At 39.4% G+C, this 71,844-nt stretch overlaps 2 protein-coding genes and 2 pseudogenes across 14 annotated transcripts; 3 read left to right on the plus strand and 1 right to left on the minus strand.

The window, feature by feature from the left end:
- Window positions 1–25,058: 25,058 nt before the first annotated feature.
- On the minus strand, window positions 25,059–44,315 carry RMI1 (RecQ mediated genome instability 1). Of its 6 annotated transcripts, XM_044265794.1 has the most exons (7): window positions 44,020–44,315; window positions 41,023–41,190; window positions 37,828–37,888; window positions 32,754–32,811; window positions 28,463–28,551; window positions 26,932–27,458; window positions 25,059–26,721 (listed from the first exon to the last, which is right to left on the minus strand). In XM_044265794.1, exons 6-7 carry the CDS (start codon window positions 27,449–27,451, stop codon window positions 25,547–25,549), a joined length of 1,695 nt encoding a protein of 564 aa, XP_044121729.1. In that variant the 5' UTR covers window positions 27,452–27,458; window positions 28,463–28,551; window positions 32,754–32,811; window positions 37,828–37,888; window positions 41,023–41,190; window positions 44,020–44,315; the 3' UTR covers window positions 25,059–25,546. The 6 variants fall into 6 exon arrangements, with proteins under 6 accessions (XP_044121729.1, XP_044121725.1, XP_044121727.1 ...); XM_044265790.1 differs by having other exon boundaries at window positions 25,059–27,458; window positions 44,127–44,315; XM_044265792.1 differs by having other exon boundaries at window positions 25,059–27,458; window positions 41,115–41,190.
- On the plus strand, window positions 32,887–33,976 carry LOC122916762 (annotated as a pseudogene).
- Window positions 44,316–44,407: 92 nt separating the features above from the next.
- On the plus strand, window positions 44,408–56,670 carry HNRNPK (heterogeneous nuclear ribonucleoprotein K). Of its 8 annotated transcripts, none has more exons than XM_044265795.1 (17): window positions 44,409–44,524; window positions 46,504–46,578; window positions 46,701–46,785; window positions 47,187–47,284; window positions 47,965–48,021; window positions 49,469–49,512; window positions 50,388–50,460; window positions 51,083–51,154; window positions 51,655–51,768; window positions 52,100–52,228; window positions 52,796–53,103; window positions 53,235–53,289; window positions 53,600–53,683; window positions 53,951–53,966; window positions 54,044–54,126; window positions 54,508–54,677; window positions 55,398–56,670. In XM_044265795.1, exons 3-17 carry the CDS (start codon window positions 46,728–46,730, stop codon window positions 55,429–55,431), a joined length of 1,395 nt encoding a protein of 464 aa, XP_044121730.1. In that variant the 5' UTR covers window positions 44,409–44,524; window positions 46,504–46,578; window positions 46,701–46,727; the 3' UTR covers window positions 55,432–56,670. The 8 variants fall into 8 exon arrangements, with proteins under 8 accessions (XP_044121736.1, XP_044121737.1, XP_044121733.1 ...); XM_044265800.1 differs by having other exon boundaries at window positions 55,458–56,670; XM_044265796.1 differs by lacking the exon at window positions 44,409–44,524 and adding an exon at window positions 44,797–44,882.
- A 7,455-nt stretch (window positions 56,671–64,125) lies between these two features.
- Window positions 64,126–64,718, plus strand: LOC122916965 (annotated as a pseudogene).
- The last annotated feature ends 7,126 nt before the right edge of the window (window positions 64,719–71,844 follow it).

The following is a 71,844-nucleotide window of genomic DNA, read 5'->3' on the forward strand; positions in this document are numbered from 1 at the left end:
GCCCTTCAACGGACGAATGGATAAGGAAGATGTGGTCCATATACACTATGGAGTATTATGCCTCCATCAGAAAGGACGAATACCCAACTTTTGTAGCAACATGGACGGGACTGGAGAGATTATGCTCAGTGAAATAAGTCAAGCAGAGAGAGTCAATTATCATATGGTTTCACTTATTTGTGGAGCATAACAAATAGCATGGAGGACATGGGGAGATGGAGAGGAGAAGGGAGTTGGGGGAAATTGGAAGGGAGGTGAACCATGAGAGACTATGGACTCTGAAAAACAATCTGAAGGTTTTGAGGGGTTGGGGAGGTGGGAGATCGGGGTACCAGGTGGTGGGTGTTATAGAGGGCACGGATTGCATGGAGCACTGGGTGTGGTGCAAAAATAATGAATACTGTTTTGCTGAAAATAAAAAAAATAAAAGAATAATTGTGAAGGGGCATCTCAGTGACACAGTTGGTTAAGCATCTGCCTTCAGGTCATGATTCCAGGGTCCTGGGATTGAGTCCCTATCTTCTCCTTCTGCCATCCCCTTTTTCTGCTTGTTCTCTCTCTCTCCCCCTCTCTCTCCCCCTCTCTCTCTCTGGTAATAAATAAAACCTAAAAAAATGAAAAAAAAAAAAAAGCCTGGGTCTCTGAATGAGCTCCAGAACAGCACCCTGCTAATAAGGAAGATCCACATTGTACTGTTCTATTAGCAAGAAATAAAATTCTATTTTGTTAAGCCACTGAAATTTTGATGTTGGTTTCTTACAGCCATGAATGTAATTCAAACTAAGGCCCACCCCTGACATAAATGAGAATGCTTTTCAAGTTTTTACTAGTCAGTGTAATACTTACCAAAGTCCTCTGTCACATCCTTTTCATCACTTTGGGTAAATTCCTTCCATTCCTAGATTGCTAAGAGATTTTATAAATAATCATAGATGCTTCTTGAGTGTCATTTTTGTCAAGATCTGTGAAGGGTCACTTGCAGTGGAATACTGCTCAGCAATAAAAAGGAACGCTGCTCCAATATCCACTGGAATAGTATCCACTGTTGACACACACATGGATACATCTCAAAATCTTTACATTGGTAAAAAGCAGTCATATACAAAAGTGTGTGTGAGTACTTCTTTCCTTTTTATGGACAAAGAGTATTCCATTCTATAGATCTACTATATGTCATCTATCTATTCATCAGTTAATAGACATTTAAGTTTCCTCTACTTTTTAACTATTATGAATAATGCTGCTATGAACATTCATGTATTTTGATGCATAAGTTGTATATACTGTTTGACTCCATTTCTATTAAGCTCAAGAACAGCCAAAACTAATCTATGGCAGAAGTCAAAAGCGTGGTTACTTAGGGACAGACAACTGATGTTTACTGAAAAAAGGTGCAAAAACACTTTCAGGGACAATGAAAATGTCAGATATCTTTATCTGGGTGGAGGTCACAAAGGTATAGATGTGTAAAAAATCACTGAACAGCAGCAGGGTGGCACAGTTGGTTGAGTGTCTCACTCTTGGTTTCAGCTCAGGTTGTGATTTCAGGGGCGTGAGGTCGAGCCCTGTGTTGAGCTCCCCGCTAGATGCAGAGTCTGCTGGGGTTCCTCTCTCCCTTTTGCCTCTCCAGCTGTGCGTGCTCTCTCACTCTCTCTCAAATAAAGAAAGAAATCTTTTAAAAAATCATCAAACAATGAGATGCCACTTCACACATAATAGGAAAGCTATAACCAAAATACAAAAAAAAATGTTAGCCAAGATGTAGAGAAATGGAAACCTTCATACGTTGCTGGTGGAAATGTAAAATGTTAAAACCACTTTGGAAAATAATTTGGCAAGGCCTCAAAATGTTAAGCAAATCTACCATATGACCCTGCAATCTTAGGTATCTAATCAAGAAAAATATATGTCCACATAAGTGTTCATGGCAGCATGATTCTTTTTTTTTTTTTTTAGATTTTATTTCATTTATTTGAGAGAGAGAGACAGTGAGAGAGAGAATGAGCGAGGAGAAGGTCAGAGAGCGAAGCTGACTCCCCATGGAGCTGGGAGCCTGATGTGGGACTCGATCCCGGGACTCCAGGATCACGCCCTGAGCCGGAGGCAGTTGTCCAACCAACTGCGCCACCCAGGCGTCCCCATGGCAGCATGATTCATAACTTAAAAGTGGAATCAGCCTGAATGCCCATCAACTAATGAATGGGTAAAGTAAAAAAGTAATATACACATAAAATGGAACACTATTTGGCAACAAAAAGGAACAACGTAACAGTACTTTTTTTTTTAAATATTCATTTATTTATTTGAGAGAGAAAGAGAACATACACATGGAAGTGGGGACAGGAGCAGATGGAGAGAACCTTCAAGCAGACTCCCAGAACCCAACTCAGCTCAGAACCCAACTCAGAACTCAGTCCCACAACCATGAGATCATGACCTGGGCCAAAACCAAGAGTTGGATACTTAACTGAATGAGCCACCCAGGCACCCTTGGGTACTTTCTATAACATGTCTGTACCTTAAAAACATTACACTAAATGAAAAAAGCCAGTCACACAAGATCAAGAGTCACATGTACCATAGCAGTGGTAGTCACAAAAAACTACATATTATGAGATTTCATTTATATAAAGATCCAGAATAAACAAATACATAAAGATAGAAAATAGATTAGAGGTTGTTAAGGACTGAGAGGGAAGGAGGGAGGAAGAGAACCGGGAGTGGCTGCTAATGGGTACAAGTTTTCTTTTTTGTGGGGATGGAGTTTTTCTAAATTTGATTATGGTAAAAGTTACAAACAGAATAGAAACCATTGAACTGTACACATTAACAGGTGAATTTCATCATATGTTAGTTATATCTCAAGAAAGCTGGGTTGTCATCAAGGAATATATTTAAAATTTGTGTATTTAACCATATGTAAATCAGATACCTATAAAATAATGATCAAAAGACATATTAAGAACTACTGAAAATAGGGACACCTGGGTGGCTCAGATGATTAAGCAGCTGCCTTCGGCTCAGGTCATGATCCCAGGGTTCTGGGATCGAGTCCCACATCGGGCTCCTTGCTCGGCGGGGAGCCTGCTTCTCCCTCTGCCTCTGCCTGCCTCTCTGTCTGCCTGTGCTCACTCGCTCTCTCTCCCTCTGTCTCTGACAAATAAATAAATAAAATTTAAAAAAAAAAAAAAAAGAACTACTGAAAATAAAATAGGAAGGGCTGGATGATAGAACCAAAACTTGTTAGAAGGATAAGGTCTTAAAGATGATCTGGTCTAGCCTCTTCACTATAGAAACGAGGAAACTGAGGTTCTGAGGAATATGACTTGTTCATTCTCAATGGCAAAACTGGACAGAAAATCAAGGACTTTACTCAGTGGTCAGTTGACAGGATATATGCTGAATATTCAAAATCAGGTTTCTGGTTTTTAATATATAGATTACAATATGCAAACATATAGGTCTCAGTTAAGAGTTTATAAAGAATTATTTGCTGGGAAGTGTTAACCAGCTATCAGCATGGCCATCTTATTCATTCCATTTATAGAAGTCCCTTAAGAATAATTCTTCAGGGGATGTCTGGGTGGCTCAGTAGGTTAATGGGCTTTCCTTTGGTTCAGGTCATCATCCCAAGGTCCTAGGATTGAACCCCACCTAGGGCTCCCAGCTCAGCAGAGAACCTGTTTCTCCTTCTCCCTCTGCCACCCCCAACACCTGCTTCTGCTCTCTCTGTCAAATTTAAAAAAAAAAAAAAAAAAAAAAAAAGAATAACCCTTTGAAGGAAAAGGATGAAAGAACAAACATTTTACGATGCCACATTAAATCACCTCACTTTCCTATTACTGTTTATTTCTCCAAATGATATTGTTCCTTTTCATTGCACTTCTCTGAAAAAACATTTTTAGTGGCACCGGGGTGGTTCAGTTGATTAAGCCTCCAATTCTTAGTTTCAGCTCAGGTCATGATCTCATGGTCTTGAGTTCAAGTCCAGAAATGGGCTTGCGCTCAGTGCAGAGTCTGCTTGAGATTCTTTTCCCCTCCCTGTCTTTCCCCTCTGCTCCTTTCCCCACTCAAGCTCTCTCTCTCACTCTCTCTAAAATAAATAAATAAATAGTCTTTTTAAAAAAAAAAACCCAAAACAGATAAAAACAGATCCTAAATAAGTCAAATAATATATAGTAATTAATGATTGAATAAGACGATGCAAAGTGGAATAATCCAGACCAGAGATAACCTGATACATTTCAGAATCATCTGCCAAGCTAGTTAATTAGCAGCCATGTACTTAATCAGATATCTTCTGGGTCTTTTAAATGAAATAGTCCAAAATACAATATTTCTGTTATCTCCTAGGATGTTCCTAAATGCCTTAGGATTTCACTGTAGTGAATTTAAAGAGAAAACAAGAGCAGGAAACTTTGGAGTGGATTCCTGGGATTTAATCCCCACTCCATTGTTAAATAGGTTATTTGCTTGTGCCAATGTTTCTAAAACTGTAAGATAGAGGCATAGGGTTGTTCTAAGATTTAAATGAGATTATTTGTTCCTCTCCAAGATGATGAGCTGTATGCTTTTTATTAGCTCCTTCTAAGACCTTATTTAAATAACAGTAAGATTTATGTTTGGGGTAAAAATCCACAACATTGAAGAGAAAGGAAGGAAACCCATCAGCAAACAAGTGATTTTTAACAAATTTCTAGGAAAGGGAAAGAGGATGGAGGATTAATAACTGATGAAGAGAGCAGGAGGAACCACTACTTAGAATATATTTGGCCAGAAAAAAATGATCATGAAAGAGAGCATCAACTTTTTCTAGAGAAACCCAAAATGTTTAGAACTAGGAAATTCTAGTTAGGAAGGACACAGGAGAAAGAGTGGGGTCTGAAAGCACGGGTATTACGTAAAGCCAGCATATAGAAAGCACCTACTCTCCTCTCAAAATCCAGAGAACAAAATATTTATCAGGCAGGTGATTATCTTCTAGGCAAAAAAAAATAGTAATAATAAATTAAAAAGCTATTTTCTATGAAGAAATTTATCGGACCATCTAAGAAGAACTAGGGCAGCTGAACTGGGCACTGTTGTCCTAGAAGTCCACCCAGGTATACAAAGTTCAAAGTCAATCTTTCTACTGCCTCATTCTTAAAAAAGTAAGTGGATACAAAGATTGCTAGACTTAAGGAAAATCTGTAATGTAAAGGAAATAATCAACAAAACTAGAAGGCAGCCTAAAGAATGGGAGAAGATATTTGCTAATTACTTATCTGGTAAAGGGTTAGTATCTAAAATCTATAAAGAACTTATCAAACTCAACACCCAAAATACATATACTTCAGTTAAGAAATGGGCCGAAGCTCGCTCAGCAGGGAACCTGCTTCTCCCTCTGTCTGCCACTCCCCCTGCTTGTGCTATCTTTCTCTCTCTGACAACTAAATAAGTAAAATCTTGGAAGGAAGGAAGGAAAGCAGGCAGGAAGGAAGGGGAAGATATGAATAGACACTTTTCCAAAGAAGACATGCAGATGGCTAACAAACATGAAAAGATGTTCAGCGGCACTCATCATCCAGAAAATACAAATCAAAACCCCAATAAGCTACAACCTCACGCTAGTCAGAATGGCTAAAATTAACAACACTAGGAAACAAGAGGTGTTGGTGAGGATGCAGAGAAAGGGGAACTCTCTTACACCGTTGGTGGGAATGCAAACTGAGGCAGCCACTCTGGAAAATGGTATCGTGGTCCCTCAAAAAGTTAAAAATAGAACTACCTTACAATCCAGCGGTTGCACTACTAGGTATTTTCCCAAAGGATAAAAAATATAGAGTCAAAGAGTACAAGTACCCCAATGTTTATAGTGGCATTTTTGACAAGAGCCAAATTATAGAAATAGCGAAACTATGGAAAGAGTCCATTGACTAATAAATGGATAAAGAAGATGTGGTATGTATGTGTGTTTGTGTGTGTATGTGTGTACATATATATATGTATATATATGGAATGGACTACCACTCAGCCATCAAAAAGAATGAAATCTTGCCATTTGCAGTGACGTGAAGGGAGCTAGAGTATATATCATGCTAAGTGAAATAAGTCAGTCAGAGAAAGACAAATACCATATGATTTCACTCATATGTGGAATTTAGGAAACAAAACAGATGAACATGTGGGAAGAGGAAAAAAAGAGAAGGAGAGAGAGAGAGAGGAAACCATAAGAGACCCTTAATGACAGAGAACTGAGGGTTGATGGAGGGAGTTGGGTGGGGATGAGTTAAATGGGCAATGGGTATTAAGGAAGGCACTTGTGATCATGAGCGCCGGGTGTTATATGTAAGTGAACACTCACTAAATTCTATTCCTGAAACCAGTATTTCACTATATGTTAACTAACTAGAATTTAAATAAAAATTTGGAAGAAGAAAAAAGAATAAGTGTAGATAGAATATGAAGTTTTAAAATATGCCAGACTTAGAAAATTTACCTCAAATACCTCATTTTTAGAAAGCTACTTGAGGATGTACTCCCACGAACATTAGAGCATATAAAATCAGATCTCGGAAAGAATAGATCCAAGTCAGGAGATAAATGGGAGATAATCTAGGATAAAAGCTGAAAGGCAGGCTTAGAAAATACTGAATAGATTCAAGCAATGACACTGAAAAGAGGTACCTAACACCCAGTGTCTCAATCTTTGCTCCTAATACCACTCTCTAATAAAAAGAAACAGAGCTTTTTGAGAAATGGCTGATCCTAGGTCTAGAGCAGGAACTATATGAGTTTAGAGCAGTTCATAGTATCAGAAAGTACAGAAGTATTTTTTTTTTAAAGTTGGGATTTGTCAAAGGGACACAGGAGCTAAGAGAAAGAGCTCCCAATAGCCAAAGCTGGAACGATTTGAACAACAAAATAAAGTAATACTGAATTATAACCCACGGCATAAAACGAATATCCATAAGTTTGTACTGATATGGTTGAATAAATTAATGAGAGAGAAGAGATAAATCTCCATTCAGAAGAATTTTGAATAATTTATACAGATACTCTGCTCTCAAGAAAGAGATCATAAATCCCCACTTCTTACATGTAGGTTACACATAGTGGACTTCTTTCCAAAGCATACAGTATGGGATGTTGTGGGGAGAGAGAAAGAATATCTCTATAGTGGAGAAATTGACAAACACTATCTCAGCCAGATGATCAAGATGAATGTGAGCAGGGATGAATCATGCTGGTAATAGGCATCCTTAATATGGTGTGATGAAAATGACACTTTGTCTCTGTGGTCTTTTTCCCCAACTCCTCTAGGCTCAGTATAATCAGGAAAAAAACATTACAAAAACTCCACTGGAAGAGTATCTGACAAAACACTTGACCAGCACTCTTCAGAACTGTCAATGTTATCAAAAACAAGGAAAGTGGTAGAAACCGTTACAGCCAAGAAAAGCCTAAGGAGACATGACAACTAAACATAAAGTGGCATCCTGGAGGAGAAAAAGACATTCAGTAAAGCTAAAAAATCTGAATAAAATATGGACTCATAGTTAGTAAAAATGTAGCAGTGTTGGTTCATTAATTGTAACAAATGTACCATCCTAATAATGTAAGAGGTTAATAGGAAAACTAAGCATAGGATGTTTAACACTGTGCTATCTTCTCAATTTTTCTGTGAATGTAAATGTCTAAAATTGGGACACCTGGGTGACTCAGTTGGTTAAGCAGCTGCCTTCAGCCCAGGTCATGACCCCAGGGTCCTGGAATTGAGCTCCTCATCTGCTCCATGCTCAGCAGGGGGCCTGCTTCTCCCTCTCCCTCTGCCCCTCCCCCTGCTTGTGCCCACTCTCCCTCTCTCTCTCTGACAACTAAATAAAATCTTTAACTTAATAAATGCCTATTTTTTTAAAAAAGAGGTATTTAGGAAAAGGGAATATTCAAAAGATTTGATACTGTCCCTAATAAGTTGAAAGAATGTAATAATGAGATAAAGGTGAAAAACTTCCCTAAAAATGGAAATATAATTAAACTCTCCAACTCTACAAAAAGAGTGGCAATTCCAATATAGTACATATACCCATGCAATGATATACCATACTTACATAGCTATAATAATGTGATTACTGCTTAATGATTTTTTTAAGATTTTTTTTTTTTTAATTTGACAGAGAGAGAGATCACAAGCAGGCAGAGAGACAGGCAGAGATGGGATGGGGGTGGGAGGAGCAGGCTCCCTGCTGAGCTGAGAGCCTGATGCAAGACTTGATCCCAGGATCCTGGGATCATGACCTGAGCCAAAGGCAGAGGCTTAACCCACTGACCCACTCAGGTGTCCCTGCTTAGTGATTTTTAAGTTTTATAGTAAGTTTCTAGACAAAAACAGTTATCATAAATCTGATTAATCAACAGAATAAAAATGCTATCAGTCTCATAATGGTAAGTAGAGGTATAACTGCCCAAAGCTGAGAGGTGGAATGGGGAAATATGAAATGGAAGGGAAAGTTATAAGTACAAATGAACCTACTGTGTAATGAGAAGTTAGAAGAAATGAAAGAAGAAATCAAGGAGTAAGTCCATCATTTCATGTTTTAAAAAATAATGAAGGAATTCAGAACATGCTACCCCAAAATATGCCACTTTGGCATATTGATTATTTTGGTGGGAATGCAAACTGAGGCAGAAGGTATGTGAGAAACCGCAGATACAGGAAAGACGCCCTAACTCCCCTTTCTACTTAAAAGCAGGTCTTGAAATTTCCCACAAGAGAAGTGCCCTCCCTGTCCCAGGAAGAGAAGTTTGTTGTCACCATGAGAGTCGACACCAAAATGGACCTGTACAAACAAACCTACTAAAATGACCCTTATCTCCCATTAGTTTCCCATATGTATTTCCTAGTCACTGTTCCACAATTTCCTAGCTCCTAGTCTAAGCCCCTATCTTGTCCCTAACCCACAAATTATTGTTTTTTGTTTTAAAAGGAATATAAGGAATCCATCAGAATCCTAGAGGAGAACATAGGCAGTAATCTCTTCGATATCAGCCACAGCAACTTCTTTCCAGATATGTCTCCAACGGCAAAGGAAACAAAAGCAAAAATGAACTTTTGGGACTTTATCAAAATCAAAAGCTTCTGCACAGCCAAGGAAACAGTCAACAAAACAAAGAGGCAACCCACAAAATGGGAGAAGATATTTGCAAATGACAGTACAGACAAAAGGTTGATATCCAGGATCTATAATGAACTCCTCAAACTCAACACACACAAAACAGACAATCATATCAAAAAATGGGCAGAAGATATGGACAGACACTTCTCCAATAAAGACATACAAATGGCTATCAGACACATGAAAAAACGTTCATCATCACTAGCCATCAGGGAGATTCAAATTAAAACTACGTTGAGATATCACCTTACACCAGTTAGAATGGCCAAAATTAGCAAGACAGGAAACAACATGTGTTGGAGAGGATGTGGAGAAAGGGGAACCCTCTTACACTATTGGTGGGAATGCAAGTTGGTGCAGCCTCTTTGGAGAACAGTGTGGAGATTCCTCAAGAAATTAAAAATAGAACTTCCCTATGACCCTGCCATTGCACTACTGGGTATTTACCCCAAAGATACAGATGTAGTGAAAAGAACGGCCATCTGTACCCCAACGTTTATAGCAGCAATGGCCATGGTTACCAAACTGTGGAAAGAACCAAGATGCCCTTCAACGGACGAATGGATAAGAAAGATGTGGTCCATATACACTATGGAGTATTATGCCTCCATCAGAAACGACTAATATCCAACTTTTGTAGCAACATGGACGGGACTGGAAGAGATTATGCTCAGTGAAATAAGTCAAGCAGAGAGTCAATTATCATATGGTTTCACTTATTTGTGGAGCATAACAAATAGCATGGAGGACATGGGGAGATGGAGAGGAGAAGGGAGTTGGGGGAAATTGGAAGGGGAGGTGAACCATGAAAAACTATGGACTCTGAAAAATAATCTGAGGGTTTTGAAGGGGCAGGGGGTGGGAGGTCGGGGTACCAGGTGGTGGGTATTATAGAGGGCATGGATTGCATGGAGCACTGGGTGTAGTGCAAAAATAATGAATACTGTTATGTTGAAAATAAAAAATAAATTTTTAAAAAAAGGTATATAAGCTTTGGGGCCTAACAGCTTCTTCAGGTCTTCATTTTCCTTTAGAAGATTCCTGTGTACACATTAAAAATATTAAACAAAATTTGTATGGTTTTCTCCTGTTAATCTGTCTAATGTCAGTTTAATCCTGAGCCCCAACCACATGACCTAGGAGGGGAGAAGTTTTTCCTCCCCGACAATAACCAACTGAGAAACTAAAAGTGATAGATAACAGTTATACAGAGGGAGGGAGGGGGAGATTGGGAACTCAAATAAGTTAAAACTTCATCAGAGTTGGAATATCCTAGATAGATGTCTAAATAGTGGAAAATCTCATATTATTTACAGAGTAGGGAAAAATCAACAGATATACTAAAAACAGAGTTTAGGAGTGAGGAAATTGAAGGGAGTGGTGGTGGAAAAGAATGAAAATAGGATTGTTGCTTTTCATTATGGGTCTTTCTATACCATGTAATTTTGTTAAATATGTTTATGTACTACCTTAGTAAAAGGATTGGTAATGTTCTGAAAAGCTTTTAATGTAATAATCTTCGTAAAGCATTCAGCACAGTGCCTGGCATTCAGCAAGGAGCTTACAGCCTGGGCAAATTTTCTTGTATGTATTCTTCATACATACAGTGCGGCACAAAATCTTCAAATCCTACGTACCTCTACGTTGGAATAATAGAGTATATTCTGTTAACCAACTCTTGCAAATATTCTGCTCAAAGTAAGACCTCTCAGGACCTTTCACTGGGGCTCAGTAAGAAATGAAAATGCAGAAGAAAAAGTGCTGTTCATACTTTTAAATATTGTCAATGATACTAAAATACAAAGCTGTTTCCTTTCTCTCAACTTCTCTTACATTTTTTTAGTAAAGATTTTATTTATTAGAGAGAGAGAGAGCACAAGCAGGGTGGAGAGGGGAATGACAGGAGCAGGGGGAAGCAGCAGAGGGAAAGGGAGAATCGATTTCTCACTGGGCAACAGGCCCCATGTGGGGCCCCATCCCAGGACCCCAGGATCATGACCTGAGCTGATGGCAGACGCTTAACCAGTTGAGAAACACAGGTGTCCTCAAGGACAGTTTTAAATGCAAATATAAGAACATGCAACTCATCTGTGGAATCACCAAAATTACTGAGTCCTTATTTTGTAGCTCATTGATGTATATGTACTTTATTCTTACCAGAACAGTGGAAACACTGCAAATGGTTTTTATTTCGTTCAATATGCACACATTCTATCAATACTTTACCCTCAGTTTACTGCTGAATAAGGATGAACTGATAGAAAAAAGAACTACGGTTGCCCTATCTTTCCCTCTCCTTCTGTACCATCTTTCTCAGGGTAAGTGGTTTTAGAATTCCACCATTCTTTAACTACATATAAATCTGTGCTTTTTTTCTAACTTTTCCTATTTTAGGGAAGTGACACAAGTAAGAAAGGATGATAGCATTCCTAGGTTATTTGTGTTTACTATGTCTTCTTTCTGCCAAGGAAGTACTGGTTCAAAAAGAAAGCATGGGCTCTAGAACTGTCAGCCACCCCACCTCCCCTCTGACTCAGCGAGACCAAACACTCTTTGTACTCCTTTGAGACTTGCTGACTCATGCATTGTGTGTCCAATGGAATTCATGGGCACCTCAATGCACACAAATGCTATGTGCCAACAGGGCAGCAAGGAACAGCATTAGATACGTGTATTGTGCCTATCCCCTCTGTTCCAGCACACACTCTGCAGTCCTGTTGGATTCAGTTACAAAGCACAAGTCCAAAGATAAAATTATCACGAATTTCAAGACAGCAACAGCAGAGCACTGAACCAAGTGTGGAGGGAACCCTGCTGGGTAATCACACACTCATGTAGTTGACTTTGCTAGGTTCACAATCAAAATTTAATTTGATTTCAACAACACACAAAAATGGGACATCTGGGCGCCTGGGTGGCTCAGTGGGTTAAGCCGCTGCCTTCGGCTCAGGTCATGATCTCGGGGTTCTGGGATCGAGTCCCACATCGGGCTCTCTGCTCAGCGGGGAGCCTGCTTCCTCCTCTCTCTCTCTCTGCCTGCCTCTCTGCCTACTTGTGATCTCTCTCTGTCAAATAAATAAATAAAAATCTTAAAAAAAAAAAAAAGGGACATCTCACACACTCACGTTTGTGGAGTAAGATTCATACCTGCAACAAGTGGGAGTTTTGTCCAAAATTATATTAATACAAAACTAGAACTTGGGTTGTCTCTTAAAAAAATGACAAATTGGGGGCACCTGGGTGGCTCAGTGGGTTAAGTCTCTGCCTTTGGCTCAGGTCATGATCTCAGGGTCCTGGGATGGAGGCCCACATCGGGCTCTCTACTCAGCAGGGAGCCTGCTTCCCCTCTCTCTCTCTGCCTGCCTCTCTGCCTACTTGTGATCTCTGTCTGTCAAATAAATAAATAAAATCTTTTTTTTAAAAATGGCAAATTGGTCTTAGAAAATTAGGTTTGAACTTATTTATAACCTACCCAGATAGCAGAGATTCTGTGATATAAACTGACTTTGTCATGTTTGTAATTATACTTTTAACTCTTAAACAGCTAAATTTCCTTACAATTATCTTACTGTATGTTTATTTTAAAATATTGCATTGTCACTTTGATTACTCTCCCAGACTATCTTTGACTATCTCCCAGATAGTCTCCCAGGACTATCTCCCAGACTATAAGATCCCTAGATGAAGCATTCATTATAATTCCAGCAGCTAATACAGGAAATGTTCAATAAATGCTAAATGTTTGAGTGAATAAATGAGGATATATGGTAGAAATATACTCTTGCTAAAGAATTTTAAAAATGAAATAATAATTTTATTTTGTTTTCTGCATTTTTCCCCTTTTAGATCCCCTGAGTAACCAGGAAAGCTTTCCCTTGCTTCAGCTTCCCTTCCTAGTTTTTGTTAAGTGTGTGCCTGGAATCATTCAGAGAATTAGGTTAGAGGGAAGTAGAGGAGAACAATGAGAAATTGAAAAGGGGAGGAGGAGAATTCCCTGAGTCTGGAAAGCAGGTGGTGGGCTACGGAACCCCAGATAATGAGACAATGTGCCCCTTCCTGCCCTAATAGGTGATAGGACTCAAGAAGAATGACTGCTTGGACCACCTAGGAAAGTTGGACTTGACAGTGGGCTCAAACACCTAAAGAAACCAGAGTACAGGATCAAACAGCCTAATGGCCAATCTGTGGGGAAGCTGAAAAAAAGCAAGACTTTAAAAATTCTGGTGAAAGGGGTGGGCGCCTGGGTGGCTCAGTGGGCTAAGTTACTGCCTTCGGCTCAGATCATGATCTCAGGGTCCTGGGATCGAGTCCTGCATCGGGCTCTCTGCTCAGCAGGGAGCCTGCTTCCCTCTCTCTCTCTCTGCCTGCCTCTCTGTCTACTTGTGATCTCTGTCTGTCAAATAAACAAATAAAATCTTTAAAAAAAAAATTCTGGTGAAAACAAAAACCACTACATTTTCTTTCATCTTCCTGCACCATTGATATGTCCTAAGCTATTGCTGGAGCTTCTATCCTTGGCAAACCCAGATGTAACTCACAGAGCACAAAAGGAATCATTTGGATTTACCATAAATATATCAGCAGTAAACAGTATAAGGGCCCAGGAGGGTCTCACCAAACGTTCAGCTCTTTCTAAAGCCATCTGGAAATGTCACATGAATTAAAGGAATGGAAATCCAACTATTATCTGTGTTTGAGTCTTCTACCAGCTCAAGGACAGGGGCTTAAACTCAAATTAAAGATATAGGAGAAAATGTGTGCAACAATAGAAAATTGACTTGCTTGGAGAACACCCCTCCTTGTTATGATAATGATCATTTTGTAGAAGCTATTTTACAAGCCTGTAAGTTGTAGATAACTGATAGCAATGCAAAATAATTCTTGTCGGGCACCTGGGTGGCTCAGTGGGTTAAGCCGCTGCCTTCGGCTCAGGTCATGATCTCAGGGTCCTGGGATCGAGTCCCGCATCAGGCTCTCTGCTCGGCAGGGAGCCTGCTTCCTCCTCTCTCTCTCTCTCTCTCTGCCTGCCTCTATGCCTACTTGTGATCTCTGTCAAATAAATAAATAAAATCTTTAAAAAATAATAATAATAATTCTTGTCTACAGACCTGCCAAATTCTGTCCTACCTGACAGAAGTTCAGATGCATTCCCTCTCCTCCTGCACTGTGGGAAGATCAGTGTTGCCTCCATTTGTACCTTAATTCCACCATTCTTTAACTACATATAAATCTGTGCTTTTTTTCTAACTTTTCCTCTCAACCAGTTATACCATCTGCCTGGTTCCTTCATTGCTTGAGTTAAATAATCTATAAAGTGTCCAATTTTATATCTGTATGGGAGCCTGAATTTACTTTTTAAAAAATTATCTTTTCACAGAAAGTAGTAAGTATAAGATTTCTTGTATCTCTGAGTTTATAAAGATTTATATCAGCAACATATGTAAATATGTTGATGTAAAAAATAAGTCCTAGAAAGAGCTAATTGAAAATGACTTAAGGTAATCAACACTGGAGAATAGAATCACAGGTTGTTCTTACTAGTTCTGTTATCCCTTTAGGATACAGTTCAGTCTGTATTCTACTTTAATTTCTTCTCTGAGCTACAACTGATCTTGGAAATAAATTGATATTATAGTTCATACTCATTAAATAATTAAAACGCCCCATTCATCAACATAGTCAAAAAGAATTTTAATCTATTATATAAAGACAGGTCTGTACCAGTAACTGAATTAAATGAAGCATATCCAACACAGAATACTTTTTTTAAAGATTTTTTTTTTTTTATTTGACAGACAGAGATCACAAGTAGGCAGAGAGGCAGGCAGAGAGAGAGAGAGGAGGAAGCAGGCTCCCTGCCGAGCAGAGAGCCCGACGCGGGGCTCGATCCCAGGACCCTGGGATCATGACCTGAGCCGAAGGCAGAGGCTTTAACCCACTGAGCCACCCAGGCGCCCCGCCAACACAGAATATTTAAAATTCTGTATCTCTCTCCAAACCCTTCCACGTTACTTGGCATCATTGTACTGGCTGATAAAGAACAGACTAGCAAAGGACAAGGGGAAGAGAACATCTGTTAGAAGACCATTACCTGAGCATCCCTGATCAAGAGATAATGATGGCTTAGGATAAGAATGATTCAAACGTGGAGAAGAGTAAATATATTAGAGCTGTGTTCTAGAGGTAAAACTTAAAAGAATATTGCCTATTATCAAACCACTACTATAGATACGCAGATAATAGCTATTCCTCCCTCCCTTCCCCACTTTTAAACTTTTAATTGTGGTAAGAGAATAGCAATACTTTTTTTTTTTTTTTTTTGAGAGAGAGAGTGAGAGCACAAACGGGGGTGGGGGTAGAGTTAGGGGTGGCAGAGGGAGAGAGAGAAAATCTTAAGCAAGCTCCACACCAAGCACAGAGCCCAAAACAGGGCTTGATCTCACAACTCTGAGATCATGACCTAAGCCAAAAATCAAGAGTTGGGTGCTCAACTGACTGACCACCCAGGCACCCCAAGAGAATAGCAATTCTAACCACAGGTATTAGTCAAAACTGATCAAGAAAACAAAACTCAAGGCAGGTAATTCCTCAGAAAAACTCAAATCGGAAAACTAGTTACAAAGGAGTTAAAAATACTGACAAGCCTGAGGGAATCATGAGGCAACCCAGAGATGAGCAAAGAAAGCAGGAAGCTTTAACCTTGGGGCTAGAGGGATCACGACAGGAAGTAATGACCCAATTAAAATCTGGGTGCCTGGCTGGCTAAATTGGAAAAGCATGTGACTCTTGATCTTGGGGTTGTAAATTCGACCCCCATGTTGGGTGTAGAGATTACTAAAATAAATACACTTTGAAAACAACACTAAAATCAATTGGAAAGAGATGAGTATTAATTTTCTATTCTGTAACAAATTAACACTTAAACTTAGTGACTTAAAAAAACACATTTATGGGGCACCTGGGTGGCTCAGTGGTTAAGCCTCTGCCTTCGGCTCAGGTCATGATCTCAGGGTCCTGGGATCGAGTCCCGCATTGGGCTCTCTGCTCAGCAGGGAGCCTGCTTCCCTCTCTCTCTCTGCCTGCCTCTCCATCTACTTGTGATTTCTCTCTGTCAAATAAATAAATAAAAATCTTAAAAAAAAACCACACATCTATTATCCCACCATCTCTATGGGTGAAGAGTAAAGCACAGATTAGCTGTGTTCTATGCTTAGGGTCATAAGACCGCAATCAAGGTGCTGGCCAGGGCTTGTTGCATTTGAGGCTTAACTAGGGAAGGATCTATATGCTACAAAAAAAAAAAAAAAACAAAAAAAAAAACCAAAAAACAAAAACCCCGTTATTGAAACATCTAGCAAAACTGGAATGATGTCTGGAGTACCTGGCTGACTCAGGCGGTTAAGTGTCTGCCTTCCACTAGGATCATGATCCCAGAGTCCTGAGTCCTGGGATTGAGCTCTGCAATAATCCCGGTTGAGCAAGGAGCCTGCTTCTTCCTCTTGCTCTGACTCTCCCCAGCCTCCCACCCTGCTCATGTTCTTGCTCCCTTTGCTCTAATAAATGAAAAAAAAAAATCTTAAAAAAAAAAACTGGAAAGAAGTCTGAGAGTTAAATGGCAATAACAGTATTTCCTGATTTTGATGGTGCTATTCTGATTATGTACATTTATTATAACTGAAGTGCCTGCTAAACAATTTGAAGGTAACATGACTTGAGTTTACATTTCCATATAAATTTTAGAATCAGTTTGATATACACTAAAACCTCCTGCTGAGAATTTGATATTGCTTTGAATCCATACATCAATTTGGGGAGAACTGACATCTTTAAAATATTAAGTATTCCAATTGAGTATTCAGTGCATAACTGAATTTACTCAGATCGTTAGTGCTTTTCAGTGTTTGGTAGTTTTTTGTGTATAAGCCTTCAATATCTTTCACTATACCTATTCCAAAGCTTGATTTTTTTTAATGATACTATAAATAGTAGTTTCTCTTTTCATTTTTGTTGTTGGTATATAAAAACACAACTTTCTTAAAAAATTTTTTTAAAGATGTATTTGTGATAGAGAGAACAAGCAAGCATGAGCAGGGAGAGGCGTAGAGGAAGAACCAGACTCCCTGCTAAGGAGGGAGTCTTACTCTGTTGGGGCTTGATCCCAGGACCCTGTGATCATGACCTGAGCCGAAGGCAGACACTTAAGGACTAAGCCACACAGATGCACCACTTTTTTTTTTTTTTAAAGATTTTATTTATTTATTTGACAGAGAGAGATTACAAGTAGGCAGAGAGGCAGGCAGAGAGAGAAGGAGGAGGAAGCAGGCTCCCCGCTGAGCAGAGAGCCCGATGCGGGACTCGATCCCAGGACCCCGAGATCATGACCTGAGCCGAAGGCAGCGGCTTAACCCACCGAGCCACCCAGGCGCCCCGATGCACCACTTTTTTAAACACAACTCTTTCTATATTATTCTATATATAGGAACCTTGCCAAGTACACCTAATACTTCTAAGAGTTTATAGATTTTAATTTTCTACATACACACTCTGTCATTTACAAATAAGGAGGTTTTTTTCTTCCTCAACAATCCTTGTTTGTTTTTTGTTTTTTCTTGCCATTCCCTATGGCTAGGACCTTCAGATGAGTATTGAATAGAAAGAGTAATAGACATCCTGATCTTATTCCCAATCTCAAGTCTGATGTCTGCTGCAGGTTTTATGTAGACACTCTTAATTAGAATAAATTATCCTTTATTAGTTTGGTGAGTTTTTATTACAAATAAATTTTACAAAATGCTTTTTCTATACCTGTTGATATGACCATACAGCTTTTTTCTTTTGATGTGAATTACATTGATTGGTTAAACTATCCCTGCCTTCCTGACATAAACCCCACTTTGTCATGTATTCACATTTTCATATTTTTGTATTTAATTTACTGTTACATTTAGGTTAAACTTGTATTTTGAAATTATATTCATGAAAGGGTTGGTCTGTAATTCTTTTAATTTTTTTTTAAGATTTTATTTATTCATTTGACAGAGATCACAAGTAGGCAGAGAGCCAGGCAGAGAGAGAGGAACAGAAGCAGGCTCTTTGCTGAGCAGAGAGCCCAATGTGGGACTCGATCCCAGGACCCTGAGATCATGACCTGAGCCAAAGAAAGAGGCTTAACCGAATGAGCCACCCAGGCACCCCTGTAATACTTTCTTTTAATCTCCAATGTATGTTCAAAGTTATGTCAGCCTGGTAAAGTTAGGAAATGTTCTCTCACTGTCTAATCTCCAGAAGAATTTATGTAGACTTCGTACATTTTAGGAAGAATTCAGTGGGGAGGCCATCAAGGCCTGGAATTAGTGGGAAGATTTTAAATAACAGATTTGATTACTTTTTTAGATATTTTCACATACTATAAAATTCACCCTTTTAAAATGTAAAATTGGTGGCGCTTGGTGTATTTACTAAATTATACAATCACCACTAAGTCTAGAACAGTTAAATCACCCCAAAAAGAAACTCTATATCCATTAGCAGTTACTCACCAATCATCTTCCTTCCTACCCCTGCTAACCACCAGTTACTTTCGGTCTCTATGGATTTAACTATTACGGATTATTTCATGTAAGGGGGACCACAAACTATGTGGTCTTTTGGGTTGCTTCTTTCACTCAGAATAAGGTTTTTCAAGATTCATCCACATTGTTGAATGTATCAGAACTTTATTCCTGGTTATGGATGAACAACATTCCATTGTGTGTTTTACATACATATGTGATACATATGTATATAATACACACACACACGCGCGCGCACACACACACACACATTTTGTTTATCCATTCATCAGTTGATAGACATTTGGGATGTTTCGATTTGGGGGTTATTATGACTAATGTTATGTTCATGTACAAACGTGTGTGTGAACACATATGCTTTCAATTTCTTGGATATGAATGGAATTGCCAAGTCATATGGTAACTATGTTTAACTTTTTGAGGAACTGCCAGACTGTTTGCCAAAGTGGCTGTACCATTTTACAGTCCCATCAGTAACACGAGGGTTCCAATTTCCCTACACCTTTGCCAACAACTGCCATTGTCTGTCTTTTCAATTACAGTCATCCTAGTGGGTATGAAATAGTATCATATTGTGGTTTCACTTGTATTTCCCTAATGACTAATGATGTTGAGCATCATCTCATGTATTTATTCGCAATTTGTATATCTCCTTTGGAAAGATATCTTTATCTACTCAGATATTTTGCCTGTTTTTACATTGTCTTTTTACTGTTGAGTTGGACTTGTTTATATATTCCAGATACTAGTTTCTTACATATATGTGACTTGCTCCCATTGCTCCATTCTTTCAGTCTCCCATTCTGAAGGCTGTCTTTTCACTTTCTTGTCTTTTGAAGCACATCTTTTTAAAATTTTGATAAAATCCTATTTATCTGTGTTTTATTTGGTTGCTTGTACTTCACATGACATATCTAGGAAATGACTGCCTCAACCAGGGTCACAAAGACTACAACTGTTTTCTTCCAGGGTTTTATGGTTATAGCTCTTACACTTAGGTATTTGATCCATTTTGAGTAAATTTTTGGATAAAGTGTGAGGTAGGGGTTCAAATTCATTCTTTGGCATGTGGCTATGCAGTTGTCCCAACCCCATTTATTAAAAAGACTATTATTCCTGCTCATCAAATAGATGCGACTACTTAACAAATATGGAACTATTCAGATTTCTATTCCCTTCCTCTTCTTCATCTTCCCCCTTTTTTTTCCTTAGATAATCCCTACACCCAACCTGGAGGCTCAAACTCACAACTCTAGATCAAGAGTCACATGCTCTTCTGACTGAGCCAGACAGGCACCCCAAGATTTTTTTCTTCTTATAGCTGCATTTCTTCAGGTATTTGACCACTTCACCGAAAAAAAAAAATTTTTTTTTTAAGATTTTGTTTATTTGACAGACAGCACAAGCAAGGAGAGCAGAAGGCAGAGGGAGAGGGAAAAGCAGGCTCCCAACTGAGCAGGGAGTCCCATGCAGGGCTCAATCCCACATCTCCAGATCATGACCTGAGCCAAATGAGCCACCTAGGCACCCTTCATCTAAAACTTCAAATGCATTAGCATGAAGTTATTCATAATACCTTCTTGAAAGATTTTTAAAGAATGCAGAAGCAGTGAGGTCTCCATTTCATTTCTAGTATTTGTGCCTGCACACTTTCTTCTTCATTTGTCTTACTGGAGATTTGTTTTCTCAAAGAAGCAATTCTTTGTTAATCCTATCATGTTTGCTTTCTATTCCAATAAATTAAGCTCTTTATTTTTTTGTCTTAGTTTTTATAACTTGAGATAAATTCATTTTTAGCCTTATTCCTTTCTAATAAATTAAAATAGTAAGTCCCCTCTACCACAGCTTCATCTATTCCTCACAACATTTGATGTTCTATTTTCATAATAAAATTTTTTCTAACTTCCTGAAAATAAATAAATTGGAAAAAAAAATTTTTTTTCTAACTTCCACTGTGATTTCTTCCTTAACCCAAGGTTACTTTGGAGTTTGTTTTGTAGTTTCTAAACATGAGGGGTTTTTTTTTAACTTTTTTTTTCCTAGCTTATTTTCCTTTTTTTTTTTTTTTTTTTTCTTAAAGTAAGCTTTATGCCCAACATGGAACTTAAACTTACAACCCTGAGATAGTGAATCCCATGCTCTACTGATGAATCCAGGCAACCCCTCCCCTACCATTTATTTATGGTCACAGAATGTAATCTATATGGTTAATAATTTTTTGACACTTTAGATTTGCTTTCTATTAAGCATGTGGTCAACTTTTGAAATATCCAACATGTACATGAGAAAAACATGTATTATGCATTGAGTACAGTAGCCTCTACATGGTGGTTAGATCTATTGTATTTTCTATAACTCTACCAACTATTTTTTTTTACTGTAATTGTCTATGATTGTGCATTTCTCTATTTCTCCTTGTTTTCTTATAAATTTAGAAGCTACTGAATTCTATAAATTTAAAATTGCTAAACTTTACTGGTGAATTAGACCTTTTCTCATTATCAACTGTCTCTCTTTACTACTAGTTTTTTTTTTTGCCTGAAACTGATGTTAATATAGCCACATTCAGTATCTTTCACTTACTGTTTATGTATCTTTCTACGTCCTTTCACTTTTTACCTTTCTGTATCCTTAAATTTTGTCTCTCTTGTAGATAACTGCATTGTATCACTATCTGAAAATGTCTTTTATTGGAGGATCTTACCCTATTTACACTTACTTCAATTTCTGATCCATTTGGATTTAAAATGTACCACCTCGCCAATTGTTTTCCCTGTCACTTTTCCCTTTTTTCTGTCCTTTCTTTTGGGTTGAATACTTTTTCCTGTTGTTCCATTTTACACCATTAGTATATAGTAATATATTTTTACAAATCTATTAGTGTGGTAACCCCCTAAATATTACAACATACAACTCTGAATATTCAAGTTTAATATAAAGTGACAGCTTAACCTTTCCTTAGGCATAAAGGCCTTAAAACATTTTCCCATTTATTCCCCTCTCAACTTACATGCAATTGTTTTCATGTACTTTAGTCCTCGACTTTTTAAAAACTTTTGTTTCAAAATCACTATTAACTTAAATCCCTGTATTTATCCTGTTGTCCATCATTTCTTCTCACATCTCCAAGCTTCTACCTAGTATCATTTGCCTTCTGCTTAATGACTTCATTCTTGTGTAGTTTTTTGGGAAAAAATTATTTTTGTGTGACATTTTCTTAATTTTACCTTTCCAACTCTTATTAAGGACATTTTTGCTTTGTTAAGAATTCTAGATTAGCAGTTATTTTATTCCATCATTTTGAAGAGCCCATTCCATTGTCTTCTGATTCCCATTGTTTTTTACTGAGCAGTTAGCTCAAATATTTAGTCTTTTGAAACATGCCTTCTTCCTTTCACTGCTCTAGACTTTTTTCTTTTTCTAGTTTTCAATAATAGTAATATTTGCATAAGGATGATTTTCTGAATATATTTTGTTTGAGGTTTGTGGGACTTCCAAAACCTGCAGCTTGATGATTTTCATAAATTTTAGCTATTTTTTTTTAAAGGGATTTTTTTTTTTTAAAGATTTTATTTACTTGACAGAGAGAGATGACAAGCAGGCAGAGAGGCAGGCAGAGAGAGAGGAGGAAGCAGGCTCCCTGCTGAGCCGAGAGCCTGATGCGGGGCTCGATCCCAGGACCCTGAGATCATGACCTGAGTCGAAGGCAGCGGCTTAACCCACTGAGCCACCCAGGCGCCCCAATTTTAGCTATTTCTTAAGCAGTAACTCCACAAATATTCTCTTTCTTCTCTTTCTGGGACTACAGTTACATTAATAGCCCATCTCTGTTATATTTTCTGGTTCTTTTCCATCCTTTGGATTCTCTATCATTCTGAATTTTTTTCTTCCGACCAAACTCAATTCACTATTCCTACAGCTATAGTTCACCTGATGTTAAACTCATTCACTAAATTCTTAATTTTAGTTTTTTAAATTTTTAAATTCCTAATTTCCTACTGAATTTTGTTCAAAAATTTAACAGAATGAGAGAAGCAAATAAGTACAGCAAAACATACATAATATTATTCTGTACAATGTATAAAACAGCATGAAAGTAAACAGGGAAATATTTTTTTTTTTAAAGATTTTATTTATTTATTTGACAGACAGAGACCCCAAGTAGGCAGACAGGCAGGCAGAGAGAGAGAGAGAGGAGGAAGCAGGCTTCCCCGCAGAGCAGAGAGCCCGATGCGGGGCTCGATCCCAAGACTCTGGGATCATGACCTGAGCTGAAGTCAGAGGCTTTAACCCACTGAGCCACCGAGGCGCCCCGGAAAATATTTTAATGGGCAACTAAAGCTTACATTGAGCTCGAAATCCGTATGAATGAATCTGGGAGGGAGGGGGATCACTATGAGCTTCAGTATGAAAACATAAGGTATATTCCCCCGTGTTTGGGGAATTACAAATTAATATGACTAAAATTTCAGGACAGACTAGGTAGGTGCAGAGTAACGGAGCAAGATGAAGCCGAAAAAGAAGGCAAGAGCCAGATCACAAAAGACCTTACACACTAGATGAAGAGTTTGTACTTCACTTTGTAAGTAGGGAGGAGGAGGTTAATTTAAAGATTAACAAAGAAAGGGCACCTGGGTGGCTCAGTGGGTTAAGACTCTGCCTTCGGCTCAGGTTCCTGGAATCAAAGGTCCTGGAATCAAGGCCCACCTCGGGCTCTCTGCTCAGCAGGAACCCTGCTTCCCCTTCTCTCTCTGCCTGCCTCTTGCCTCTCTGGCTACTTGTGATCTCTCTCTGTCAAATAAATAAATAAAATCTTAAAAAAAAAAAAAAAGATTAACAAAGAGAAAACAATAAATTCATTCTAGAAAGACCATTCAGGCAGAATTATGGGCAAAAGTTTCAGGACAAAATAAGTCACAGATCAATAAGTAAACCTACTGGAATAATTGAGGCCAAAGAAGACCAGAGCCAGAATCACAGCACCAAAATAGAAGGATATACCTAGTCTTTAGTGACTGAATATGAAGAGAAAATAAGGTCCAATCCCAGCTTTCAAGCACTAGTCACAGAGGTAAAGAACATTTAAAAGATCACAAAAGATAATGCCATCTCACCTCGATCTCTTGTAGTAAAAGAATTATACAAGTATACAGAAGAAGTAAAATCTGTGCTGTACCTTGAATTCTGATCATCATCCTTCAAACACAATGGCAAAGATTTTTAAAATATTTTTTACATCTATAATTGTAAATATGTATTTCTCTTCCAGATATTTTCTTGTTGTTATTTTAACTCAAAGAAAACACCATGTCTTCTCTTACTTAAGTATTTGTGTAATGGTTTAAAAACTTAAGATACTTTAGGGCACGTGTCTGGCTCAGTCCATAGAGCATAAAACTCCTGATCTCATGGGTCTGGAGTTTAAGCCCCACACTGGCTGTAGAAGTTACTTTAAAAAAAAAAAAATGGGGGTGCCTGGTGGCTCAGTGAAAGCCTCTGCCTTCGGCTCAGGTCATGATCCCAGGGTCCTGGGATGGAGCCCCACATCAGGCTCTCTGCTCAGCAGGGAGCCTGCTTCCCCCTCTCTGTCTCTGCCTGCCTCTCTGCCTACTTGTGATCTCTGTCTGTCAAATAAATAAATAAAATCTTTAAAAAAAAATTAAGACACTAAATTTCTAAAGGCAAAAGATTAATAAAAGTAACTTTACCTTTCAAATGTGACTTTTTAACAGCAAAGTGGAAAAGTGGTAAACGGTCTCCATTTAAAAAGAAAAAAAATCAGTACTCCCAACAAAACTAAAGGTAGGTCTACATGTAGAACTAATTCAGAAGGGGATAGGGTCACCTGGATGTCTCAGTCAAGTAAGTATGTGCCTTCAGCTCAGGTAATGATCCCAGGGTCCTGGGACTGAGCCCCAGAGCAGGCTCCCTGCTCAGCAGGGAGCCTGCTCCTCCCTCTCCTTATGCCTGTTGCTCCCCGTTTGTGCTGTCATAAATAAATAAAATCTTTTTTAAAAGGGGGGAAGGGGGACATAATACCTAATATATAAACAAAACATCTTATTTTGATCCAAAAAAAAGTATTTACTGAATCTTATATTCAAGTTTTCAATATGCTATTTGAAATAAACTATCCTTGAAAATAATTAAACCATTCAATATAATCTCTGAAACATATCAGGATGAAATTATATTTGCCTTAAGTATACCATACAACATTGGGGAGGGTATGTACTTTGGTGAGTGCTGTGAAGTGTGTAAACCTGGCGATTCACAGACCTGTACCCCTGGGGATAAAAATATATGTTTATAAAAAATAAAAAATTTAAAAAAAAGTATACCAAATATTTACTATCAGTAAAATAAAAACCAACAAAGCATTTTTGCATCTGAAATCCTGACATTCTGATCCACTGGATTTAGATTTTTTCCTAAGTATAATAATATAAAAAAAAATCCTTCTGAGTAACTCAACATATGAGAAGTACAACTACCTATTTATAATTGCTAACTTCCAACAATATGACTCATCAGTAAACACCAACACAATACTTTAGCAATCGTCTTATGTGGAATGACAAGCAGAAAACAAAATTCTCGATAACAATGGGTCACCAAATTCTTTTGTCTAACCATTACAATAAAAAATTTTATTTAAAAAACCTAAATATACAAACATAGTTAAACAGTTTAAAATTAAACCAAAATAAGGTATAAGACTTCCTTTTTCCCTTTTACAAAAAAGTTTCAAACATAAAAGGTCAAATTTAATTCTAAATATTTTCTTGGTTAATTGTTTTCTAATACAATTTTGGTAAATTATTTATTCAGTCGCTTCTTCAGGTTCTCAAGGTGCTCCATTTCAAGATCTTGTAATGCCAGTACCATTGCTTTAGACAAGGAGGGATTAAATGAAATAGTCATTAGACAGCACAAATCTATTAAATCTCTCTGACACTTCTGCAAACCATCCAGGAACTTTTGGTACTGAAGAGGATCCTTTTTTAACTGTTTCATTTCTGGTACTGAAAACCCTATCAAACTAGTAAGTATTTCATCCACAAAGTCTACGTCTAGATATGCAGTGCCATCGGAAATCTTTGCTGTTATACTCCAAATGCCACCAGAACTTGAAAGATTTCCAGTTAAAGTTACAATAAATGCTTTGACCTTCACTATTGTAACTTCCTTTGGTTTGCTGGCCATTAAAACAGACAAATAGATAAAGGGTGGAGAATATAAATCCATGGCAATAGAAAGGTTAGTGCTGTTCTCTGATGATCTTAAAGAACAAGTCTGTAAATGGTGATCATTTTCATTAGAAATGTGTGAACTCCTTTTTGGTAAATAATTTACCAGCTCTCCATTTGATATTGACATTTTATTATTTAAGGAATGTCCATCGGCACTACTGAAGGTTTGTTCTGTTTTATTATCTGTCTCTGAGTCTTTATTTGTAAAGTCATGGGGAAGGGATACATTATGAACTGAAAAAATACTACTGTCTTGGTCTCCGGCAGATGGACAAGATTTGCCTTCATTAGTCATTTGTTCAGATAAATTTTTCTCATTCCAAATATGGTTTCCATTTTTGCATATCAAAGAAAAATTATCCTTAGCATTAGGTTTATGTGAAAATCTCTCTATACTTTCACCCGGGGTTCTGTTCAAAGTCAATGGCTGCAATTCTTTAGGCTTCATTTGTTCTTTCTGGACAGTTTCTACTAAAAGCAAAGCCTCCTCCAGTGAAAAGTCATCTAATTCCCCATCACTGAAATACATAGATTGATTTGGTGCTTCCTCCTTTGGTTTTGGAGAAATAATTTGTTGTGGTTCAAAACTTGACTGCTCTGTGGGAATAGTATTTGAGGAACTACCTGTATTGAAACATCTTCTTTCTAAGGAGGTGTCACTATTTGCTATAAGTTCATCATTTTCATCAAGACTTGCCAAGAGTTCTTCATCAGAAGGTCCTAATGCAGAATCTAGAACATCTGTAATTCCAGGGATGCTCTGATTAGAATTATTTGGTATTACTGAAACTATAGGATCAGGTTCCCCAATTAATCTTGCAAGTACTTTTTCTTGGGCATATTCCTCTAAGAGAGCATCTACTTCCCCTCCCAACACCTTTACATTTTCTGGTTTCAGTAAGAGAACACCAAGACGGAAAGAAATGTTTCCATAAATCAAAATTTTTGTACCTGGGGGAAGATCACTACGAAGAGCTGGAATAGACTGATATTCCATTCCCTGCATTTGTACAATTCCATCAGTTAGCTGCAGCATCAACATTCGTGAAGGCTTTGCTTCCCAAGGTTTTGGGGTTACTTGTGTTTCAGCTGTAATTAACTCATTTGTTGTATTCTTTCCTCTCAACTTTTGTATCTGGGAATACGCAGGTTGACTGACATCAACCAATGAATTAATCTGCAGAGCAAAAAATCCATTCAGTTCTCCTTTTGGAACTTCTAAAATGCCATCAGGTAAAAGAGGATGTTCCAAATCTCTCAAATCAGTAAGAAGCCATTGCTCAAACACTTGTTTATTCATTTGTGCCTGACTCAAATTAACATTACCATTTTCTTCTTGGATCCAGTTAATACAAGCTTCCAGCCACATTAGAGGTACTTTAACATGCCACGTAGCTAAAAGCCAGGTTTCAACTCTTAATGCAATATTAGTTACACTCATTTCTTTTAAAATAAAAGAAATAATATGCATGTATTACCTGAAAACAAAAAAAAAAAACAAAAACAAATTATAATAGTTCAGTACATTTAAATATAGTTTCTACAATTTTCTACAATCCACAGGCATAACCACACCCATTAGATTTTTCTCTCTTTAGCATCTTAAAATTCTTTGACTTTCTACATGGCCAAAATTCAAATACCACAAGTCATCAGATACAATGAGAAAAGCAAAAGGTTTGAGACAGATATATTCAGGTTTGAAAGCTAACTCTGTCAAATTACAAGCTCTGTGACCTAATATAAATTTCTTAACCTCTCTAACCCAGTTTTTTCAACTGTAAAGTGTCAATACCACTAATATACATTCAAAGGTTATTTTCAAGATTATATGATTAACACTTGTGAAGCATAATGTCAAACCTATGAAAGATAGTTGGTATATGACAGTTATTGTTTAATTAATAATCAGATTTAGTCACTTAAAATTTAGTCCAAAAAAAGTAGTCAATAAGATTCTCTTCATATCATAACTCATATTCTATTAAAACTTGTACAACTGTGTTTGTCTATCTAGCACTTAAATATGTGGCCCTGGGCGCCTGGGTGACTCAGTGGGTTAAGCCTCTGCCTTCAGCTCAAGTCACGACCTCAGGGTCCTGGGATGGAGTCCCGCATCGGGCTCTCTGCTTGGCAGGGTGCCTGCTTCCTCCTCTCTCTGCCTGCCTCTCTGCCTACTTGTGATCTCTCTCTGTCAAATAAATAAAATCTTTAATAAATAAATAAATACATGGCCTATGATAAAGATATAACAAATAACAATAGAAACTGGGCTGATGTACAGTATCTTTGTTTGGCTAAATAAATCTCAACAGTCCTATACTTCTGATTCCCTCCATATGAAAGTGGTCTCAAAACACTAAATACTAATTAACCCTGTGTTCATAAGTTTATTTTTTCCTCCCACAGATGAAAATATCTAAAGTTAAAATTCATAAAAGTTTTAATGAATTAAAATTTAGTTTTTAACAAGAAAACTTACCATTTGGAACAGGAACATAGATTTGATGACAGGATTTGGAACTGGTTGTTCAGTGGAGTCACTGTTACCTCTACTGTTCAGAAATGGCCCTGGGACAAGAAGCGGTAAGGGTTACAAGCCAAAGCTGCAGAAAGACTCACTGGTCTACCTGCATGAGTGTTAAGAGTTCGGTAGTATGGTTTTGGGAGTTCCTATTATCAATCAGGGCAGAGTGGAGGTAAAATAATAAAAACTTGAGGGCGCCTGGGTGGCTCAGTGGGTTAGGCCACTGCCTTCGGCTCAGGTCATGATCTCAGGGTCCTGGGATCGAGTCCCGCATCAGGCTCTCTGCTCAGTGGGGAGCCTATTCCCTCTCTCTCTCTGCCTGCCTCTCCATCTGCTTGTGATTTCTCTCTGTCAAATAAATAAATAAAATCTTTAAAAAATAATAATAATAAAAACTTGAGGTTTGGAGTGAGCTAAACAGAAGCAAGCAAGGGACCATGAGAAATTTATACAGTCCCTCTTAAGTGTGTTTCCTTGTCTATATGCTTAACCTCATAGGATTACTGGTCAAAGTTTAAAAAGATAGGAGAGGATGGCCCACAAGACACTAGCACAGGCACATATCTTGGGCAGCTGGGTCAGGTGACCCGAGGGGGTGATTCAGCTAGCCTCAGCAACCCCACCACCATGGCCAGTCAGTCACAGGGTTTACAGCAGCTTCTGTAGACTGAGAAGTGGGTACCCAGAAAGTGTCCAAGGTCCACATGCGAAAAGAAATGGAAGCTGAAGCAGGCCAAAGCAGCTCAAGCTGAAATAGAATAGTACAATCTACAAAGAGAAAGAAGTGTCCAAGCTTGATGAAACTGCAGCCCTGAGATCCCATGGCAGGGGCAGTACTGAAAGGGAGGAGACTCGAGAGATAATGACCATCCTTCCGACCTAATTCCAGCAAACAGGGATTAAGTCCTAGATAACCTCTTGGACTTTGAGACATCAACCAGAAATCCATTAAAAATACCACATAAGTGGACACGGGAAGAAGAAAGAAGTGCCTGTTCCAAGGCTTAGAATTTTAGATGCCTTCATGGAATACGAAATTTTAGCAAAGCTTGAATTATATTTTTGTGAAAAGGCAGTAAATTATTTCTATATTATACAGTAGATCCTTCCACTTTTTGGAGAATAACAAATCTACCTTCTTTGTCTGAACTTAAAACTTATCCTAGGAGCACCTGGGTGGCTCAGTGGGTTAAGCCTGTCAGGTCATTGTCTCAGGTCCTGGGATCGAGCCCCGCATTGGGCTCTTTGCTCAGCATGGAGCCTGCTTCCCCTTCTCTCTCTGCCTGCCTCTCTGCCTGCCTCTTTGCCTACCTGTGATCTCTCACTCTTGTCAAATAAATAAATAAAATCTTTAAAAAAAAAAAAAAAACTTATCCTCATGTACATGCAGTCTATAGCTAATAATACTGTACTTCTTACTTGAAAACTGCTACAAGAGCAAATCTTAAAAGTTCTTATCACAAGAAAAAAAATTCTGTGACTATATATGGTGATGAATGTTAACTAGACTTCTTGTGGTCATCATTCCACAATGTATACAAATATCAAATCACTATGTTGAACCACTGAAACTAATAGAATGCTATTTATCAATTATACCTCAATTTTTTAATAACACCAAAAGAAAAAGAACCTACCTAAAGATTTCATTTTTTTACCTTGTATTTCTTAGAAATTTAATGGGTTCCCCATCTTTTAACTCAATAACATATATATCAAGAGTGACTTTTTATTTATTAGATGTAAAATAAATGTTCTGAAAAAAGAAAAGGGATTAAATGGGTTTTTATTCCCCCTAAAGCTTTCTTGAGGTTCTGTGGCTTTATCTACGAGAAAGTAGTAAATAAATATTTGTAAACTGTGTTAAGCAGCAGACAGCCTTAAAATAGTCTTTTCTGGCTTTGGGTTAGAACAATAAGGGCATCTGGGTGGCTCAGTCAGTTGAGGACCTGACTCTTTTGGCTCAGGTGGTGATCTTGTGGTCACGGGACTGAGCCCGCCTTGGGCTCCATGATGTGTGTGTGGAGCCTGCTTGGGATTCTCTCTCTCCCTCTCCCCTCTGCCCTTGCACACATGCATGCGCTCGCTCTCTCTCTCTATCTCTCTCAAATGCATACATACTAGTATAATTGTTTGGGCTGCTTTAATTCCTCTTAATAAAAATTACTAGATGACAGAATTCAAGAACTGGTTACATGTTATTACTGGGTATACTGGTAATCATTTAAAAGTAAAGACTATCATGCACAAAAATAAAACAAAACAAAACAGGAGGGCCCGTATATAATCTAATGGGGTTCAGAGTAAAAGTGCCAAACTGTCTCACACTTAATAAACGTTGTGACCCTAAATAAGTGATCACAATATTAATTTAACAAATGGTTACAATTTAAAGAAGTTATAGTTGTGAGTTTTACATGAATAACATTTTAAAGGAGGGGCTAAGAAGGTCATTATAATTACAGAACTCCTGAATTTTCAGAGTGAAAAAAATAAGAATACAGATATATGGTTTTTTAACTATATACAAAAAACTATAAAATTTCAAAGGTAGGAAAGGTCCCTGGCCCATTGTGATGAAAACTGACCACACAGAGATTGATCAAAAGATTCTTTAAGACATTTAAGACTATGGCACCCCTATTGCATCTCAGAGAGACTGATTCTAGAGAAGGCAAAAAAACAAAATCTCTGGACTGAGGGATACCAGAGTACAGCTGAAGTGGAGATAACATACTGAAAATAGAGGGAACATATAAATTCCTAATTCCTAAATGCTGAACAAATACTATTCTCTTCCCCTATAAAGCACCCAGAAATACCAACAACTAGGCCTATACTCTCCCAGAAAGAAGACTAGAAAATCTTTCTCTGAGAAATCTTACTACCTTAAGAGAAAAGACCTAAAGATCTTATTAACCCAAGAGGTTCTCCAATTAAACTGCCCATTTGAGACTGCAGACAGAGACTCAGAGTTTCAACCAGCTTTCTAGTTCTATTTCCCCTCTCTTTACTATAACAAGATACATGAGAAAAGCTCCTAACAATAAGGCACAGCAAGCAAACAAAAAAAAAATGCAATGAAGCGACTACGGAGAAAGACAAGAACTTCAAAAAAGCTATCATTATTATCGTAACAAAGATAATATCTGTGTAGTAAGAAAAGGATTCTATAACAAGAAATATTTATAGGATAAAAAACAACTCTTAGAAATTTAAAATATGATAGTAAAAAACGAAAGACAGCAAAGGAAACAAAAGAGTGAAAAAGCAACCTAGAATATGGGAGAAACATTTGCAAACCATTATCTGATAAGGGATTAATATTCAGAATATATGAACTCAACTCAGTAATAAAAGAAATTGTAATGGGCAAAAAACACATGTTTCTCTAAAGACATACCAATGGCAAACAAGCATATGAAAAGATGCCCACCACTGGGGTGCCTGGGTGGCTCAGTAGGTTAAAGCCTCTGCGTTCAGCTCGGGTCATGATCCCAGGGTCCTGGGATTGAGCCCCACATCGGGCTCTCTGCATGGCAGGGAGCCTGCTTCCGCCCCACCCCTCTGCCTGCCTCTCTGCCTACTTGTGATCTCTGTTAAATAAACAAATAAAATCTTTAAAAAAAAAAAAGAGAGAAAAGAAAAAAAGAAAAGATGCCCACCATCATCATCATGACAAATGCAAATCAAAACTGCAATGAGGGGGGCGCCTGGGTGGCTCAGTGGTTAAGCCGCTGCCTTCGGCTCAGGTCATGATCTCAGGGTCCTGGGATCGAGTCCCGCATCGGGCTCTCTGCTGAGCAGGGAGCCTGCTTCCCTCTCTCTCTCTCTACCTGCCTCTCCGTCTACTTGTGATTTCTCTCTGTCAAATAAATAAATAAATAACATCTTTAAAAAAAAAAAAAAAAAAAAACTGCAATGAGGGGGCACCTGGATGTCTCAGTGGGTTAAGCCTCTGACTTCGGCTGAGGTCATGATCTCAGGGTCCTTGGATTGAGCCCCGCATCAGGCTCTCTGCTCAGCAGGAAGCCTGCTTCCCCCCCCCTCTGCCTGCCTCTCTGCCTATTTGTGATCTCTCTCTCTCTCTCTCTGTCAAATAAATAAATAAAACCTTTAAAAAAAAAACAAAAACAAACAAAAAAACCTATAATGAGATACCATTTCAGACCCCTTACAATGGGCAAAACCAAAACCAAATAAAATAACAAGTGTCGGTGAGGCGTCGAGAAATTGGAACACTTACCTACTGTTGGTGGAATTATAAAATGATGCAGCAGCTACGGAAAACAGTACGGAGGTACCTCAAAAAATGAAAAATAGAACTACTATATGATCCAGCAAACCAAGCTCTAGGTATATACCTCAAAAAATTGAAAATGGACTCTCCAAGAGGTATTTACAAACCCATATTCGTTGTGGCATTATTTACAACTGACAAGATAGAGAAGCAACCTAGTTGTTCAACAACAGATGAAAAGATAAAGAAAATGTGGTACGTAAGTAAGAAGGAATATTAATTGGCCTAATAAAGGGGGGGATCACATGATATGCTATAACATGCGTGAACTTTAAAGACATTATGCTCAGTGAAACAAGCTAATCACAAAAGACAAACACTGTGAGTCTGCATCTCCCTCTCCGCAGTGCCTGTACTTCTTGAACTATGATGGTTTCTGGGGTGGGGATAGTACACATGCTTTGTTTCTTTGCAGGGCTAGCGTCCTCCTCCTAGCAGCAGCAGGAGCTGCGGTGCCGTGCTGCTGGCACTGCAGCTGTGGGTAGTGCTCCTGGTGCTTCTTGGGTCCTGGTACTCCATCAGTCTCTCAGTCTCTTGGTGTTGGCTGGGTCCCGTGGGCACACCACTGAGATCCTGAGGCTGCTTGAGAACCTGTCCGTTGCTTACTCTCCTAGACATTATCATTGCTGATACTGATGAAATGAGTGCCCATAAAATAAATTCTTTTGAACTAAATCGAGCTGACAGAGACCCCAGTACCATGCTTCCCAAATACTACATTCACTGCATTCCCAGAAGCTGGAAGGTTCAGCAGTCCTTGCTCTCCACAGTGCTTGCCACCCTGCACTCCATGTGGCTCTCCTTTCCGCTGACTCACAGAATGAAGCTGGATTTGGTGTTGTGTAATGAACCAGGAACATGTGCTCCTACATGCATCTCTGCCCTTCTCTTTGGGATAGCAGGAATAAAGAAAGTAATCACTGTCTATGTTGAAAGCCTGAAAAGTAGAACATTTATCCCTATCCAGAAAGATTCTGTTTCACGTCTCCGATTACTTCATTTTTCAGTGGCCGGCTCTTAAAGAAGCATCCCAAGTTGGTGTACCTCAGGCAAATTGGTTGATGAATTGCAACTTATTCTCTAGAATTTTGCAGTCAACCATATTTAGTAGAAAAAACTACATGTTTATTGCAAAGGCTTCTGCAGGTCCTCAGAATTATTGGTGGTGAAGAGTAAAAAAATGCGTAAATAATCCAGTAAGGAAACTAAAGGTGCTCTTGTAAAACAAACATTAAAGGGTGCCTGGGTGGCTCAGTTGGTTAAGAGTCAGACTCAGAAATCAAAGATGACTAAAACAAATGAAGAGGGGAAAAAAAAAAAAAAAGAAGAGACCTGCTGTGTTGAAGACTCTTAAGGTTTCAGTTCTCCCCAGCTGATATATAGATTTAATGCAATTCCATTCAAAATCCCAGCAATCTGTTTCTCATAAAAAATGACAAGCTAATTAAAAAAAATTTATAAGGAAAAAATTATAAAGTAACAATAAAATTTATAAGGAAAGGCAAAGGAACTGGAATAGTCACAATAAATTCGAAAGCAAAATACAAAGTTAAAGGACTCACACTATCTTCAAGATTTGGTATCAAATTTCACAATCAAGGGCACCTGAGTGGCTCAGTGGGTTAAGCCTCTGCCTTTGGCTCAGGTCATGATCTCAGGGATCATGGGATGGGGCTCTCTGCTCAGCGGGGAGCCTGCTTCCCCCATCACTCTACCTGCCTCTCTACCTACTTGTGATCTCTCCCTCTGTCAAATAAATAAATAAAATATTTTTAAAAAATAAAATAAAATAAAAATAAAATTTCACAATCAGGAGAATGAGGTATTGGCAAAAGGATTAACATATAAGGGGTGCCTGGGTAGCTCAGTGGGTTAAAGCCTCTGCCTTCAGCTTCAGGTCATGGTCTCAGGGTCCTGGGATCGAGCTCCACATTGGACTCTCTGCTCAGCAGGGAACCTGCTTCCCCCACTCCTCTCTCTCTGCCTGCCTCTCTGCCTACTTGTGATCTCTTTCTGTCAAATAAATCATATCTTTAAAAAAAAAAATAAAAGGATTATCATGTAAATCAATGGAAAAAGAAGACAGCTTAGAAATAGACCAACTGATTTTCTATAAAGTTACAGATTCAACTTATACAAAACTGCAATTCAATGGAAACAGGACAGCCTTGAACAAATGGTGCTGAAACAACTTGACATTCTTTTGCAAAACATGAACCTGAACCAATACCTCACACCTTTTATAAAAATTAACTCTAAATGAATCATAGACCTAAATGTGAAAACTGCAACTATATTAAAGCTGTAAGAAGGGCGCCTGGGTGGCTCAGTGGGTTAAGCCGCTGCCTTCGGCTCAGGTCATGATCTCAGGGTTCTGGGATCGAGTCCCGCATCGGGCTCTCTGCTCAGCAGGGAGCCTGCTACCCTCTATCTCTCTCTCTCTCTCTGCCTGCCTCTCCATCTACTTGAGATCTCTCTCTGTCAAATAAATAAATAAAATATTAAAAAAAAAAATAATAATAAAGCTGTAAGAAAAGTTAAGAGAAAAATCTTTGTAACCTTGGTTCCTTAAAAGTTTTCCTAGGAACAACATCAAAACTATAATCAAGGGGCGCCTGGGTGGCTCAGTGGGTTGAGCCTCTGCTTCGGCTCAGGTCATGATCCCAGGGTCCTGGGATCAAGCCCCGCATCGGGCTCTCTGCTCTGCGGGGAGCCTGCTTCCTCCTCTCTCTCTCTTGCTCTCTCTGTCAAATAAATAAATAAATAAAATCTTAAAAAAAAAAAAAAAAACTATAATCAAAAAAACTATCAAAAAGAAAGAAATAGGGGTGCCTGGGTGGCTCAGTGGGTTAAGCCACTGCCTTCGGCTCAGGTCATGATCCCAGGGTCCTGGGATGGAGCCCCACATCGGGCTCTCTGCTCAGCGGGGAGCCTGTTTCCTCCCCTCTCTCTCTGCCTGTCTCTCTGTCTGCTTGTGATCTCTGTCTGTCAAATAAATAAATAAAATCTTAAAAAAAAAAAAGAAAGAAAGAAAGAAATAAACTGGACTTAAACAAAATTTTTAAACTGTGCTCTGTGAAAGACACTATAAAGAATATAAAGACATGGGCGCCTGGGTGGCTCAGTGGGTTGGGCCGCTGCCTTCGGCTCAGGTCATGGTCTCAGGGTCCTGGGATCGAGTCCCGCATCAGGCTCTCTGCTTGGCGGAGAGCCTGCTTCCCTCTCTCTCTCTCTGCCTGCCTCTCCTTCTACTTGTGATTTCTCTCTGTCAAATAAATAAATAAAATCTTTTAAAAAAAAAAGAATATAAAGACGTGGGACGCCTGGGTGGCTCAGTTGGTTAAGCAGCTGCCTTCAGCTCAGGTCATGATCCCAGGGTCCTGGGATCGAGTCCCACATCGGGCTCCTTGCTCGGCGGGGAGCCTGCTTCTCCCTCTGCCTCTGCCTGCCTCTCTGTCTGCCTGTGCTCGCTCACTCTCTCTCCCTCTGTCCCTGACAAATAAATAAAAAATTAAAAAAAAAAAAAAGAATATAAAGACGTGCACACGCTCACACACACAGACATACCACAGACTGAGAGAAATTGACAAAAGACTTCTATCCAGAATACACAAAGAATCTATACTTAAAATTCAATAAGAAAACAAACTTATTATAACATGAATAAAACATCTGAATAGGCACTTCACCAAATAAGATATGCAGATGGCAAATAAATACATTAAAAGATGCTCAATATTATCAGACCTTAAGGAAATGCACAATTAAAATCACAGTGTGGTACTACACATCTATTAGCATAGCTAAAATAAAAAATAGCTGAGAACACCAAATATCAGAATTTTCATACATTGCTGGTGGGAATACAAAATGGCACAGCCACTTTGGAAAACAGATACACAGTTTCTTAGAAAGAAAAACATAAACTTAACATAACTACCCAACAATTGCATTACCAAGCAATTACTCCAGAGAAATGAAAACCTACACTAATTAAAAACCTTTTTTATGAATGCTTATAGTAGCTTTACTCATAATCGCCAAAAACAAGCCAGATGTCCTTCAACTGGTGAATGGATAAATAAATTATGGTACTTCATTATAATGGAACAGTATTTAGTAATAAAAATGAATGAACTACTAACAGATACAAAAACCTGGGTGAATGCTACTAGAATGTAACTCTCCCAAAATTCATATGTTGAAATCCTAATGCCCAATGTGATGGTGTTAGGAGTAGGACTTTTGGGATATGCTTAGATGATGAGGTGGGAACTCTCATGAAAGAGATTATGGCTTTTATAAGAAACCCCACCACCATCATCACCACCAACTCAGAGCTACCTTGCCCCTTTCACTGTGGGAGATTACAGTGAAGAGATGGTCATCCACGAACACAGAAGTGGGTCCTCCTCACCAAACACTGAAACTGCTGACATCCTGATCTTGGACTTACCAGCCTCTATGAAGTAAATTTCTGTTTCTAAGCCACCCAACTTATGGTATTTTGTTACAGCAGCCTGAACTAGACTAAAACAAATGTCAACTGTAGTATTTGAAGTGAAAGAGGCCAGACAAGACAAAGACTGAAAAATTACATTTACATGACATTCTAGAAAAAGCAAAATTAGCAATGAAAAACAGTTCAATGGTTGCCAATATAAGAGGGACTAACTACAGGGGCATAAGGAAATTGGGGAGGAGGGGATGATGAAACTCTTCTGTATCATGATGGTGGTGGTAATAGTGACACAGCTGTGTTTGCTAAAACACAAAGAGCTATACACCAAGAAAACCATGAATGTTACTGTATATAAATTATATCTCAATAAAGAAACTGAAGGTAAACATCAAAAGAACAGATATATCATAATTTCCAAACTAGCTAAGGAAAACAAATAAAGAAAACAACCCAAAAGAAGGCACAAAGCAATGGCCAACTACTATAAATAGAAACAATAAAAATGGTAGAAACATGTCTAAATAGATCAGCAATCATAATGAATATAGATTAACTCACCTGTTAAGAGATACTCTCAAAATGAATAAACCAAACCCAGCTGTATGGTTAAAAGATAGACCTAAAACAAAAATAACATCAAATATGAAATTAATTAAAAGCATGTTAAAACTTCCAAGCAAGATTCCAAGAAGCCATAGTTTAGTGACATTTTATCCTCAAGACTAAAAGATCTGTACAGTTGACTCCTAAACACAGGTTTGAACTGCACAGGCCCACTTTTATGCAGATTTTTTTCAATAATTATAGTACTGTAAATGTACTTTCTGTTATGATTTTCTTAGTATTTTTACCGTCTTCCTTTATTGTAAGAATACAATATATATGGGAGCCTGGGTGGCTCTGTCAGTTAAGTGTCTGCCTTTGGCTAAGGTCAAGATCTCAGGGTCCTGGGATCTGGCCCCATGACAGGCTCCCTACTCAGTGAGGAGCCTGCTTCTCCCACTCCCTCTTCTCCACCTCACCTACACCTCTCCTCATGCTCTCTCTCTCCATCTCAGATAAAGAAAATGTAGGGGCGCCTGGGTAGCTCAGTGGGTTGAGCCGCTGCCTTCGGCTCAGGTCATGATCTCAGGGTCCTGGGATCGAGTCCCGCATCGGGCTCTCTGCTTGGCAGGGAGCCTGCTTCCTCCTCTCTCTCTCTGCCTGCCTCTCTGTCTACTTGTGATTTCTCTCTGTCGAATAAATAAATAAAATCTTTAAAAAAAAAAAAAAGAAAATGTAAAAAAAAAATACAGTATACAGTACATGTAACACAAAATATATGCTAATTGCCTACTTATATTATCAGCAAAGCTTCTGATCAATAGTAAGCTATTATTAGTTACGAGTCAAAAGTTATAAAGGGATTTTCAACAACGTGGGGTCAGCATCCCTAACCCCAGCTCTGTTCAAGGGTCAATGGTACTTACATAACCTAAGATTACAAAGTGCTGTTTTACTGCATCTGTTGTCATTTTTTTAACCTCAAAAATTAAGCCAGATCCATGGCTCCTAGGTGTGTTCATTCAATAAGTTACCTATATCCTTCACTAAAATGTAAATCCATTAGCAGATGGACCTAGTATAATTTGCAAAGGTGTGGTAGGAATATAATGACAGTCATTAAGTAAACGGAAATTAGGACAAAGCGTACTTTCAGTTGAGTTATAAACTGTTTAAGTAAATTATCAAGTGTAAATGCCACAATTACAATTATGTTGTTGCAGAATGTTCTGTACTATAAATCACTCTGGATACAGTATATATACCTAAAATTATGACATGCAGCCACATAAATACAAATGTTACTTTCTAGCTGTATCTGTTAAATACTAGGAGACAATACCATGGATACTTCTAGGAGGAGAAAGGAACAAATGAGAAAGGAAGAAAGATCGACTGTCTGTGAATTGAAAAGGTCAAGGCTAGACAGAAAATGAAATAAACGAGGATGAGTTTCAGAGATACCCATCCTATATCCCAGCAGGTACATCTGTATAAACCGAGATGGAGATAAGGGTTTGCTGAAAATAAAAACAAAACTTTTTATCTGTAAGATTTTTAACTTTTTTCAAAATACTTGTACATCTGTAATTTTACACCTAAACCTCAAAATAGTAACATGAAAGAATAAGTATTGTCATCTATTTAAGATAATAAAACTAAGGTTTGAAGATTAAAACATAAAGGTCATATGTAGTAACAGACCCAGGACTGGAACATAAGTTCTTCTAATATCCATTCCTAGGCCTTCAGCTAGACCCTGCTGACTTCTCTGAAAAGAGGAAGTATAGCCAGTCCCTCATTTCCATACAAAACCCACTTACATACAAAAGGCAATCCTAAAAAGTCATTCTACAAGAGCACTACACTGCTATTATAATGAACAGACTTTTCTCAGATCTCATTTAAATAAGCTCATCTAGTGCATTCTAAATTATTTCATTTGCAATGTCAAGTGAAAGAAAAACTTAACATCACCCACTGCATCTATCTGTAACAGCTTCAAAACAGTGCCATGGTTAATTACTACTTTTCCTCTGCTATAACTCTGCAAAAATACCACATAAAACAATTTCAAATTTTTTAAAAATTACAAACTCATATTTTAAAACATTTATCTATTTTTTTTCCTTTACTTCAAACATGCACTTCCTTGTTATTGTTGTTAACATGACAAGTAACAACTCCTTTCCAATGACAGTTGGGACAAATTCTGAGAAACACTGCTCAGTGAAGCACAACTAAATTGTTTCTATTAATGTTTGGCAGTCCTAATTAGTAATTCTCTCCAAGTACTATCTTCTTGGATTTAAATCTCCACTTCTCAAGGTAACTGAGATAGTATAATTTTATGATGTTACCATAAGTAGGCAAAGAAAAAAACTCTAATGACTAAAACCCCAAAAGATAACCAAGACATATTTAAAACACAAGTAAATGTGATAAGAGATACTTAACATTGGGCCAAGCACTCAAATATAGCTAATTTCGAATATTTTACCAAAACAGTCAAGAACTTTGGGGGAGGGGCACTTGGGTGGCTCAGGTCATGATCCCAGGGTCCTGGGCTTGAGCCCTGCATAAGGATCTCTGCTCAGCAGGGAGCCTGCTTCCTTCTCTCTGCCTACTTGTGATCTCTGTCAAATAAATAAATAAAATCTTAAAAAAAAAAAAAAACTTTGGGGGAAAAAACTGACTACTAAATAAAATTGTTACACAAAATTCTTCACTTAAAAGCAAATTAAGTGTAGGGTTATACTGATCAGAGTATACTGCAGAGTATACCCCCCACAACTACATGTTATAACAAATATAATAAAAAGATGATTCTATATATACAATGGGTTTTCTTCTACAGGTTAGAAAGAAAATTTTATTTTAAAATTTAACCAAATGGAGGGACACCTGGGTGGCTCAGTCAGTTAAGCATCCGCCTTCAGTTCTGGTCATAATCCCAGGGTCCTGAGATCTAGTCCCACATCAGGCTCCTTGCTCATGTGGGAACCTGCTTTGCCCTCTGCCTGCCATTCCCCATGCTTGTGCACTCTCTCTTTCTCTCTCTGACAAATAAATAAATAAAATATTTTAAAAAAATAAATAAACATTTAATTAAATGGAAAAGGTATTATCACATGAGATCTGTATTTATTATGAAGTTCAAGACCGGGTTTCAATAACCAAGTCCTTTAATAATTTAATAAACTGTATTACCTGCATCTACTCCTGAGAATTCTTAAGGTTTTCCTTCCTCTCTTTCTGGAGAAATTGAGCAATCACAGTCACTACAGGCAGAAATAACTTACAGGGGAGGTGTGAGCTGGAGAGCACTATTTCCCAACTGCTCATACACAATGAACAGCCCGATTCTCAAGAACATCACTGCCCAAGAAAAGAAAAAAAATATAGAAATGTTTTTTAAATTGTACATTAAGAACTGTTCGTACCATCACTTCTTTTACTCTCCAAAATGAATCTTAAGAAAACAAGGAGGACAAAGATCTATGCACTCAAAGTGTTTATCACTGCTTGCATAGTATGGAAAAAAAAGAAACAAACTAAATGTTCAACAACGGGTGGGGGGGGTGGATTACACTACATTGGATCCATGAAATGAAAGGTTATGGTCTTTAAAAAAAATTCCTAAAACCTTATTTAATAACATGAAAATATGTTCGCATTTTACTTTGTTAGGAAAAAGGCCAGATACAAAATTACACACATCTTAATCCCCATTAATTTCATAATCATGAAAAAAATGTTTTCTAAAAAACTGATTTTATACACACGAAAATTAACAAGATAATCTACACTTAAATTTCTTGACTGCAGGAACCGACCAGGAAAGAATTAAGTAGGAAAATCCTATCATTCACCACAAAGACACACAGACATGGTGGATTTGTAAGTTAGTTTTCAATAAGCCTTACCTATTCCATTTCTAAAAAACTGAACAAATGGTAAAGGTACCATCCTTTTGGACATTGTATGTGGCATTCAACAAACAGCTGAGATTTAAAAGCACTAACAAATATTTAAATCATAATCATTCCATGTTCACACCAACTTTATCTAAAAAGTGTGTCGTAACTCATTGAGAATAACTTCAAAATTTTGAGACCGAATTCTCTGAAAATTAGAGGGGAAAGTTATATATAATGACTGAAATTAGAACGAAGTTATCAGTAGGGCTGTTTATGGATCCCCCAAAACCTATTGTAAGGAAAAAACAGAAAAAGGTTTAGGAGCTTGAATCCCACCTCTGCTATGTGACTTCAGACACATTCTTTAACTTCTCAATCTTAATTTTCTTATCCATAAAACAAAGACAACCATAACTTACTCGCAGAACTGTAGTAAGCATTAAACTGCCAGTACAAGGTAGGACATATAGTTTGGAACTCAGGAAATAGTAGTTATATTTTGAAACATCCAGCTGGCTAGTGTGCAATCTCAATTACGTTAGCTTATCTAAAGTTAAGTAAATACTAGCTCTAAATTCATTGAGAGTTCAAAATGACCATAAAATTAATTATACAAAACAGGAGCCACTAAATGTATTCATCAGGTTGGCAAGTCCTTGAATATGATAGTTTAGCTGAAAACAATAGATGAAAAAAATGGTGAAAAGATAGACTTTCCTGTTATTTAAAGAGTAACCCTAAAAAAATAAATTAAAACAGGTTAAGGAAGAAACACATGGAAAAAGGGGGAAAAAAAAAAACCCACCCTATCAGGCCCTGGCATCTAAAAAAGGTCATAAGGGCTTTCACCAGTTAAGGTCCAGTCAGAAGAATGCAAAACTAGAAGGAGGAAGTTCTTAGATAGGGCTGTTTACTTTGTATTCCTTCTCTTCCCTTTATCAAGGTAGAAAGTGATGGCTATACCAGAAGTACTAACTTGAAAGAAAGCAGCAGTAGTAGTACAATATCCCATATGTGCCTGTTAGTAAAATGTCTCGTGTTTTGAACAGCAATTAAATGTTCCAAATCCTGACTTGCATATTAAATCTCTATAATCCAAGTATTCCCCCCTACCTACAGGCATCAATTCTTGGTTGAATATTTAATAAAGACCTGAATCATGTAACACAGAACCAAAACATAAACTAAGCTTTACCTCCTAACAAGACTCTTGATGAGATACACTCTTCATGGAGGGGGACATTCGGCAAAAATTACATTATCATTTAAAGGCACCTACAAACTCCACAATCCCTAGGCAGTAAATGTTCACGCTTCCTGAAGTCTTCAGTTCCCTCGAATAAGAGTTTCTTCCTAATTAGGCAAGTAAAATATAATGGATGAACGCAATCATACAATAAACGATGCTGGTTACATCCATTTTCCGAATTATTCAAGTTCCAATAGGATGAATCAGCACAAATTCATCATAAATATGTGTGTGTATTGTGCTAATGGTGGACTTCGCTTTATATGTAAATTGTAACATCTTGATGCTTCAAACACATATCTGGGGGTGTGAGCGCAGGCTAGATGGTCAAGAGGAAGGACCTGGATACGGACGACTACCAGGCCAGGCGCTTTCCCAGGGTCGTCACCGATTCGAAGCGACCTTTAGGGCCTTAACAAAAGAAATCATCAAAGCTCGGCACAAGGGCCTCTGAAGGAACCGAACGCAAGGCAAGTGCAAACTTGAACGCGCTACAGCAGTAACATATTTGAGGACGAGGTTTTGGGTCTGTTTTCGTCACTGCCGAATACCGACTCACTCGGTCGGAGCTTCAAACTGCTGAATGAACAGAACGCGGACGTCTACAACTTGTGCGATTTGCATTCATTTGAGGAGACTGAATGCAACACTTTCAGAAAATTTTTCACAGATAAAATGCAGCGACAACACTACAAGGCACTCTTCTCCTAGGCCCCATTAACAAAAATGGGGGTAAGGAGGGGGGAGAAGAAGAAAAAGAGACCCTAAAAAAAGAGTAGTCTCCTCAGAACGCCGGTGAAGACGCTTGGGATCTCCAGGAAGCGCCGGCTGAGGGTCGGCAACAAGGGGTACAGTTCTCTCGGCTCCGAGACGGACCCTCCACAGGCCAGCGGACCGGCCCGCGTTTCCCGGGATCCTGCCCAAGCCGACGGAGGATGGCGGGCTGCAAATTGCCAGCTGCGCCCCGAACCCGGGCAGCGCCTGATGGGCGCCGCCACCCGTTACAAACAGCGGGTTTCCCCGCCGGGCTGCACTCACCGACGCGCAGCTCGCCCCGCAGGCCCGGCGGGAAGCGAGGTGGGGCGAGAGGGAGACGCGAGTTGTGGACTGAGGAAACGGGGCATTCCTCTGGACCTAGCACCAACCTGGGCGTCCCGCCTTCCCTCGCGCAACAGCGGTTCCTGGGCCACGCGACTGTAAGAACGGGAACCGCCCCGCTGCGCGCCCTAATCCTTTTTTTTTTTTTTTTTTTTGCCTCTTCCCGCCCGATTTCCCGCGCGCTGACGCCCCTCCTCCAAACCTAAAAGACTCTCTCGGCCCTGAAAACGCCCCTTCCCCGCCCCCTCCCCGTGCGCGTGAACGGGGTAGCCTTCAGTTCTCGCGAGAGGTTTTTCCCCTCCCTCCCCTCTGCCGCTAGTGAGTGCGCGAACGAGAAAGGAGGAGGGCGCTCCAGGCGAAAGAGCTGCAGACGCCATTATCCTCTGTTTCTCTGCTGCTGCAACCTCGACGTCTTACCTACGTCCCGCTTTCTTGCGGCCTATAGGTAATTGGGGTTTTCGGCGCTAGGATACTATAGATTCAGGCATGGGTTTGGCCTCCCTAAAGGCTGCGTTGACTTCTATCAAGCCCGGCTTTTCTCAGGCCCTTAGCGGCCTCACAATCTGAAGGGAGGCGCCGACGCGAGGCGTGGCGTCGCCTCCTTCGGCGCTTTGATTGATGCGGCCTTGGGCCAATCGCTTTGCCCTCGCGCCACCGCTAAACCCCGGGCAACCAATTGGGCTCGGCGGCGGGGTAGGAGAGTGCGGGGAGGCGGGGGAAGGCGGCGGGGGCCTGCGCTCGTTCTCTGTCTAGCTGTGACCGGCTGAGGCGGCGCGGCGGCACGGGGACGGCGACCTCGCGGGGTGAGGAGTGGGGCTGGATGAACGGCGCGTGGGGGCGAGGGTCAGAGACGAAGTTTGCCGCTTGAGGGAGGCGTTTGGGGGCTGCTTGGTGGTTGGCGGATTCTCAGGGAACGTTGCCCGGTTTCCCCTCCCCCCACCTCCGCCATTTCCCTGAGCGTATATCCGCAGTCCGCGTTGTGGTGCTAGAGGCTTCGGGTAATTGCGAGGTGTGTGCCTGTAGGATGATCAGTAGTTCTGTAGTCTTCAAAACTAGACGCCTGGTGTACGAAGGAGAAGCGGCCGGCGGGCGGGACCCGAGGGCAGCGGAGAACGCCGCCGCTCTCTTTGTTTGGGTCCCGCTGCACTTGGGGCCTCCCGGCCCGGGAGCGGAGGTAGAGCGGGGCAGATGGAATGGTCGAGGCTGCCTCCGTTGCTTTGTCTCTCCCGCGGTGGGGGGAGGGTGCGGGGGATGAGATCTCGGGACCGCGTGGTGGGTGGGGGAGGGGGGTCCGCGCTCGGCTCCGCCTAGTAGCACGTAGTCGCCATTACGCGGGCCGCCATTTCCTGTCGGGTCCGGGTGAGGAGCGGCGCGGCGCTTCTGCTCTCTCCTTCGGCTTTTCCACTCTTGTTATTCGGCTGTTGCTGATCCCTGGTACCGTGGCGGGGGGGGAGGCATGTGTGCGTTCCGCTGCTCTCCCATATTTAGTGATTTGAGGAATGGTGACTAAAGGACCTGAACGGGGAACCGCGGCAACGTTTTCCTTACAAGCCGAGCCCGCTGTCTTCAAGTTATTTACCTGAATCTGTGATACCTCTACGTTTAGCTGAGTGATGGGCGGTGAGGTAGTGTTTCAGTTAGTCGTTAAAAGGTTTGTCGACAAACGTTACGGAAGTACGGGGGCCATAAAGGTAGCTCTGGGCTGTATAGCTCTCCGTCATCTGCCTACCAGAGGCCACTTGTCGGCTCTTTCTGCTAGACCTGTAAGGGCTGGTGAAAGGCTGTTTGCAGTCCCATTACTCTGGCGTTAAAGGTATAATTGTTAGGTTATAGACTTCTAACTTAAAATACTCTTTTGGTGGCAGAATTAGTACTAGAATGGGCTTCGTTAGCTCTGTTGGAATAATCGGGTATGATTGGCAGTTGGGGTCTGCTCCTGTATGAGGTTTTAAGATTTAATCTTAAGTACATTGACCTTATTGTTGTATATAGCTGGAATTTGCCTTCATGTTTGTAAACTTTCTAGAGATTTCAGAGAAGGGCATTTCAAGTCACCAGCGGTAGGAAACCCACACGCAATTTAAAAATCAGTATAATTTTATATATCTATAAATGTGTACCTTTAAGGACAAAATTGAAGGCTTTGGGGCATATGTATGTTTTACAGATCTTTGGTCTGTATTGTATTGTAGAAAACAATTAGTTTTATCATGGTGGGCACTCCGTCCAGTGGCTAAAAACTGCATGGTTTTCTTTTTGCAAAAAATCAGATAGGTCCTTTCGTTTTTTGTTTTTCCTAAAGCAGTCGTTTGAGAGTGTAAGACCCGGTTTTAGAGATGTTTAGTTTGTATTTACATCACTGTTAATTACTATTCAGTAATAAGCAACCAAAAAGCAAAACTCAATTTATGTTGGTTTTTATAGGCTACTGCAACACTAGGGTGTCAGTTGGTCCCGCCCAGAACTTCAGTTCTGCTCTGCAAGGATATATAATACCTGGTATGTTCTAGAAGCAGAGTCATTTTCCTTGACTTTTTTTTTTTTTCTTTTTTTTCTATTAGCAAGACATAAAGCTTACTTTCCAGTAAACCAAATGTACTAGTCTCTTTATCTTTCAACAGATTGGTGTGTCTATTTAATACAAGAAAATGGAAACTGAACAGCCAGAGGAAACCTTCCCCAACACCGAAACCAATGGTGAATTTGGTGAGAAGACATTTTAATTTTAACAATTTCTGGGTTTTCCGTTTTGTTACTTTCATTGTTTGGAACTGTTTAGTCTGACATTCCTGTCCGCTTTCTCCACTTTCATTTGTGAACGAGAGATAACTAATTTGCATTGATGACTCTAAACTTAAGATATCTTGACAGTAAATATATTGTTTCTTTGTATTTTATAAGTTCAGTCTTTGCAAGCATCTTGTCGCATGGTTTTGTGTTTAGAAAGTATTATTGGAAGAGAACATGCTCTAATTGACTTCACAACAAATCTCCAGACAACAGTTACTTTCTCTGACCTATGGCTTGAAACTAAAATGTAATTGAATTAAAGGGGTTTTTTCTTGTTCACTGGTGCTTGCTCTGAAATCTGAACTGTTAATTTTTAGGTAAACGCCCTGCAGAAGATATGGAAGAGGAACAAGCTTTTAAAAGATCTAGAAACACTGATGAGATGGTTGAATTACGCATTTTGCTTCAGAGCAAGGTATAAATTTTATTCTTGAAAATTTAAAAGGGGTTCTTAACTAAAGTAGAAATTAAAGTGAGTTCTGATTTGGCCCTCTGGGAAGCATTCTAAGTCTTACAGATTGAAGAGTAAAAAAAGGTTTGTGTGGCTCTTTCAAAACAGATTTGTAGGCCAGGTTATTTTGATCAAATGAAAGTACTTAATGCAGTGAGTCATTGCAGGTCAAAGTAGCAGAGAGGGTGTAGGTAATGCTTAAAGCATTGATGGATAAAAGTTTATACCTTGATTGTATTGTGGGGAAAACATCTAGTTGGCTGCTTAATTGATTGATCCCATCACATGTCACCTTGTAAAGATACCTGATAGGTTTTAAGTTGTTTCTCAGAAGGAAACTATAAATTTAATCAGTGCTTAACTTTCATGCTCCATGTACTTCTTCCCATGCTGAATATCCCAAAGCTATCTTAAGTGCTTAATCCCCAAAGCACAAATTCCCTGGTTTTTCTTTTCTTTTTTTTTTTTTAACCTGATGATTTTTTGAGTTTATCATTTCTGATTTTTAGCTTTATGACCCAAAAAAGAGAGGTTAGGGGTTTTCGTTTTTAGTTTAGGGTTTTTTGCTACGGTTTAAGAGCGTAGGAAGACATTTAACATCGGGAAAGGGGAAGGTAAGCTTATTGTCTTTTTCTCTCCTCCAGAATGCTGGGGCAGTGATTGGAAAAGGAGGCAAGAATATTAAGGCTCTCCGTACAGACGTAAGTATTAACGAGTTTAAACTACTACTGGAGCAGCTTCAGTTTATGTGTGTGTAGAAATTTAAAGATTTTGTGTCATAGAAATCATTTAATAGCCTAGGTACAAGCCATTTGTAATAATCTATTACATAGATGATTTCAAGGTTTGCCATTCCTGATTTAACAAAGCCCAGATTGAGTTTGGGGAGGGAAGGGTCTGTATTAAACCTCTTCACTTTCTGATAACTTTCCACCAAATTATTCACTTCAAGATAACATTTTAATTAGAAAATAACAGTGTAAAAACCCTTAATAGCACCATTTACTGTGTGTGAGTCAATTACAGTATATCAAAAACCTTGCAGGTGGCTGATTAAACTCAAATTTTTATTTCCTTTTTTTTAATCCGTCCATCTGTTTAACAGCTTGCACATGGAGCACAGATTAATGTTGAGGTTGCATGATTTAAATATGGGTAAAGAATAGAGTAGACATGGGAAACCATTTGTCAATGCCAATGATTTGTTTGAGTCTTCATATTTTATAGTGGGTTGACTCTTGTGATTAGACACACTAAATGTTGGTATCACCAGAAGTGAGCATATATCTAGGACTTGGCTACACCCAAATTCCTAAATTTTTTTTTCTCATAGTGTACACTCTTTTAATGTTTCCTTGCTGAAGTTGAGGCAAATAATAACTTTGTGTTGAATACTTATTTGATAGTATTTCATTTCTCTCTTGGTCGCAGATCTTTGTATGTTCCTCTTGTAAACTGAACTTGAAATTTTGTTTAAAATTTTACTTGCCTTGCTAGGATCTAGGAATGCGTTTTAAACCTCCAGGAAACCAAACTGGTCTTTTTTAAGAGTTAGGGTTTTTGGTGGTGTGGGAATTTTTGTTTTGTCTTTTATAAACCTCTCTCCTCTTAATCCAGATGTTTTATATAATTATCTGGGTTATTAATTTCCCCATTTCCTCAAGAATTTCAGTAAACTGAGTCATGACAGGTTTTGTGTCTACCCTCATGAGCCAGCCTGCTACTGAAACATCGTTTGTTTAAAAAAAAAAAAAAATAGCTAGTACCATCATTTAAGGTCCTTAAATGTTAAGCCACAGTCAGATATAGAGAAGTCCATTATTGTGTTAGTCTTCAGAACAACTTAAGCTTGTTTCATTAATTGAGAGTATGAGTATAGTTTGTATTAAATTAAAATTTATTGCTTTTCCCCCTTTTCCCTCTCCTTGTTTTTTTGGCCATATATCTCCGTTGCCCATGTACTGGATCGACTTACCCCTGCGTTGCCCACCATGACGTTGGCCCATCCGCCCCTGAACGCCCATGTGAAAACCCTGGTTGGCTATGCCCAAAAATGTGCTCGTTGCCAAACGGGTACCATACTTGACAACTTCTGATTGAATGCCCATGCCCAATGCCAACATCCACGAACGCCAATGACCAATGCAGTACAATGCCAGTGTTTCAGTCCCAGACAGCAGTGGCCCCGAGCGGTATGTCCCAACAGTTTATGCCTCACTGCCTGATTAGAAAGAGAGAAATGTATTTTATTACCTGCCTTTTATATAATTAAATAGTATCCCCTTTAGACGGTGTATTGTTTTTCAAGTTTCTGTCTTATTTTCCCCATTAAGTCTTTTTGTCACTGAACTTTTACCGTGAGTTGCCCACCCAAACGATCCACTAATTTTATTTCGATGGAAGGAGCACAGCTTCAAGTGTTGCATATTTGCTGCATTGTAAATCAGATTGTTACCAAAATAGTCTCTCGCTCTGTCTTTGTGGCCCACCTTGCTTCCCAACATTGCCTGTTCATAATTTTTTCTGATGAAATGCTAACTCTGGTTCACTTTCTTTCACTTCTCATTTGTGTTGTCTTTGTTTTGTCTCGCATTTGTATTTGTTTTCTTGCAGAGCCCATTAGTGATCTAATTTCTAACTGGTATCCATAACCTTACTCCAGATATAATGTTCACCACTTGCATATTCCCCCACTTTTGCCTAAGAGAAGGTGTGCCAGTTTTACCAATGTAACAGCGAGGGTATCCTTAATTAACTTAGTGGTGGCGGGGAACATAAATATTCAACTCTGCTTCAGTTCTGGTCAATTTATTGCCCACTTAATCTGAGCCCTTCCAAGAGCCCATTCTCTCTGTCTCTCTGCAAGTCTCCTAATACTGTTACCATGTCTGTATTGGGCATAAAACAAAATGCATGTGAAAAATCTATAAATAGGCTACTTTAAATGGGGAGATTAAATAATTGTATGTTACTTCTCTGTAAAAGTTTGTATGACTAATGATGAACACAAAACTCATTTTTCTTTTCCACCTTTTTTGTACTATCTGGTATTTGTGATGTTTGACAGCATATTGAGTATCAGTGCTGATATTGAAACAATTGGAGAAATTCTGAAGAAAATCATCCCTACCTTGGAAGAGGTAGGCTCTCTTTTTGTTCTTAACGTATTTGGCAATTGAGGGGGGATGGTTGGAAGTGTTTTATTGGGGCTTAATATGGGGATGGTGGAGAGACAGTGACTGTAACAGTTTGTAGCAGCAACATCTTGCACTACATAATGTGCATGGTTACAATTCCACGTCGTTCGTTTTAAAACATATTTTTTAAAAAAAAATTTTTTTTTAATGTAGCCTGGCCACTCCAGAGTAAATCTGAACTATCTGTGGTCATGCACATGGGTTTAGCAGGTATTTTATGGGCTGTGGTTACAGGGGAGGGTTGGGTTTTTTTTGTTTTTTGGGGGGGGGTTGTGTGGTTTTTTTTATTAATATTATTATTATTATTATTAGAATATTGGTTGTGGGGCTGTGTTGGAGAGGACTATGATCTAGTTCAAGGATTGTTTTAATTCTCTGTAATCCTGTATTTACTGGGTATATAGGAAAAGGTTACATGTTGATTATTAAGAGTAGATAAGTAGTTTTCCATTTTATGGTATAGATATAGATAATGAAATATGTTGTAGTAGCTTTACCAATATATGCGACAATAGCCTGATCACACTAGACACTTAACCTATTACTCTTATTTTTCTACTTTCAGGGCCTGCAGTTGCCATCACCCACTGCAACCAGCCAGCTCCCGCTCGAATCTGATGCTGTGGAATGCTTAAATGTATGTCATAGTGCCATTGAACCCCACTGAAGTATGGAGCCTGGCCCATAGGATCAATTTTATTTTTAACATAGTGTACTTTTCCCGTCTCTATAGAAAAAGGCTTAAAAACATGATAAGTGAATGGTCTTACAACTCACTGTTGACCCTGCTCCATGCTGCAGTGGGAATTAACTACATTTGCAAAGTGCTTTGCAGTCATTTTTATTATGGTGTTATTTGAATGTTATTAATAATTTTGTGGTAACAGCGACATGCTAAATGGCTGCAGTGTGGGTATGGTGTTGCAGGACCTGAAAATAAAATAGTTTTTTAAGGTGGTGCAGAATGTCCTTTTTGGGCCTGGCTATTGAGGATAATAAGCACATAACTGGTAAAGTTATTGAAATATAAATTCAGGTTGCTCACTGCAACAGTATATTGTCATGCTTATAGCAGATAAGTGTATTATTGGGGATTCCTTGATACGGAACTAAAATTTTATAATTCTCCCTCTGCAGTACCAACACTATAAAGGAAGTGACTTTGACTGCGAGTTGAGACTGCTGATTCATCAGAGTCTGGCAGGAGGAATTATTGGGGTCAAAGGTGCTAAAATCAAAGAACTTCGAGAGGTAAAGGCAGTTTTTTTGTTGTTTTTTTGTTTGCTATATTACTAGACAGTAGTGTTTCCTATAGAGCTGGGTCAGTGGGGTTCTCCTTCCCCCTTTTTGAGTTCTTTCCTTAAAATCTTAATCACTTATATTTATCTAGTTCACTTTTAAAATATAACAGAAAGGCCTGGGCATGTTAGGACAAGTTCATTCTTGTCCTAACCTACCATGGCAAAGTCCTGGAGTTCTAATAGGGTTTTTATGTTGGGAGTGGGGGCAGGTTTCAGTGTGAACCAGGAAACTTTGTTTTTTCCCTTCTGATTAATGCTTCTCTTTTTCATAACTTACACAGAACACACAGACAACAATCAAGCTTTTCCAGGAATGCTGTCCTCATTCCACTGACAGAGTCGTGCTTATTGGAGGAAAACCTGATAGGGTTGTAGAGTGCATCAAGATCATCCTTGATCTTATATCAGAGGTACCTTTGGAATATTATACTTATTTAATTCCATGAAACAGACAAATATTTTAACTTAGTTTCACGATGTTGAGACATGGTTTTTATTTGTCCTTAGCTAGTTGTTTAGTTATCACTGTAATTTAAAAATTCTTTGGGAGAGTGGTCATTTGATCATTGGTGAGGATTTTTAGTAGCCTTTGATCCTTCAAATGAAGTTTTGCACAGCTTCCCAACCGATACGCTTCAGTATGAGTTATATGCTTACATAAGATAGTGATAGCTCCAGTCCTTGAGATGGGGACAAGTTCTTTATAGACCCCGTTGTGAAATGTGTGAGCGGGGTTTCTTGTCTCTTGAGATGGAACAGTAAAAGCAGGCTGCTAAAACTTTGTTTAGGACTCAGCAAAAATAATGCATTTTTTAAAATTCTTTTCTTCCTACTATTAACCTTTGCCTGCATTCCTTTTCCTGACATAAGTACCTCCCAGGAGAAATAAAGGACTTGAAATGTTCAGCTTGTTATCATGTGGTATGAAACAAGGCTCTTTTCCTTCAGTCTGTAAAATTGTTATATTTTTGTTTTAGTCTCCCATCAAAGGACGTGCACAGCCTTATGATCCCAATTTTTACGATGAAACCTACGATTATGGTGGTTTTACAATGATGTTTGATGACCGCCGTGGGCGCCCTGTGGGATTTCCCATGCGGGGAAGAGGTGGTTTTGACAGAATGCCTCCTGGCCGGGGTGGGCGTCCTATGCCTCCATCTAGAAGAGATTATGACGATATGAGCCCTCGTCGGGGACCTCCACCTCCTCCTCCTGGACGAGGTGGCCGGGGTGGTAGCAGAGCTCGGAACCTTCCTCTTCCTCCACCACCACCACCTAGAGGAGGGTAAGTTTGTTCCATTGACAAACATTGCTGATCTGTAAGAGGCTTCACTTTATGGGTAGTTAGGGTAGGATTTTATTTGGTGTGTGTGACATGTAAGCAAACTGAGATTACAAGAAGTACTATGCTTGCAGAGATCTGATGGCCTATGACAGAAGAGGAAGACCCGGAGACCGCTACGACGGCATGGTAAGAACATTTCATTTATCAGTGTATACATGAAAGCTTCTAGGAGTCTAATCACGTAGTTGACATTTTGTTGAAGATGATTATTAATTGGAATGTTTGCTTTACAAATGAATTTCGTAGACAGCTAGTTAAGTCATTTCCGTTGTTAGCTGGAATATTAAGACTTCATTTAGCCCTTTTTTTGTTTCTGGAGAATATTTGATTTCTGCCAATATTTAAATGATGGAAAGTAGAAATCAGACATAGAAAAATCGGTAGCTCAAAGGCCGAAACAGTGCGGGTTATGTTAATAGTTCTATCTTTGACACAGGTTGGTTTCAGTGCCGATGAAACTTGGGACTCTGCAATAGATACATGGAGCCCATCAGAATGGCAGATGGCTTATGAACCACAGGTTGAGTATCATGGGTGTTTTTGTATTCATATCAGTAACAAATGCTTCCCTACTTGCCAGTAAGTGTTGACTTCCCTTCATATAATGTTCTTGCTTCTGTGCTATGTACCTGAAGGGTTTTCTTCCCCTAAGGATTGTCTTCCAAAATGTACTAGGGAGAATGTGGGAGGACTTTAGTTTCCTAAACTAAGACTTTAGGAATATTAAAAGACCTAGAGAATAGTTTTGAAGGCAAAGTAATTTTTTATTTTTTCTTTCTGTTTTTAGGGTGGCTCCGGATATGGTAAGTTTTTTCCTTTGTAAAATGAAAACATTATTTCATGCTTTCTAAATGAACTTAATGCTCATTATTTAAATCAGATTATTCCTATGCAGGGGGTCGTGGCTCATATGGTGATCTTGGTGGACCTATTATTACTACACAAGTAACTATTCCCAAAGATGTAAGTATTCTTTAAATTTTTACGTTCTTGTAATGTTACAAGGAATGTTTAATGAATCATTTTCTTTAAATTCCCTGACACGTAACTAAAAGGTCTTAAAAATTTATGTTAGGGTTAAAATTGTGTTTTACAGACCTAAGTGAAGTGTCTTTCTCTGATTTGACTCTTGTACTATTTTTGAAGCAGAGGGTTCTGAGCCCCTGATTTGCTTATTAAAGGAAACGTGGATGTGCAGCATAAATACATTTTAATTTAAACCTTGATGGGTTGGAGGTCTTTAATCCTAGAATGGACTGTGTATTGTTGATATTCACTGAAAATACCAGTAATACGGTTATTTTTAAAGTATATCATAAACACTTGTTTTTAAAAATCTTTCAGTTGGCTGGATCTATTATTGGCAAAGGTGGTCAGCGGATTAAACAAATCCGTCATGAGTCAGGAGCTTCGATCAAAATTGACGAACCTCTAGAAGGGTCTGAAGATCGGATCATTACCATTACAGGAACACAGGACCAGATACAGAATGCACAGTATTTGCTGCAGAACAGGTCAGTTTGAGTTTAGCTTTATGTTAGCATACCCATACTAAAACTTTAAAAAGCTTTTCTTCTCAATTGATTTTTCTTTTAGAAGCCATGGTGTCTCAACCTTTTGGGGACCTAACTTCTAAACATCCTAATAGCTTTGCTTTAATTTTCTTCTGCTTTCTTACTAAAAATGAAGACATTCAATACTAATCTTGCTGGAAGAAGCCTTAACCAAGCAAACTTCTCATTTCTCTGGTGAAAACTGCTGCCAAAACCACTTGTTATAAATTATACAGAGCCTGTAGAAAATATAGAAGATTCAGTGGATGTTGGTCTAGTTCTGTGTGGAAGACTAGTGATTTTGTTGTTTTTAGATAACTAAATCGACAACAAATCACAGTCTGCCATATGGCACAGGCCATGCCTCTACAGGACAAATGATTGGTGCTGTAAAATGCAGCATTTCACACCTTACTGGCATTTCTTTGTCTTTCTACCAAGTATTAACAACTTTTAATTTCATTTTCCTAATTCTGCTCTACTAATGTTTGATTTACTATTAATCATTTTTCTGGAATTTTACATTGCTCTTAATTTTTTAATTGCTAATGTTTTAATTCTTATTTCTAATAATAATGGACATGTTTATCATTTGAATTTAGCATTGAAATTGTCTTAATGTTGATTAAGATGTTACGAACAAAAATTCTAATTCGTACTTTTTTTTCTTTTCTTTTATAGTGTGAAGCAGTATGCAGATGTTGAAGGATTCTAATGCAAGATATTTTTTCTTTTTTATAGTGTGAAGCAGTATTCTGGAAAGTTTTTCTAAGACTAGTGAAGAACTGAAGGAGTCCTGCATCTTTTTTTTTTTATCTGCTTCTGTTTAAAAAGCCAACATTCCTCTGCTTCATAGGTGTTCTGCATTTGAGGTGTAGTGAAATCTTTGCTGTTCACCAGATGTAATGTTTTAGTTCCTTAAAAAAAGGGTGGGGGGGGGAAGGGCGTGCAAAAACTAACATTGAAATTTTGAAACAGCAGCAGAGTGAGTGAATTTTAATTTTTGTTCATTGTTGGTGGTTTAAAAGAAAAAATTCCCCCCTGTAATTATTGTGAACACTTTGCTTTGTGGTCACTGTAACATTTTGGGGGGGGTGGGACAGGGAGGAAAAGTAACAATAGTCCATTTGTCCCTGGCATCTATTCAGAGCAGTGTGCAGAATGTAATGCTCTTTTGTAAGAAACGTTTTATGATTTTTAAAATAAATTTAGTGAACCTATTTTTGGTGGTCATTTTTTTTTTTTTTTTAAGACAGTCATTTTTTCAAATGGCTGGGTCCTCAACCCACCCCAAACTAAACACTAAGTTTGATTTTCAGCTCCTCTGTTGGATATAAATAAATGTATCTCTTCTTGGAAATAGGCATAATATCTTGGCTAATTCCATTCTGGTGATTTCTTGATTTGAAAGTCCATTGCTTGGGAAGAAATTCCGTCATACACATTTATGCTTATAATAAGCTGGGGATTTTTTTTTGTTTGTTTGCATATGCTTGCCCCTACTCTGCAGCAATTTTCTATGTTAGTAATTGTAAAGGAGAACCAAGGTGGGGAGCAATACTACAAATTGAGTAATGGTATAAGTATATGCCAGAAGCCTAATGGCAGCAAGTTTTATTAATCAGAATAATACTTGGTTATGGAAGTGACTGATGCTAAATAAATTCTTATTATTTTTTATTAGATGATTTCTCACCTATAGACAAACTGTCAGCCTGCTAGTGTCTATTAGTTAAACTTTGTAATATATATATATATTCTTGTTTTTTTCCATTGTATGCAAATTGAAGGAAAAAGATGTACCATTTCTCTGTTGTATGTTGGATTATGTAGGAAATGTTTGTGAACAATTCAAAAAACGATGAAAAAAAGTTCCTGTGGATGTTTTGTGTAGTATTTTGGCATTTGTATTGATAGTTAAAAGTTCACTTCCAAATAAATAAAACTCCCATAATGCTAGATTTGATGTGTGCCCAATGTGAACAAGAGTTAACTACCTGTAAAATTTGTTCAAACGTTCCTCTTAGAAGGAAATAGAGTAATCTTAAATTACTTTTTTTTTTCCCCCATGTGAACTGTGTTTCTAGAGTTTATAAGTCTGGTAAGGGCGGTAAATATAAAATCCCAATCACTAAGCTCTTTATTTGTTAAAGGGGGAGTCTAGAATGATGAGAGCTGGAGTCATTATCCAAATCTTTAATAACATAATTACAGATTACCTAAGAGAAATTGTGGGTTTCTTAGGTTTTTATCTTTAAGATAGTTCTAGTTTGATGTTTGAAAAAGTAGTGACTGATAAATAAAACAACTGCAGAGTAGGTTCCTGTCTCATAAGTTCCTAAAATTTCTACTTATTAATCTCCAGCTGTCTAGTAAGCATGAGAACCACTCAGTTGTATGGAAAACACTTAATGCAGTTCTGCTTTTTTAAGTTTAGAAAAAAGACGTGGATGTAGTAGAAGATGAAGTAGGTGGTTTTTTTGGAGTATACATAAGTAACACATGCAGGGAAACCTGATTTAAAGGCAGAATTTTGGTGAAACTCCCCTTTTAGTTTGGGGAGAAAGTTCTTCAAAATGAAAAATTGCCACAATAGGATTTAAAACTTTGAATGATACCTGTGGTATATAGTTTCCCAGAAGGAGGAATTAGGCTGTGTTGCCACATGAGTGTTACTTAAGTATCCCCTTGGGTATATTAAGTATGGCTGAGCTGGAGTGGCTTAGGGCAGTATAACCAACTTCTGTAGAAATGAGCCTTTCTGGTAGAGAAGTAAGTGATAAGGCTTTAAACTTAGACTGGCAGTAAGGCATTCCTAGAGATAACACTGGCTTTCAAAGCAGGCATAGGCCATTAAAAAACTAGTTACGTTAAGTACATAGATTATTAGCTGGAAGGGTTTTCATTTTTGCCTTGAATGTGACCTACTAGAAATTAAGACTCGAGAATATCTGGCACTGAAAAATTGGGTGTACCACTTGTGAAGGGAGAGGCCTTTTGTGTTGCCACTATTTGTGAATGGTGTTAGAATATGAGCTGGAAATTCCCAGTAAAACATACTCAAAATTCACTATATGGAACGTTGAACCAATTTTATAAGAAGCAACTGGTACATGTCCTCATCTATGGAAGCCTCATTTAAACAGATGTGCAGTTCCTAAAAGATTTTAAGCTTAACTTTGAAATGCCAACAGATGTGCTAAAAACCAGGTTGCACGAGTTTTTTTTAGGAATGAAGATATTAAAACCTGAGCTATTCAAATTTTTTTAATTCGGCTTTAAAATGAGACTACGGGGGTCCCTGAGTGGCCTCAGTTGGTTAAGCGTCCAAACTGTTTTGGCTCAGCTCATGATCTCAGGGTCTGGAGTTTAAGCTCCATGTCCGGCTCTGTGCTGAGCACAGAAGCTGCTTAAGATTCTCCCTCCTCGCCCACTTATGCTCACTCACTCTACTCTAAAAAGAATCTACAAAATATTTTTATTGAACAATGCAGTAGTTTACTCCTAGATCTAATCCCTGATTCTAATGGAATGCATGGAGATTGAAGAGGTTAATTTTTCTCAAAAATCCTTTTAATGGCTTATTTATAATGTCTTCTGTTAGTACTCAGAATGGAATTACTGTTTTACAAACATGAAAGGTAATTTGTTTAAGATTGCTGCTGGCTAAAGAGATATTTTACTTTTACTCTTGGCCAGTGAAAATGTATTTGTTTGCAAAGTTGGGTTGGCTTGTGTTTTTTTCAAGTGTTTAATGCCATCAATTTTTTGGAAAGGGATTCAGTCTTGATTGTGGCTAAATGTAAATTTTAAAAATACACTACGCATCTCCTATTTATTACCAAGGGTTGCTCATTGCTGACAAGTTCCAGGTGAAATGGACTCGGTTTATGGAGCACTGAACTTAATGGAGAACTTATCACTGTTTTCTCAAACTATACTAGGACCACATTTAAAATCAGTGGTGCTGGTTAAACACGAAAATATCTGGACCATACCTGTTTGAACCACAATCTCTAGGAGGTACCAAGAATCTGCATATTGTACAAACTTGAGTTAGTGGTTTTTGTTTAAGATTTTATTTGAGAGAGGGCACATGAGCAGGGGGAGGAGCAGTTGTAGAGGGACAAACAGACTCGGTTAAGCAAGGAGCCCCATCACAGGGCTTGATCGCATATCACGACCCAAGCCGAAATCAAGGGGTGGGTGCTCTACCAACTGAGTTACCCAGGTACCCCAAACTCAATAGTCTATAAACACTAATTCAGTACAGCAATATGTAGTAGAAAACATATTGGGGATGCCTTGGTGGCTCAGCCAGTTGAGAGTCTGCCGCCTTTGGCTCAGGTCATGATCATGGGGTCCTGGGATTGAGCCTGGTGTTGGGCTCCCTGCTGAGCGGGAAGTCTGCTTCTCACTCTCCCTCTGACCCTCACCCCCTACTCCTGTGCTCACTTGCTCTCTCAACCCTAAAACAAGTGTGTTACCGTACCTTTTCATTAATTCATCCATACTTGGTTCCCCAGGTGTACAGGTGCAGTGGTAGGCCCTAAGGATGCAGTGGTTGGGAATATTTGGAGAGACAATCCAGTAACAATGAGAAAAGAAGCCAGTGTTGGGAGATGTGTTTAGGAAAGAAGAAACCAATGTGGGTGTACCTACAGGTATACACATTCACAAGCACGTTTAAAACATTGAAGAGTTAGAACTCGGAAAATCTCTATTTTGACCCAAAAGTCTGTCCCCTGCTCCTCTTAGCAGATGAAAAAAATAAAGACAGCTTGTGTACACAGGTAGCCATCATTTGCCCCAACCAGGGGAGAAATCTGACCTGAGGGGAAAAAGTAATACCTAGAAAATAAAGAACTTCACATTCGTCTATATTTAAAATAGGGAGTTACTCTGAGTCGAGAACATTGGAAAATCTAAAAGGCAAATATTTTATAGGCTTGGGTTCCTGTTTGCCAAGTGAGCAGCAGGGCACTGGCAACAGGGTTGTGGTTAATGGAAACACCAGCTATCCTGTGACCTCAAACCTTCTTAGCCTTCCTAGCCACCTCAATTTCTGCCCAGAATGTGTCCTCCCACTCAATACCTCTACACCCATTCCACCTACTCCCCCAAACTTAGACATGTAATCCCCAGCCCTGTGATTGTGAGAGAAGTAATGTAGAAGAACTTCAAACCTTAGAATCCTTTCAGAAGTATTTTACCCTTTGATCATCCTATCCGCCTTGCCCCTTTATCCCTGAATTCTTACTATCTTTAAGGATAGGCTTCATGGAAGGGAAGGGTCAGTTCACCTAAAACAGTCTGGGGTCATAAGGGGGCACATATGACTGCTGCTAATTGGAATAAATGGGAAGAAGTCATTTTGACACCAAGAAATTAGGAACAGAGAAGAGAAGGTACCAGCTAGGTCCCTCAGAGACCTCCGTAGGGTTCAACCTGAGGCTGGACAAGTAGAGGATGATTAGTGAGAGCAGGAACTCCAAGTAAGTTAAAAGCAGAGAAGGCTTAAGCCTCACTTCCATTTGGAACCCTGCAAAGCATACCTATGACCACATGGGCTAGTAAAGCACAGCAGAAATTGAGGCATATCCTGTTTTGAAATAGAAAGACCCTGAGATTTTATGCACACACACCCACCACAGGATTTCCTTGATCCTATATGGCATAAGAGGGACACCAATTGAATGCTAATGAGCTCGCCATGGCAAAGGGGAAGGTTACTGCATAGCAGAGGCTGTAGGGTAGATAGCCCAGCAATGCAGTAACCTTGCTGGTCTCGGAAAGGTGGAAGTGAAAGGCCTTTTTGAAAAAACAGCCCTAATAAGGGGTCTGACCTTTTTGTTTGTTTGTTTTTTTAAGAGACTTGAGAGAGAATGAGAGCATGAGAGGGGAGAAGGTCAGAGGGAGAAGCAGACTCCCCACAGGGCTGGGAGCCTAAAGCGGGACTCGATCCCAGGACTCCAGGATCATGACCTGAGCCAAAGGCAATGGCTTAACCAACTGAGCAATCCAGGTGCCGAAGGGAATAATTAATTCCCTTAAATTAGACCACTTAAAAATGGAAAAGACCAACTTGGTTTTACTTGGCAAGTGTATGTTTTTTTTTCTACCACCACTGGATTGGGAACTTAACGAGAAAGAGAGTATATATGGGTATCTGAGAGCTCTAGAAGTCCCCATAAAAGCAAGAAAGTTGAGGCAAATACAACCAGATCATAAATTCTAGGTGGAGGCGGCCCCAGTTGGCTTGGGGTCTTCATTTGGTAGATCAGGTAGCTTTTTTATCTAGGTCGGTTATTCGTATCTGTGTTTCAGATTGGCATCAATTCTTTGTACAGTTCAGACTCCAGAACTCTGTGCTATCAGGCTGACGCTAATCTCCAGTTGTGACCAAATCATGGCTTCACTCACTGCCTGCCTATCCTGCTTCCTTGGCTTCCTTTCACTTGAGACCATTCCTCTAGTAAATCACTCGCACAAGAATCCCTGGCTGGGACTCTGCTTTGAGGGACACGATCTAAGACAGTTAAGCTGCTGCTAGAACAGAGATTTACATCACCCAGACATTCTTGACTTAGATTTTGATGAAGTAACAAGACATAGAGTTATCTCCTTCTGAGGAAGGGGTGAGAGTTTTTCATTTTATGGAGAATAGCTGCATTCTGTTAGGCAGTATTTTTTTTTTAAGATTTTATTTATTTATTTGACAGAGAGAGAGATCAGAAGTAGGCAGAGAGGCAGGCAGAGAGAGAGGGGGAAGCAGGCTCCCCGCCGAGCAGAGAGCCCGATGTGGGGCTCAATCCCAGGACCCTGAGATCATGACCTGAGCCAAAGGCAGAGGCTTTAACCCACTGAGCCACCCAGGTGCCCCTAGGCAGTATTTTTTAAAGTATATGTTATGTCGGGGCACCTGGGTGGCTTAGTGGTTAAGTGTCTGCCTTCAGTTCAGGTCATGATGCCAGGGTCCTGGGATGGAGCCCCACGTCCAGCTCCCTGCTCAGTGGGAAGCCTGCTTCTCCCTCTCCCACTCCACCTGCTTCTGTTCCCTCTCTCGCTATGTGTCTGTCAAATAAATAAAATCTTTTTTTAAAAGATTTTATTCATTTATCAGAGAGAGAGAGGGGGAGAGAGCAAGCACAGGCAGACAGAATGGCAGGCAGAGGCAGAGGGAGAAGCAAGCAGGCTTCCTGCTGAGCAAGGAGCCCGATTCGGGACTCGATCCCAGGACGCCGGGATCATGACCTGAGCCGAAGGCAGCTGCCTAACCAACTGAGCCACCCAGGCATCCCAAATAAATAAAATCTTTAAAAAAATAAATAAATCATATGTATGTGAACAAAATAGCCAGGGGGTGGGTTATAATGGGCTCTTTTGTTAAACAACACAGCTTTACTTTGCCCTTTCTAATAGTACCCAGCTTGGCTTCTGCAGTTTTTCTTTCTCAGCTGTATGTAGACTTGCTAAGATAGAAATCCTGGTCCTGGGAGAGTCCTCCTCACACCAAGAGAGTAGGCATTTGCCCCAGGCTTGCCTTACCTACAAATTTGTCCCAGGAATTTGAATCATTTTTTTTTTTTTTAAGATTTATTTATTTATTTGACAGAGATTGCAAGTAGGCTGAGAGGCAGGCAGAGAGAGAGGAGGAAGCAGGCTCCCTGCTGAGCAGAGAGCCCAATGCGGGGCTCCATCCCAGGACCCTGGGATCATAACCTGAGCTGAAGGCAGAGGCTTTAACCCACTGAGCCACCCAGGCGCCCCAGGAATTTGAATCTTGAGCAGAATGATTGCAGGCAAGTTACAATGATCACAGTTAAGTTTTGTTTGTTTTTTTTTTTTTAAGATTTTATTTATTAATTTGACAGAGAGAAATCACAAGTAGACGGAGAGGCAGCCAGAGAGAGAGAGATAGGGAAGCAGGCTCCCTGCTGAGCAGAGAGCCCGATGCGGGACTCGATCCCAGGACCCTGAGATCATGACCTGAGCCGAAGGCATCGGCTTAACTCACTGAGCCACCCAGGCGCCCCACAGTTAAGTTTTTGTTTTTTGTTATTTTTTTTTTTAGCAGCGCTAGTAGAAGAAAACTTTGGGCAGTTTCTAGAACTGCCCAATTGCTGTTTAGTAGAAGTCTTGTTCCGAGCCTTTCCTTCTTTCCAGAGAGCTTTCTCATAACTTTTCAAAAAGTTCTTTCTGCTTAAACTAATTAGCCAGTGACTTGCTGTTCTCCGCAGTCCTTCAATCCGAGCCCTCTCTGGGCCAAGCAGCATTTCTGATTTCAGGGAGGACGACAGTCTGGGTGGCAGCTGCTCGCTCCACGTCAGCTGCCATTGCTGCCAAGCAGTGTCACTTGGACCTTCACAGTTAGGCCATCTGGGGCATAAATCATTTTCTGGGGGACTGCCAGGCCCTATCTCAAGGCTGCCACTGAGCATCAAAGGCAACCAGCAACATGCCTCAAGTTTCTGGCTTTTGCCTCTACTTTGACTTGAATAAAATGCCATACCTCACAGAGAAGAGAACTGACTTCTGGAGCAGCTACCAAAGGGGCTGGATGATGCCATTTGGAAGGAAAGAGGAGTCAATTCTGGATGGGAAAACTTCGATCGAAGGGAAATAAAAAAGCAGGGGGAGAGACATGCCGCTGGGTGAGCAGTCCCCTCCCGCCAACTAGCCCGGCCTGCCCTGGATGCCTGGGCAGGCTGTCGGTTTGGCCAAGGCCACCACGCTGTCTAAAAATGCTTGGTGTTTTTAAGAGATACAGAAAGAATTATTAGATTTCAATAAGACTTGGCAATAATGTTCTTGAAATCAACCACAGGCTGTCAGCTTTTGCTAAGATGATTGACAACATAGACAATCTTGGGCAGAAATTGCCAGCTGTTCCAGACAACTACAAGGTGACTTTTGTGCACAGAGATGTGTCAAGGCCAGTACCCTGTTGTCCTCTTAAACCTGATTGGCCTAAAAGCAAGAAGGTGTGCTACATGCAAGATGACAGGAGCTTGGTTAGTCAAGGCAACAGGAGCGTTGAAGTTTGAGAATGTGAATATCGTCTACCCTAAACTTGGGAGTCATGCAAAAATTCCAGATTCAAGCGCCTGGAAGCTCAGCCCAGACACCTCCCATGTGCATTACTGGGCCAATGAAACTGGGCACAGAGCAGATTTCACCTTTATTTCTTTTTTTTTAAATAAAGATTTATTGTTTATTTATTTGACAGACAGAGATCACAAGTAGGCAAAGAGAGAGGAAGAAGCAGGCTTCCTGCTGAGCAGAGAGCCGGATGTGGGGCTCGATCCCAGGACCCTCAGATCATGACCTGAGCCGAAGGCAGAGGCATTAACCCACTGAGCCACCCAGGCGCTCCTTCACCTTTATTTCTGACGTTAAGGAAGCAGTGATGGTTTGCCCCGTGCCCTCCAACTTCCTATCCAAGCCAATGGATGTTTCCTAGTCTGGTGTGATATTTGCTGGTGCTCGGAAGAATGTTGGCTCTGCAGGGATCACATTCATGATCATTGGTGATGACCTCCTGGGGTTTGCTCTCAGAGAGTACCCCCTCAATCCTGGAATACAAAGTATAAGCCCCAAACTACTCCTCGAACAACACACCTCTGTATTTCAGCATCTATGACATGGGCTCGATCCCGAAGTGGATTAAGAACAAGGCAGTGCGGCCACTGGAGAAGCTCAACTCCATCAAAGCACAAATGATTTATGATATTACTGATAATTCTCAAGGGTTCGACGTATATCCAGTGGATCCCAGAATAGAAGCAAGAGGAATATTCCATTCTTCAATGGCAGTGCCAAAGCAGATGATGCTTTAGGAAAAAAGATTACTTGCTAAAGCTCTTGAACTCAATATGATCTCCTTGAAAGGGAGTAGGTCTGTGGGAGTCATCTGGCTTCTCTGTAATGCTGATGGGATAGAAGATGTTTGGAATCTAGCAGCATCTATGAAAAACTCTTTGGAGATGCATCAGCTATGAACACACCTCAACCAATATGTATTCTGCCCCTGAACAATGTACAAAACTTAAAGTAACTTGGGAATGGCTACAGAACAACAAATACGGTATTCTTGAATAAACACTTAATTATAGATTCTTCTTTTTTCAAAGAACAATAGCAAAACATTCACAACTCTGCAAAGGTGGTGAGACTTTATTTTTTTAATTTTTTTTATAAGTAAATTTGGTGTATTTAGTTTTTTTTATAAGTAAATTTGGTGTATTTAGATTTTTTTATAAGTAAATTTGGTGTATTTAGATTTTTTTATAAGTAAATTTGGTGTATTTAAATTTTTTTTTTAAATAAGTAAATTTGGTGTATTTAGATTAGGTGGTGAGACTTTAATAGACACCTTAATTCCTTTTTTGGGGGGGGTTTAATTAAGTGGGGGTTTTGGTGTGTGGTTTTTTTTGTTTGTTTGTTTGGTTGGTTGGTTGGTTTTTTAAAAAAGAAGAGAGCTGGGCAGGGAGGATTTGAAAGGGAGGGAGAAAAAAAATCTTAAACAGGCTCCACACCCAGCACAGAGCCATCACAGGGCTTGATCCCATGACCCTGAGATCATAACCTGAGCAGAAATCAGGAGTCCAACACTTAACCCACTGAGCCACCAAGGCACCCCTAAGTTTTTATATTTTTAATCTCTACACCCAACATGGGGCTCAAGTTCACAACCCCAATATCAAGTCACATGTTCTTTTGACTGAGCCAACCAGGCACCCCAACAGATACCTTAATTCTGACTTGAACTGGAAATATCTTTTAAAAGTCTTCCTTTTACTTCCCTAACAAATTTTAGCTTACGGCGTCTTTCCTTTTTTTTAATTTTTTTTAATGTCTTTTTTGCTACTTTTTCTAGCTAGATCTCAGTATTCAAACTTGTCTGTGAACTTAATTATGCAAATTGTAGCTAATTGCTTCTGGAGATACACAAACACACAGCATGGAGGGCAAATGGGTCCTCTGAATGCTGAATCTTGATCCTTTCCAAAATGACAGCATTAGGTTCTCCTGGGTCCTACACCTGTTAATTCAAGTCCACACTGCCTGTGTGGTATTTAGGGGTTCCAGGCTCAAGGGTATGCTGGGGGATCTTTCCTTCTTTATTTTTTGGTAAGATTTTATTTATTTGACACAGAGAGCGAGATCACAAGTAGGCAGAGAGGCAGGCAGAGAGAGAGGGAAGCAGACTCTCCACTAAGCAAAGACCCCCATTTGGGGCTCGATCCCAGGACACCGAGACCATGACCCGAGCTGAAGGCAGAGGCTCAATCCTCTGAGCCATCCAGGTGCCCCAGATCCTGTTATTTTCATAAATAGATAAAAGTGACATACTATGTGTTTATATAGCAATGTCTGTTTTAAATACCAGTTTATGTCTTTATGCCTTTATATTTCTAGTAATACAGTTCTCAGAATCCTTGACTTTGTGCATTATAACATTAGCAACAGCTGTGTTCCCCATCCCACCTTCCCGCCCCTCTTTTAAGCTGTCTCACAAAAAAGATATAGTTCTAATTCACTTTTGCTTTCTTTCCAACAGGTAGAAGAGAGAAGGCTGTATGTTTGGTTCTTTATTTTACTTTTTTTTTTTTTGATAAGCTGTTGAACTAAAATTCTCTGTCAAATTTCCTTATCCTTTGTTCCTTTGACGGTTCTCTTTATAGTGTTCGACCAAATTGATGCTATGAGCTCTGGAAGATCTTTGCTGAAGATTCTTTTCCCCTGTTGTTTATCCACTGTCAGTCTGTTATGTTGAATATGTGAAGGACATTAAAAACCTAAAATACCTAAAAAGAGAGAAGAGACAGAAACAGACAGAAAAAGAAAGGAGAATTTCCTCTCAAACTGCTCTAAGGCAGCTTCTCTGTATAGTTTGTCCAGAGTAACTCCTACCCTGTGACTAGCTATGTCTCTTCAAGGCTTGCTAGGAAGCTGTGGCTAGCACAGTATCACATCCCCTGGTATTACTTTCCATCTGAACCTTCTTTTTCCCTTTTCTTCACTGTCCATGTCCTCAGAAGGCACCTCACAGATAAAACATCAGCACTTAACCCCCGCCTCAGATAAATCCCTGCCCCTCTTCAAGGTAAATATTCTTTATCTCTTTACTTTTTGTACTTTTTTAAAAAAAGATTTTATTTGTTTATTTGACAGAGAGCACAAGTAGGCAGAGGGAGAGGGAAAAAGAGACTCCCCACTGAGCAGGGAGCCCATGCGGGACTTGATCTCAAGACTCTGGGATCATGACCTGAGCCAATGGCAGATGCTTAACCAACTGAGCCACCTGGGCACCCCTGAATTTTTTTTTTAAGATCTTATTTTTAAAGTAATCTCTACACGCAGCATGGGGCTTGAACTCACAACCCCGAGATCATGAGTCATGTGTTCTACTGACTGAGACAGGCAGGCACCCCCGTACTTTTTTTTTTAAAGCAGACTTTTCCATTTACTATTGTTGCGTCCCCCTCCCTCACTTTTTGCACTACAGTCTAGCTAGGTGATCTATTGCCAACTGGCACCAATTCTCCAAATCAAAGTATGCAAGGGAAATACACTTATATGATCCTCTTTAATAGAAGATACACGGGGCATTCTGTCCAGTTCTGCCTCCCAGAAGTAAAATAAAATAACCAGAAGGCCTGCCCCTCTTCTACATATTTGAATTTCAGTTCTGGGAATTTCTTCAGCCTGTCTATGCAAGAACCCCTTGCTTGATAATTTCTAGGATTCATTCCACAAACAGCTCAGCCTCAGCTTCTAGCAACCACGAGCGAAAGAAGATGGTTACCACATCAGTATTTTTGCATTATATCCTGAAGTGGTGAGTTCAAGGTTGTTCAAAGAGATCCCATTTGGAAAGCAGTGCATGCACCAAGTTTGCATTGTGGTGAAGAGAATCTGTCAGGCAGGCACTGAGGGGTTTCAACATCGTTCAAATCACCTCTTTAATGACATTTACTTAAATGCATGACCTACAAAGGAACATTAATGAGACTCAGAGAACCTCTCAAGGACTCTGTAGTTTGTTCCACAACTCTGTTGTGTTTTTTAGATAGCAAGGAAAACAAATAGATTACTGGTTTATTATAAAAGGATATAACTCAGGAACAACCAGATAGAGAGAGGATAGGGTAAGTTACCTGAGAAGGGGCATGGAGCTTCGATGCTCTCTGAGCATGTCATTCTCCCCAAATCTCTAAGTGTTCATCAAACTGGAAACTCTGCTCTGGTTTTTATGATATTTAGTTCTTTCTCCCAAGTAGGAAATAATTAATTTCACTAGTTAAAGGTAAACTATTGTTCAAAAATTCCAATTGATTTTTAATGTAGTAATGTTAATGAAATATAATGGAGATGATATATTTATTCTGTTATAACTAAATATTTTAAAACAGAAATTATTTTAAGAGTGGGAGTTTTCACCAGAAAGAAAGAGTCCATTCTATCCCTAAGCCAAACCCTGTAGATGGAACATTTTACACACAATAAAATGAGAGGAGGAAGAGAAAGAGCTTCCAAAGGTACTAAAAAAACCAGGATAATATAATACCCCAAAAGCCAAGAGTGAATTTCAAGGAAGTTGTCAATTTTAAATGCTATAAATGGGTAAATCAAGGAGAAAAGGAACAGAGGAAAATTGCTACCCAGTAGCGAACCTTATCTCTCTCCTGCTAAGCCTTCTTGGGGCTTTAGTCTCTTGATCACTTTAGGAGAGTGGGGGGAAATGAAAATAATTGAGGTCCTATCTTCAAAAATCCTTTTTACTTCTCTGCTTTCCTCCTTCCGCATATATGAAAAATGACAGCCGTCTCTCTAGCAATGTTTACTGTCCAACCATTGCTCTTGCCAACTTTAAGAATACCTCTTAACCCACTCTTTCTTTAAGTTTCTGCCATAGCCCATCATGACAGAAAACAGCAGATGTAGCAGTGATCGTTGCCAATGCTTGACATTTAATTTAGCTATTCAGAATGATGGCTTTCTTGATGACTGGAATAATCTAAGTTGGATACTGTGTAGGAGGGGGAAAAGTGATAGGGACACAACATCATTTATTATGCCTCTTCCCTCTGTTAACCCTGAAAATACAAGTTTAGGGACTATATAGAAGTCATCTTGATCTCTTCAAAAGCCTATGTCTGCAGGGTAGAGCTTCCGGCAAAGATTTTCAAAAGAAAAAAAACTCATCAGGCATGTTCCTTTGGCTCTTTGCCCCCTTTTAATTTCATCCTTCTTTCTGTGAGCACAATGCCCATAAGGGTAGAGCCATCCTACAACCATAACGACCAAAAAAACAAAAAACAAAAAACAAAAAGGTATCTCTAGGTATCCCTAGTGATACAGAAAGCAAGGAGCCTAGTTTCTTGCTGGCATTTTCACACAGGCACACCGACTATGGACTTCTTATATAAGAAAAACAATCCCCTTTGTATTTAGTCATTATAATGTAGTCTTCTGTTGCTTGAAGTATAATACTACCCATTCGACTGTCTGCCTTCCTCACTAGATCACAAGGTGTCAGGGACCATGTCTGTATTTGCCACCTGTGCAAGATAGGAAGCTTTCATAGCAAGTTACAGAAAACCCAACTCAAAATTGCTTTAAATTATAAGGTTTATTAACTCATATAATGAGATCCAAAAGTGGGACAGACTTAAGAGCTGACATAATCCCATTATTCTAGCTCCATTTCTCTGCTATTCTTTTGGCTTCCCCCATGTGTTGACTTTGTACACAGGTTGCCGTCAAAAGGATGGTAACAGGGGCGCCTAGGTGGCTCAGTGGGTTAAGCCGCTGCCTTCGGTTCAGGTCATGATCTCAGGGTCCTGGGATCGAGTCCCGCATCGGGCTCTCTGCTCAGCAGGGAGCCTGCTTCCTCCTCTCTCTCTCTGCCTGCCTCTCTGCCTACTTGTGATTTCTCTCTGTCAAATAAATAAATAAAATCTTAAAAAAAAAAAAAAAAGGATGGTAACAATTTCACACCTCATATCCATGCTCAATCATGTCTAGAGAAAACATGAATCTCTTCTGGAAGTTCTCCTGGAAAGTATCTCTTTCTGGAAGTATCCTACAAACCTATCTTTGCGATTCACTGAGGTGAACTGGGGAACATAAATGATCCTAACCCTGTCCCTTGCAAGAGGGTGATATTACCTTAAGCAAGTCCAGACCACTCCTGGAGCTCAAGATGCTGAGCTATACCACCTGTGGATAAGAGGGATTCCTGAACAACATCAGGATTCTGTCGGGAAGGAAGGAGGGAAAGGATATTGAGTAGGTAAAGAACTCCCTTTTTGTATTCCTAACATCTTGACCACATATTAAAAAAATAAGCCCACCTACGATGCAAAATTTATGCTTATCTCAACAATAAGTTGAGAGAAGGAAGCTTTTCTTATTTATCCTACTACTAGTGTCTGACTCAATATCCTGCACACACTAGGATCTAAGTTGTTGGTTTTCCTTCTCTGTCAATAAGTCTCCGTGAGAGAAAAATGGCCTAAATTATATAACCTCCTGAATTCTTTTGTAGATTGCCAGATTTTCTTGCTAATCAATTTTTTTTTAGAAGCTTTTACTTATTTGAGAGAAGAGAGCAAGAGAGAGAGCAAGCATGAGTGGGGTTGGGGGTCACGGAGCAAAAGGGCAATCCGAGAGGAAAAAGCAGACTTCCCGCTGAGCAGGTAGCCCCATAGGGGGATCAGGATCCCAGGACACGGAGATCATGACTTGACCCAAAGGTGGATGCTTAATCAGCTATCACCCAGGCACCCCTTTTACTAATGACTTTGACTCCTAAGGCTTAGAGATGCTGGGGTAGACAGAAAAATCCCAAGTCAACAGATTACAATAACAGTAATGTATTAATGTACTAGTGACTTCTTCTGGGAAAGCAAATTATAATGAAATTCCTTTTTTTTTTTCTTTAAAGATTTTATTTATTTATTTGACAGAGAGAGATCACAAGTAGGCAGAGAGAGAGGAAGGGAAGCAGGCTGCCCGCTGAGCAGAGAGCCTGATGTAGGACTCGATCCCAGGACCCTGAGATCATGACCTGAGCCGAAAGCAGCGGCTCAACCCACTGAGCCACCCAGGCGCCCCTATAATGAAATTCTTAAAAATTTCTTTTTCTTACCAAAATGAAGAAACTGTAGAGATGAAGATGATGTTCTGCTTCTCTGGGGGCACAGTTGTCAAACTTAAAAATTCCAAATGCTCCAAAAATTCTCTTAATTCCAAGATTCTTTACTGTCAATAATGAGGGATGACTACTGTTACTTTTAATAGCTGGTTTTCAGAAAGGCACGAACATTTCGTATTATCCATGGAGATTTAAGTCTCTGACAGAGAGCACAAGTACATTGCTTCTATACTAAAATTTCAGTAGGCAAATTTGGATCATCAGTAATTGACTAGGGTACCTCTCTCCTCATCCCATTAAAAAATACTTTTTTTTGAAGTTTGGGGAGTTTGAGCCCCATGTTGGGTATACAGAGATTACTTAAAAACAACAAAAATAGGGCGCCTGGGTGGCTCAGTGGGTTAAGCCGCTGCCTTCGGCTCAGGTCATGATCTCAGGGTCCTGAGATCGAGTCCCACATCGGGCTCTCTGCTCAGCAGGGGGCCTGCTTCCCTTCCTCTCTCTGCCTACTTCTCTGCCTACTTGTAATCTCTGTCTGTCAAATAAATAAATAAAATCTTTAAAAAAACAAACAAAAAAACACAACAAAAAAAGTTTGGGGCTGTAAGGTGATACTTATTTCCTCTAATAATGTCTCATTAGGGCCACTAATTTAGTCACTACTTAACCAGAATGGCTGGCATGGGTGAGTTTGGTTCCCAGAAAGTGCCCCAGACTTGAGGACTGATAAACAAGGGTTTGAATCCCAACCCAGACCACTGCTGTGACCAGGGATAACCGCTGAAACCATACAGGTTGTCTTGCAAAACGGGGAGTACAACCGCCGGCTGTTGCCGCGGCCAGGCCTATATGAGATTCAGCACAATTCCAGGCACACAATGTTAATTTAACAATTCAATACATTTGTTTCTTCATCCAAACGTCTCAGTTAATCTTAAACGTCCATACGCCCTCCGAATAGGT

This window comes from Neovison vison, chromosome 9 (genome assembly GCF_020171115.1).
Source record: "Neovison vison isolate M4711 chromosome 9, ASM_NN_V1, whole genome shotgun sequence".
Lineage (NCBI taxonomy): Eukaryota > Metazoa > Chordata > Mammalia > Carnivora > Mustelidae > Neogale > Neogale vison.

Excerpts from the sequence above, each read along its gene's own strand:
- RMI1 (XM_044265793.1), bottom strand. The coding sequence starts at position 27,451 with ATGCATATTATTTCTTTTATTTTAAAAGAAATGAGTGTAACTAATATT.
- HNRNPK (XM_044265798.1), top strand. The coding sequence starts at position 46,728 with ATGGAAACTGAACAGCCAGAGGAAACCTTCCCCAACACCGAAACCAAT. Across the intron at positions 51,155-51,654 it reads ATGCTGTGGAATGCTTAAAT|TACCAACACTATAAAGGAAG; the intron begins GTATGTCATAGT and ends CTCCCTCTGCAG. Across the intron at positions 53,290-53,599 it reads GAGACCGCTACGACGGCATG|GTTGGTTTCAGTGCCGATGA; the intron begins GTAAGAACATTT and ends TCTTTGACACAG.